This window comes from Rhineura floridana, chromosome 3, assembly GCF_030035675.1.
Source record: "Rhineura floridana isolate rRhiFlo1 chromosome 3, rRhiFlo1.hap2, whole genome shotgun sequence".
Taxonomy (NCBI): Eukaryota; Metazoa; Chordata; class Lepidosauria; order Squamata; family Rhineuridae; genus Rhineura; species Rhineura floridana.
Genome location: NC_084482.1, coordinates 197,893,819 through 197,965,907, shown reverse-complemented (window position 1 = coordinate 197,965,907; position 72,089 = coordinate 197,893,819). Strand labels below are relative to the sequence as shown.

Here is a 72,089-nt window from a genome sequence, read left to right as displayed (position 1 = left end):
GTGATGGACAGGTGAGCGTCCCTGCCCACCAGTCAAGCATGGCCCCTCGGAGCAGTGGTGGCTGGTGATTCCATGTCAATGAGGCAGTGGAATCTGTTCTGGGTTTTAGTTCGAATGTTCAAGGAGCTGAAACACCTTGGACAGTGCCTTGAAGGTTCAGACTAAAATCTGAAGTGGATTCCACTGTCCCACTGACATTGAGCCACCAGCCACCACTAACACAGAGGGTGGAGGAGATAAGGACCCGGGGGGGGAGATAACTGAGGGGCATTCTGCCAATTGTGGCTTCTACCATCATTATGCCCAGGGATCCCCAAAGGGTTGACGAGGATCATGAAGGAAGGTGGGGCTAAATTTCACAAGCTGATTTGAATTAATCAGCCAGGTTTTCCAGTCACTTAGTAGTAACGCATGTACCCTCTTTCTCAATCTTTTCCCATCATCAGAGTGTGGCTGGCAATCCCGATGAAGCCGATTTGCATTACGCTGAATTGCAGAACCTGCCAGAGTCCAGCAGGGGGCAGTGTGATGGCGGGATCTCTCTAGCCTCTCCTGCAGCTCTTAACAATGACTATGCTACTGTGGCAGAGTTAAAGGAAAGTACCAGTAAGGGAAGCTGCTGCACACATGATCAAAAAGAGGAGGATGAAGTGGGTGATGGGGTGAGGCGGAATCAGTTATTTGTGGAACTGGAGTGAATTTTTGTTAGACATGAATGGGGTTGTTGTCAGTAAAGGGAAGGTGCTATTTCTGATGTAGACTGTGTATATGTTGTGCTAAAAATTCTGTCCCCCAAACCTGCAATTGGACTGCTTTATACAAGTTGAATATATTGGCATAGATCTTAGCCTTATCGTCTAATTTATTCTGCTTCCATTATTTTCACGTTCAAACAATTTGGATTCAATTTTCATAAAGAAAGGGAAAGTAGCATGGGAACGGAGTCATTTCCTAGCTCATCTTTATAGCCAGTGACATGATGTCATGGACTTGGAGACCTGGCTTCAAATCTCTAGCCAGCTGGGCTTTGGACAAACCATCCATCTCAGCCCAGCCTACCTCAGGCTTGCTGCAAGGAGAAAAGGGTTTAACCCGCATGTATGTCTTCTTCAGCTCTTCAGAACAAAAGGTGGGCATGAATATGATAGAATGTGACTCTGAAACAGGAGGAGGAGAAGAAAACAAGTTAACGTGTGCTCGAAAGCGGATTCTGTACTTGCACTGGAACAACTCGCCCTATCTTCCAGCATGTCAGATACAAAAATATATTTGCAGCATCCCTCCCTATTCTGATCCGACGCCCTCCCATTACACATAGCTGAAACCTCTTATTCACCTACTGTACACTATAATTCAATCTGCAGTAGTCTGTCCTACGCTGCCTTGAAGCAAAGTGCATCAGGAAAAGTGATTGTGACAGTCTCATTTTTAAAAAATATTATACTCACCATGAATCCAGTTGAATTATTGTAGAGAGTCTTCAAGTCAAGCTCATTCAGCAAAATTTACTGTCTTGATAACATGGCTGCTGGAGGGATGGAAAGAAAAAGGGCAATAGCAGCCTAGCAAGTGTTTACATCGGGTGTCCCCAACCTCATGCCCTCCAGCTCCTCCAAATAGCAGTGGCTGCCCAGGATTTCAGGCAAGAAGTCTTTCCCTGCCCTATGTGGATGATGCCAGGGATTCATAGGACCATAGAACTGGAGAGTTGGAAGGGGCCTGTAAGGCCATCAAGTCCAACCCCCTGCTCAGTGCAGGAATCCAGCTTAAAGGATACCCAACAGGTGGCTGTCCAGATGTCTCTTGAAGACCTCCAGTGTTGGAGAGGCCACCACAGCCCGAAGCAATGGGTTCCATTGTCATTGCGCTCTAACAGTTAGGAAGTTTTTCCTGATGTTCAGCCAAAGTCTGGCTTCTTTTAACTTCAGCCCATTATTCTGTGTCCTGCACTCTGGGACAATCAAGAAGAGATCCTGGCCCTCCTCTGAACTTCGGATTGAACCTGGGACCTTTTGCATGCAACATAGATGCTCTGCCACTGAGCAGCAGCCTTTCCCCTGATGGAATTATGATGGAATTACATACCATTGTCATATCCATTTCTCAGCTGCAAATCTTAATCCTTTTTACATTGATTCTATTCAGTTCTGCTACTGTTGCCCTGAAGAAGGATGTTCCTAAGCATCCAGTCAGGAACTGCAAGTCCTGCATGGAAACCATGAAGTCTGTAAGACGAGGGATGGGGAACCTGTGGCTCTCCAGATGTTGCTGGACTTACAACTCACATCATCCCTGAGTCTTGACTGTGTTGGCTGGGGCTGATGGGAGTGGAATGCAACATCTGGGGGTGGGGCACAGGTTTCCCACCCCTTGCCACAAAGCAAGGAGGAGTTAAAATTGCCATGACATTGACAACACTCCAGATAGGGATGGGTGAGAAATTCAAATTCAAGCCAAATCTATCACATTCGCACTTTCTAAAACAATGTGAGAACTGAAACACAGCCGTCCTTCGAAATTCACACTTATTAGAATTTTGCAGTGCTGTTCGTCAACCAAACAATGTTTACTAGAATGCATATGTTAGGGAAAAGTATGCATGAAAAAAATCCACGAGCGAAAATAACATACAAAAATGCATTGTTTGGTGAGAAATTGCTTGCATAAAATGTGTACATTAGTCCAAACTGCCTACAAAAATGTGTTTATTAGTAGAAACCTGCACAAATATGCTGAAGAAGTTTGAGGATTTTTTTTAAAAAAAACCAGAAATTGTTGCAGAAATATGGAGAGCTAAATTTAAGACTGGAAAAATGAGAAACTGAGAAACGAAACTGACCGATCTTTCCATCCCTAGCTGTGTTAGGGTCCAACTAGATGTGAAAGTGGCAGTCACAGTTATTTAAGCACGTCTGCCCCATTTATATTGTTATGCATACCCCATTTCTCATTATTATTATTATTTGATTTATATCCCACCCTTCCTCCCAGTAGGAGCCCAGGGCGCCAAGTGGGGAAGAACCACAGCTCTGTGGCAGAGCATCTGTCTTGCATGCAGAAGATTCCAGGTCCAGTCCCTCACATCTCCTTGTCTGAAATTTCAGAGAGCTGCTGCCAGTCAGTGTAGACCAGAGGTAACCAATGCGGTGCCCTCCAGATGCTGAGGACTCCAACGTCCATCACCCCTGATCATTGGCTATGCTGGCTCGGGCTGATGGGAGCTGGAGTCCAAAACATCTGGAGGCCCAACTTTGGCTGCCCTGATGTTGACAATTCTGAGCTAGATGGACCCAATGATCTCACAGTTTCCTAGGTTCCTATGAGGTGGTGAGGTTTTAGGGGTTTCAGACCTAACTTGGGGTTTTCAGTCCCTTGGAATGATGCTACTGGAAACTGGCTGCCTTTTTCTGCTACAAGGTTTATTGACACATATATAGAGGTGGAGTTTAGGTGGAGATGCATTGCTTCAGCTTCCCAACAGAAAATGCTCCCCCATCAGTTTTCAGGGGGCAGGGGAGACACTAACACAGATGTGGGGGACCTTTGCCCTCCAGAGGTTGCTGAACTACAGCTGCCATCATCCCTGGCCCTTGGCCATATTTGCTAGGGCTGGTGGCAGTTGCCGTTCAGCAACCTCTGGAGGGCCAAAGGTTTCCCGCTCCTGCACTAGCGCCATAGGATTCTTCCAAGGAGCAACTCAGGAATCTCTGTGTCTTGTCCAGTCATTGCCTAAGCCGCTTGGATTTCATACAGACACTGTACTGGCTCATTCCACAGCTTGGAGGATGCATGGGGAAGCCCCCCTTTCAAAAAGGCTCTCCTCTCCCAGAAGAGCCCAGCCTCAGGCCTGGGAGCTGAAAGCGGCCCTTCAAGACTCTCTGCCCAGCCTTGTGACTCTCCCTAGGCCACAACTCCTCCCTAGGCCACACCCCCACTCCATGGGCCCCACTCCTCACTGGCACTGCTCCATGCCCTCCTCCTGGCTGGGATGTACCCTTGAGCTATGATAATTCCTCTGACTTCTGGCTTCGGCATGGCTGGAATCTTGCCTATTGTACAAAACTAGCAGTCATATCTGTTGCTCCTCCCACTTTTGCCTCTGGCCCCGCCCACCACTGACATACCTCCCCCTGGAACATTGCCCATAAGGCAATGAGGCCCTCGGGGTGAAAATGGTTGCTCACCCCTGTGACAAACCATCATTTCAGTCCAAAACAATACTTGGAAACAAGAACAACCCAAAACCAGCAGAAAAAAGGCAGGAGGAAGAGCCATCGGTGACCATGTAACCAGCTCCCAAAGGTCTTTCTAAAAAAGCCATGCTTTCACTATGCAGCAAATGGCACATGAGAGCCACTGTGGTGTTGTGGTTGGACTAGGCCCTGGGAGACCAGGGTTTGAATCCCCATTCAGCCATGAAGCTTGCTGGGTGACCTTGGGCCAGTCACTATTTCTCAGCCTAACCTACCTCACAGGGTTGTTGTGAGGATAAAATGGAGGGAGGGGAGAACTATGTTTATTTTATTTATTTATTTATTATGAGATTTGTTAGTTGCCCATCTGGCTGGTTGGCCAGCCACTCTGGGCGACGTACACATTAAAACAGTATATAAAACAGTTAAAAGTTTAAGAACACAGTAAAACTAGCCTGTTCCAAAAGCCTGCTTAAAAAACCAGGTCTTCAGGGTCCGGCGGAAGCTCATTATAGACAGGGCATGGCATAGATCAGTTGGGAGAGAATTCCATAGGGTGGGGGCCACAATTGAGAAGGCCCTCTCTCGAGTCCTCACCAGTCTAGCTGTTTTGACTGGTGGGATCCAGAGAAGGTCTTCTGAGGCTGATCTTGTTGAGCGGCATCCCTGTCGATGCTGGAGGCGCTCCTTCAGATAAGCTGGGCCACAACCGTATAGGGTTTTAAAGGTTAAGACCAACATCTTGAGCTCCTTGGAGGAAAGGTGGGCTATAAATGTAATCATCATCATCATCCAACAGACATAGCTGCTGCCTGCCTGCCTAGCCTTGACCCAGGTTTTCACCACAGAGGATGGTGCTACAATTGCAACAGGAGGTCAACCCCAAATTGCAACAACTTGGTACTTTAAAAAACAACAACACCCAAAATATCACCCAATAGGGTGGATGACATCTGGGAGAAGAGACTAGGGTGTAATGGTTTGGCAGATAAGTTACTTGTGCTTCCAGGCAGGGCTGGTGCCAGACATGCCGGGGCCCTTGGGCACCAGCTTGCCCGGGGCCCTGGCACACATGTGCGTGCACACACATACACACACCCAGGGCCAGCCCCAGACATGCTAGAGCCCTTGGGCAAAAGCCTGCCCCAGGCCCCAGCGCTCCCCTTCTGCAATTCGCGCATGGCGAGAACTTCAGGACTCCGCCATTCCCTTGCTTAACTTACCTTGTTCTGCATTTGCTCATGCAGCGGTGCCCTTCAGAAAGATGGTGGCTGAGGTTTCCCTAAGGAGCTGAAGCCTCTGCCACCATCTTGGTTCATGGCAGGGATGCAAATGCACAGCACGCATGCGTGCCATCAGCCAAGATGGCGGCAGAGGCTTTAGCCCCTAAGGAAAACCTCAGCTGCCATCTTTCTTAAGGGCACTGCTGCGTTAGCAACCGCAGAACAAGGTAAGTTAAGCAAGGGAATGGCGGAGCCCCGAAGCTCTCGCCGTGTGATCCGCAACAGCAATCCTACCACGAATCGCGGAAGGGGAGCAGAGGGGCCCCTCAGGGGCTCCTGTAGCCTCTGGGGCCCTCTGGCCAGTGCCCCACCTGGCCGCCCCTTGGAACCAGCCCTGCTTCCAGGAATGAATGGCTGTGCAAATGGTGTCAACATTGGAGACAAAATGATGAGTGTGGAACTACCCAAAATAACTCTCAGGCAATAAGGATCCTCTTTTGACATTTTGAGCAATTTGCACTCTCCTTCTCACCCGCAGAAGAAAGGTGGGTTGTGTATGTGTGTGTGTGTGTGTTTACAAAGAGGAAGGCTTTTGCACTTCCTCTCCCTTCCTTGGTGAGGAAGTTTTAAAAAGGAGAAGGCAAACTTTATGACACTTCCCCTCTCATCTCTCTCTCACTCTCTCTCTCTCATGAACGCATGCGCAACACACACACAACATGAGGGAGATTTCGCAGGGGATGTTGAGGGATTGAACCTGGGACCTTCTGCGTGCAAATCAGATGGTCTACCACTAAGGGATGGGAGGGAGGTCTTTGATCCATCACCTGGTCAAGGGTGCAACCTTATCTTCCCAGTTCTGTAGTATTAGGCAATTGGCTGTTCTCCATTCCCAAATTATATACTTGAAGGGGACCCCACACGACCAAGAGGCAGCAGAGCCATGCCACTGGCCCTGTTTCTGAGATCAGGCAGTGTCCCCCTGGCCCCATCCCCCACACTGTCCATTAGGCATGGACGCAGCAAAGGCTGGTGCATTAGGGCAAATGGGGCAAAGCCCCCACCGAGCTCAGTCTGCCCACAGCCAGCCTTCCTTCTTACTTACAACCACTTCAAGGAGCAGCATGGCCTGTCGGCTCCTCCTCCTTAGTGTGGCTCTCCTAGATCTCAGCAGGGAAGAGGATGGGCTCTGCCTGCCACTGGCTCTGGTGTCACTTACTGATGGTCTCCCTGCCTTCTGCCCCACCAGTCCCAGTGGGCACCAGCTGCCACAATGTGGGCATCTGCAGTGGGAAACCCTCTGCCCACAGCTCTCTGTGCATGTAGGAGTCATGAGTCCCGTGGAACAGTCTTGGGGTGATGAGGAAGATGAGGAGGAGACAGAACAGGACATGGGGGAGGGCCCCAGTGACCAGCCTTCAGAGGGGGTTGAGGCCAAAAGCTTCAGTGCTGCTGACAATGACAGTTCTGCCCCGTAGCTCCAATTACAACTGATGAGGCGCTGCCCAATCAGGAGGCTGCCTCTTCATCTGCCACCGTGCAACCCTCCTCCTGAAGAGAAGGACCTCACTGAAGTGTCTCCGCTGCCCTCGCCTCAGATATGTAGGCTACTGTGCCAGCAAGCTCAAAGGCTTCCCACTGGGCCACTGAAGAGGAGTGCTCACATGTGCGCACATTACCATCCATGGCACCTTTCTCACACAAGTAGAAGGAGTCCACCCACACTTACTTAAAGGTTTGTAAGGGGAAGTGTGTAATTGCTGCAACAATGTCTTAGCTCTGTGTAGTTGTGCCTAGTTATGTGGTGTAGAGATACTGAATCTGTGTAACCTGTAGGGATGGGTGAGAATTTTGATTCAGTTCACATTTCAAGCGCAAATTCACAATTTCCGAAACAATTTGAGAACCGAAACAGAGCCATCCTTTGAAATTCTCATTTATTAGAATTTTGGGATGCGGGTGGCCAACTAAACAACATTTACAAAAATGCATATATTAGGGGAAAGTGTGCATAAAAATGAAGACATGAGTGAAAACAACACGCAAAAGGGCATGAAATGATGAGAGATGGCTTGCAAAAATGTGTACCTTTGTCAAGACTGCCTACAAAAATGTGTTCATTTGGAGAAATTCACACTAAAATGGTCGAGAATTTTCATGAGGATTTTTTAAACAAAATTCACTGAGCACTGTAGAAATGTAGAGACCTGAATTTAACATTGGAATAATGAGAAGCTGAGAGAACCGAAACTGACAGATCTTTCCATCCCTAGTAATCTGCAGGCTAATTCACGAAGTGCTCTGAACTGAAATTTTCCATTAACCCTATTAAAGAAAAGCACGCCTTTGTGTTTGTGTCTAACTTCAACGGGTTGGGCAGGACATCAGGCTTCCCTAAGATCTGGGAACTTGATTGCTCAGTCATGAAGAAAAATACACAAGGGAGCTTCCCCGTTGCAGAGCGGGGATGGGATCTGTGGGTTGACACCAGTTTGAAAGCATTCCATTGGCCTAACAGGCTGCTGCTTTAACTGATCCATTTTTCCTCTCACAAAAATATTGATATTAATCTCGATATTTTGAAAGGAAATATCCATAAAATTATCATTCTTAATATTGATATTTTTGAGGCCGATTTTTTAAAAAACAACCATTTTCAAAAATAGCGGTGGGAAATCCTATCTAAAAATCTGATCCACAGCAATAGAGAAGAAGCAAATTAATGAAAAATTCAGTAACAAATCTGAATTTGACAGAATTCTAGCACATCTTTACTGCAAATGTCCACATCGAATGTGTGGGTGCCAGGATCAAGAGAGGGGAAGAGAAGCCATGTGACCTTGGGGGCCGTACCATTAGTGTAGCCCTGCTGCCACAGGATCATGTGAAGTGTTCTTCCCACCTATAATGCACAAAAGGGGTGAAGATTTCTTTTTATGTTGGGGGGAGTGAGCAACACAAGGGGAAAATGTTGGAAAACCCCACTGCCTGTTGATCACATGGAGACCTTTTCGCAGATATACCGTTTGAAGGGGACTGTTGATGAATCAATTGTGATGATTTAGCAGTGTTACTGCTAGTGCTGCTGCCTGGAGCAAACAGGCATCTACTGACCTTGGCCAAGAAATGTCACTAGTCATTCCCTCTATTTCAGATGTCCAGGCTGAGAGTGTTGTTCCTTATCTAGCCAAAATAGCACAGCCCGTGCATAAGAGGAAGGAATCAGCAGGGCTGGGTGAGCCCCAAGTAGAAAAAAATATTGGGACTGAAAAAAACGGTAAGGGGAAAGCCCCCAAGAAAGTCCCAGTGAGAACGGAGTGTGCTGACTGGTCATCAAATGCTGGCTCTCTCTTTGTGTGGGGGTGTGGGGGGAGATTGAAAACTGGAGGTGGGGAGGAACAGAAAATGAAATGGAGTGGCTGGAGTCCCTGAACAGGGAGCATTCCACGCTGCAACATTCTGATGAAGATCCCACTTGAGTCTTTCCAAAGATGCTTGGGTTTTCCATGGATACTGGCCTGTTGGGCCCATGGATTGTATTTTACGTTGGGTTCCTGCATGGAGCAGGGGGTTGGACTCCATGGCCTTATAGGCCCCTTCCAACTCCACTATGCTGTGATTCTATGGAATTCCTCTAAGTCAGCCCACATCACACTTCCTTTCTTCAAATTACAGGAGAGGGAAGGGGAGATGCAGGGCTGCTGTTCTCGGGAGATGGGGCAGCCACTTATCTCCATCATGTCCAGTTTTGACCTATGGGAACAATCTCAAATTCACGTCAAATTTGACTTCATACAGTTGCCTCCTGGCAAAAGGTGAGGCCCCCTTTCTGGGGAGGAGCCTTAGCTCAGTGGTACGGCATTGGCGTTGCATGCAGAAGGCCCCAAGTACCATCCTGGTTAAAAGGATCAGGTAGCATGTGATGGAAAAGAACTCTCTACCTGAGGCTGAGGCCTTGCAGAACTGCTGCCAATCAGTAGATGCAATACTGGGCCTAGTCACATGGTATAAGGTAGCTTCCTATGTCACCTATGCCTCTAGTCCAGGTTATGTAATTCAGTATCTCCAGGGGGGCAGGAATAGATGAATCACTCCATTTCGGTTCTTCCTCTCTTTCTCATTTTCTGACCTTAACTTCAGTTTGCCATTATTTCCACATCAGTTTGCAAAAAAAAAAAATTTTTTTTAAAGAAATAAAAGAAAGTCTTCTTGAAAATGTGGCAGTATTTCAGTGCATATTTCTCCTAATATGGACATTTTTGCAAACAATTTTCCCCACTGCAATGCATTTTGTATGCCATTTTCACTAATATAATTGTTTTTATGTGCACTTTCTGCTAAGTATGCATTTTAATACAATTTGGTTGCAAAATTACATTGCAAAATTCAGAGGAATGCAAATTTCAATGGGTAGCTGCGTTTCACTTTGCTTTTTCTTTGGGGGAGTGCAAATTAGATAGGTTCATATTAAAATATGAACCAAATCCAATTTTGCCATCAATCCTACTAGGGGCTTGCTGCCCTTTTTATATGCACCCTGAAGGGAGGTATAATTCTAAATCAGAGTAGCTGCTTTGAAATAAAACCTGTAAATTGCTGCAGTTGCATAACTCCCAATGCACAAGCATTGCAAAACCATCATGCACTCGCTGACCCCTGCAAAGGATGGAGAGGTAGATGAGTTTGCACTGCAGGTGGTTGCTCCCAATAGACCTTTGGGGTCAAAGTACTAGTGACATTAAATGTGTATGTGCGCCTAACAATGGAGAAACGATAGCTTCAGAAGAGGGATTTTCCTCAGGACTGAAGCAGGAAAGGAAATGGTTGCATTCAGTGGTGTAGCATCTGCTTTGCATGCAGAAAGTCCCAAGTTCAGTCCCCGGCATCTCCAGGTAGCGCTGGGAAAGACCACTGCCTGAAATCCTGGACAGCTTCTGCCAGTCAGTGTAAACAATACTGGGCTAGAGCCGCCCTTGGTGTTACTCAGAATTAGGCAGCTTCCTGGGTTCTCCATGCTTGCTTTGAGTTCATTAATAATCAGTCTGCTGGCTGTTGCTAGAGCAATGTCCGAGCCACGCTGTTGCTGTCCTTGGTCCTGCAGAAACGGCTGCAGCCTCTACCCTTTGCTCTATTATGGATCGGTGGGACCAAACCACATGTGATGTTAAATGCAGCTATGGATTATATCTTCTGTAGGCCTGGCCTACAGCAGGTAGGAGCTTTAACAACTTCCGCAAGTACTAAAAAAAGTTGTTGTTTTAGCGTATGCACTTTTAAAAATCTTTTGAAATTGGGGTGCTTTTAATTTTGAAGGGATGTGATCATCTTTAGAGAGGACCTACGTGGATGTGTCTAGATCCTAAAACAGGGCATAGGTAAGCTGTGGCCCTCCAGCTGTTGATGGACTGCAACTCCCATCACAAGAGCATAAGAAGAGCTCTTCTGGATCAGGCCAAGGGCCCATCTAGTCCACCACTCTCACCGTGGCCACAGAGGCCCAAAGGGAAGCTCACAAACAGCACCTGAGTACAACAGTGCTCCCCCCGATAATGGACCATGCTGGCTAGGGCTGATCAGGGTTGGAGTCCAACAACATCTAGAGGGCACTCAGTTCTCCTTCTTGTGGCCCTCCAGATATTGGGCCCTTTAGTCAAACTATTAAGACGAAGAGGAGAAGTAGAAGGCAGGCATTTTAATTTGGGGCTAGAGATGGGATCTTTTGACAGGGGCTGGTTCAAAAGCATTCCATCAACCTAACAAGCTGGCATCAATTTGAGCTCATTCTTTGTCTGCTAGCCACTGCTTTTACCAATCTGTTTTTTCCTCGCACAAAAGATGGATATTAATATCCATATTTTGAAAGGAAATAATGTTTTGAATGGAAATATCGATAAATGAAAGGAAATCTTGATAACATAATTGTTCTTCATATAGATATTTTAGAGGTAGATTTTAAAAAATCTGTTTTTTGAAAAATTGCTACATAATATGCTACATAAAAATCCAACCTACAACGATAAGAATAAGTGACTTAATGGAAAATTCAGTATCAAATCTGAATTGGGTGGAATTCTTCCACATCCCTATTTGGGCAATTTCCATTTAAAGAACAAGAATTTGTTTTCTAAAGTGAGGGTTTTTTTCTGGTTCAAAAATAGCAGATGGCTCTTCAAAGTGGTAGAACTTCAAATTCCACCCCAAATTCCCCTGGTGGATTTGTTTCACAGTCACTATCACCCTCAACATACTTAAATGATCCTTGAGATGGGGTGGGGACACATATATCTATTATGACTCTGAGCCCATCAGTGTGCTTAACTGGGGAGGTAAGGGGTAATTTAAGGAAGTTATGATTTGTTTAGGGAAAGTGCTCATTGAAAGAGGATAAAAAACTTCTGAACTTAAAAATAATTATTCTTGTTGAAGTTTTGGATGTTCACAGTTTCAAAGGCTTCATTAGAGGTTTATAGGTGTTTCTATTGGCTGTAAAGTCACTGGTTTTCCATTCATGTCTTTCAAACCCCATATGGGAAATGTGTGGCCTGAGGAGGACCAGTTGTGAGTCTGGGGATTTTTGCGAAGATCTGGGACTTTCTGCATATGCCCTTCTCTCTGAGGAACTTTTTCTGCCCAATGTTTTTAATCTTAGAAGATGTTTTCATAGCTTTTTTTAAGTAACATTTTTGAAGATGTCTTGTTTTAGTGTTTTTAAAGTTTGTTCTTATGATGTTTTAATGTTTTTAGTGCTTTTGTTTGCAGCCCTGGGCTCCTGCTGGGAGGAAAGGTGGGATGTAAATAATAATAATAATAATAATAATAATAATAATAATAATAATAATAATAATAATAATAATAATAATAAATGCAAATAGAAAAAAAGAAAAGACAGTGATGATTTCCTAACTGCAATACAATACCACTAACAACAAAATTCCTATGAGTAAGGCAAAAAACTCAGCAACCTACAACCAGTCAGGGTTCCTAACCCAAACTAAAAAAATCCTGGCAACAAGTCAGCCAAGAAATCCCCATGCAGCACAACCTGTCCCAGGGGCTGCAATTAGTGCAGAATGCTGTGGCATGATTGCTGACATGAGTGAGACCCTATCAGCACATAATACTTCTGCTCTGAAATTTGCACTGGTTGCTGATTTGCTACCAGGCCAAGTTCAAGGTGTGTTTTTCATGTTATGGGTTCCACATGGTACTTGTTCTACTCTTGTAAGAAATCAGTCCTTTAGTGTGGCAGCATCTAAGCTTTGGAACACCCTGCTTATTGACATTAGACAAGCACCTTCATTGTACTCATTTTGGCACCTGCTAAAAACATTTTTGTTTAGGCAAGCCTGCCCAGGCATGTAGAAGCTATTACGTTTTTAATTCAGGTTATGAATAAGGCTAATTAACTGCCCTCTTCAACAGTCCAGGAAATTTTAAATTTGTTTGACATCTTAATTAGATAAGTATAACACTGCAGCACGTACACTTTTTAAAAACTTTTGTTCAAAAATTATTTGAAAAATAAAATGTATAATATGCCATTTTTGCAAGTAATTAAAAAAAACCTAGCATGTACATTTTATGCCTACCAAGATCCTGCTGTGATCTTCTGTTGTAGTGAAATCCTATGCATGTTGACTCAGAAGCAAGTCCCAGTCCTGTACAGAGAAAATACTTTTCATGCTGCTGAAAGCTATATAGGAAAAGGAAACTGTTCTCAGAACTTGAAATGGGATTTAGCTATTGCCTGGGGGTCAAGAAATATTGTCAATCACATCCCTGACTTCATTTATTGGCTAAAACCTGAAAAGGCAGGGATTAGAATAGCCGGTACTAACAGAAGTTGTGGGGGGGCCCTGACATTTTGGTTTATATGTTTTGAACCAGATCACCTAGAAACTTAATTTTTTAAAAAAATGAAAACTAAGAGTCTGAAGATTAAGGTGACTCACTTGGAGAGAACCACCCAAAACCAGAGTCGCTGGGTGAAAACCAGAGACCTGGCAACCCTAGGCTTGGAAATATTGTTAAAAGATCAAGGAGTATCACATAGCCAGTTGTGTGCTTACTGTCCTTTAAGAGGCTTCTTGCCTGTAGTTCCCTCCTATGGCCAGGTGGTGGTACACAAGCTAAATGATGAAATCTATACAGGCTTTAACATATGCAATGGGACCGGAGTGTGTATGTAAAGTGAAAATGTACTTAAAGTGAAGCAATTATCTATGCATGTACTGCACTGCAATCGCCACTAGATGGCAGTGGCGTCATGCTATTAAGTGTCTGTAATTGTGAAGCGTGCGTACGTTAAGCGGGCTATGGTGGTGTGTGGAGCATGTATGTTATAGTGAGGCAACGTTAAGTGAAGCGACGTTAAGTGGGGTATGCCTGTATTTGACTTCTCCCAGATCACAAGGTTGAGCCCTGACACTCAGGACATCATTTCCCATTGAGTCTCCAATACACATTTTATAAATACTAATCTCCTCTTCATACCTGAAGATATACAGGCTATGCTTGCCCTGCGAAGCGACCCAGAATCAGAGGGCAGCTAACACAGTATAAGATAACATACATGCAAGAATATATATGTACACCTATGTGTACATGGATGTTCACATATGCATATGTGTCATCCATGTTGCTGCAAGCAACAACAGTACACATGCAGTAACAGGCTTTTTGCCATTCTGAGACTATCTAGAGCCATCTACTAGATCAAACTCAGATTCATCTTTGTGAATGGACACACAACGCCCTCTAGTGGATCTCTGTGAAATAATGTTTCCATAAAGTATGTTGCAAGAGGGAAAATGACGAGTGAAATATTTAAAAGCCTTCCATGTTTGCAAAAATAAAGCCTAACAGAGTTTATTTGTCGACTGGGTTCATCTTAGGGCTAGGCTGGGGCCGTAGGTGGCCATACTCAAACTCAGATGAAGTGCATGTGAATAGCGTCATTATACAGTTTAGTCCCCAGGAGGCACTGCACCTAGTAGAACCAGGAGTGTCCCGTGTCTTCTCTCTTCTTGTTTAACACAGGCATAAAGTTCTTGTTTAGTTTGAAGCCTATAGTATGGCAAACAAACACTACTACTCTGTCTCCAAGGGCAGAAGGCCAGGCTTCTAGTATTTATATGAGGCCTGGCCAACTCAAAGGCATCACACTGCCCGACAATTGTTGAGGCTGGTAGTGTGTCTTTGTTCCTTCTGCACATCAAGACCCTAAACAACTGGGGACCAAGTTACGTACGGGACATACTGGCCCCATATATCCTTGCCCAGCAAATGTGCTTCTCTGATGGGGCACTGCTGATAGTAACACATGTCCCAGAGGTACACTTAGTTTGCACTAGAAACTGGACTTTTAGTGTTGCAGCTCCAGCCTTCCGGAATCAGTGACCTGCTGAAATCAGACAGGCACCGGGCGTCATGATGTCTAGACAACAACTGAAGCCATTTTTATTTAAGAAGGGCTGTATGAAACATTGAATATCCAGAGGAAAGTTTTTTTGGGTTTGTAGGAAATGGTTTTAATGATTTTTAGAATGTCTATTATTTGTATTTTAATCTTACTTTTACCTTATTGTACACTGCTTTGATGGCCTCGTGCTGTGACATGGTTTATACATTTGTAAAATAAATAAATAAAAATTAAAGTTCTGAGGACTTGAAGGTCGCCCGGTCGAAACCCTGGTGATGGAGTGGAATAGGGAGAACACTGGGGCTTTGGATCAGGTGGCTGCGAAACGTCCTCTCTCCCTGAACAGAACTCAGACAGCACCTTGGTATACACCACGGTTGCGGGGTCTGAGACAGGAGGTGAGACGACTTGAGCGCCGATGGCGGAAATCTCGCACTGAAGACGATCGGACACTGGTTAGAGCAGCGATAACTGCCTACCAAGTGGCAACAAAGACAGCAAAGAAAGATTTCTTTGCTGCCTCTATTGCGTCAGCAGAGTGCTGTCCCAGGAGATTGTTTCAAGTGGTCCGAAGTCTGATCGGTCCAGTGTCTCCAGAACCCATGGAGCAATCAAAAATCTCCTGTGATAATTTTGCTAAACACTTTGCTGGTAAAATCGAGCGTCTGAAGAGCATGATTCTGTCCACCGTGGATACAGGAAGTGGGCCAGAGTCGGCCAGTTGCATTCCGGTCCGATGGGATCGGTTTCAGCCTCTTCCCTCTGAGGAAGTGGACAAGGTGCTCAGTACTGTGAAGCCAACCACCTGTCTGTTTGATCCTTGCCCTTCATGGCTCATAATGAGCTGTAAAGAGAGACTGAGCGAAGGGATCAAGGCAGTGGTAAATGCATCCTTGAAAGAGGGTGCTATGCCATCAGCCCTCAAGGAGGCGGTGATAAAACCCATCTTAAAGAAACCCTCCTTGGATCCCCAAGAGTTGAACAATTTCCGCCCAGTCTCTAATCTACCATTCTTGGGCAAGGTGATTGAGCGAGTGGTGGCCAAACAGTTACAGACACACTTGGAGGAAACAGATTATTTGGATCCATTCCAATCGGGCTTCAGGACTGGGCATGGAACTGAAACAGCTTTGGTCGCTCTGGTAGATGATATGAGGAGGGCGTTGGATAGGGGAGAATATACCTTCCTCGTCCTCCTGTATCTCTCAGCAGCTTTCGATACCGTCGACCACGGTATCCTGTTGGATCGCCTGGGGGGATTGGGAGTAGGGGGCACTGTTCTACAGTGGTTCCATTCCTATCTCTCAGGCAGGTACCAACGAATAGCTTTGGGAGATGAGGTTTCAGACCCTTGGCCCCTTAACTGTGGAGTGCCACAGGGTTCTATCCTCTCTCCCATGCTGTTCAATATCTATGTGAAACCGCTGGGGGCTATCATCAGGAGTTTTGGGCTGCAGTGTCACCAATATGCGGATGACACTCAGCTCTATCTCTCATTTAAATCTTCACCAGAGTTGGCTGTGGATACCATGTCCAAGTGCCTGGAGTCCGTAAGTGGTTGGATGGGAGAGAACAGACTGAAGCTGAATCCCGATAAGACCGAGGTGTTACTTGTGGGAGACAGAGGAAGGTTGGGTATTACATACCTGATACTTAATGGGGTGAGATTACCCCTGAAGGACCAGGTCCGCAGCCTTGGGGTCATTCTTGACTCCCAGCTGTCCATGGAGGCTCAGGTTTCGGCGGTGAGTCAGGCAGCTTGGTATCAATTACATCTGATACAGAGGCTGCAACCCTACCTCCCTGTTCATCTGCTCCCACAGGTGATACATGCCCTGGTCTCCTCTCGCTTAGTCTACTGTAATGCGCTCTACGTGGGGTTACCCTTGAAAACGGTCCGGAAATTACAGCTGGTACAGAATGCGGCGGCGCGCTTGATCAAGCGCAGCCGTCGCCGTGATCACATCACTCCAGTATTAATAGATCTTCACTGGTTACCAGTTGTTTACCGGGCCGGATTCAAGGTGTTGGTGTTGACCTTTAAAACCCTATATGGTTTCGGCCCAGTTTATCTGAAGGAGCGCCTCCAGAATCACCAAATATGCAGCCTCACAAGATCAGCCTCTCAAGACCTTCTCTCGGTCTCACCGGCTAAAACAGCTAGGCTGGTGCGGACCAGAGAGAGGGCATTTTCAGTTGTGGCCCCCACCCTCTGGAATTCCCTTCCATATGATCTCCAACATGCTCCCTCCCTGATAGATTTTCGTCGAGCCTTAAAAACCTGGCTATTCAGGCAGGCCTATGGGATTGAGGAGGATTAATTTTATGATGTTTTAACTGGAAATTGGTTTTAAATTGTTAGGACTGTAGATTGTTTTTGTATATTGTATATTATGTATAGCTTTTAGCTAGTGTAAGTCGCCTAGAGTGTCCACTAACCTGGACAGATAGGCGACCAATAAATAAAATTATTATTATTATTATTGAGGACTGAGCATTCAGAGTCCCAGAAAGCTCCCTGGAGGACCTCCTAGCCTCAACAGGCCACAGGCCCATACTTCAAGACCCAGAGTCACCGATGCTCTTTTTGTGCAGGTTTGAAATAAGTTGGAACTTCCACCATGCTGTGGATCTAGACAGATGACTTACCTTTTATTATTATTGTTATTGTTGTTATTGTTTGTTATTGTTATAATATCCCACGCCTCCTCTCAGTAGGAGCCCAGGGCAGCATATGAAACTGGGGTGAGGAACCTCAGACCTGGGAGCTGAATGCAGCTCACCAAGACTCTCCGTTTGGCCCTTGGGACTGTCCCCAGGCCAGTGGAGACTGGTGGCTCAGATGTCAGCACCTTGAACAGCTCCTTGAAAGTTTGGACTAAAAACCCAGAGTGAAATCACTGCCCACTGACATCTGAGCCACTGGCCGCCACTGCCTCAGGCCATGCCCCTCTCCCCAGGCCCCTTACCAGTCCTGCTCCTTCCGTAAGTAGCGTTTGCCTGGCTGGAATGTCTTCTCGCACTGTGATGATGCCCCTTGACTTCCTGGATGGAGCATGGAGAGAGATGTGTGCTGCTGGTACAGAACTGGAAAGAAGCCGACCATACAAAGGTATAAGTTGCATCGGTTGCTCCGCCCACCTTTGTCCCTCGCTCCACCCACCACCCGCATGTGGCCCTGGGAAGGTTGCCCACGAAAGAATGTGGTCCTTGAGGAAGGGGCTGTAGCTCAGTAGGTAGAACATCCGCTTTGCATGCAGAAGGTCCCAAGTTCAATCCCCGGCATCTCCAAGTAGGGCTGGAAAAGATTCCCAACCTAAAACCCTGGAGAGCTGCTGTCAGTCAGTGCAGACAATGCTGAGTTAGATGGACCAAATGTCCGACTTGGTAGAAGGCAGCTTCCTATGTTCCTAAAATGTTCCCCGCCCCTGCTACAAGACCAGCCTTCTCTCTCAGAAGGGGAGGTTCTCAATATGATGAACACTGTGCATCAGGCCAGATTCCATGTTTGCACAGCGTGAACCAGGAAGGGACAGTAACTCTGTTCGGTGGCAGAGCACTCGCTTTGTGTGCAGAAGGTCCCAGTTTCAGTTCCTGGGATCTCCAGTTAAAAGAATCAGGTACCAAGTGATGGAAAAGATCTCTGCCTGAAACACTGATGAGATGCTGCTAATGAAAGTGGGTCAGCTTTCCCCAATGGTCTTGGACTACAACTCCCATCATCCCTCACCATTGGCTACAAAATGTCTGGAGGGCATCATCTTTGGGAAGGCTGGAGGGGATGATACCAAGGTAGACTGACAAAGTGTCTGAGCCAAGGCTAGTGCCAGGTTTAATGGGGTCTTTGGCATGGTGGTGGTGGTGGTAGCCCTCTTACAGCAGTGCCATCTCTCTCCCCCCCTTGCCAACCACCAGCAGCCCATTTTAATTTCTCACAATGATCTGGAACAATGCTATGCCAGGGTCATTTGGCAAAATTTCAAAGAGTGTCCACTTAGTCACTCAGTGCTAATCCCCACATTTATTTTTCAGGGGATGCCCAGGCAGGCATCAGTCAGCTCCTGGGACGCTGCTGGGGCATTGGCAGCTGCCCAAGGATGCCAGCTGGTGATGCCAGGCCTGTTCTGACCTAGTATAAGGAACTCCCTATGTTCTGATATGACTGCGGAAGCACAAAACATGTCGAGCTCATTGTCAGCGATTCTATCATTCTATTTATTTATTTTTTGCATCAATCCACAAAATGTTCTGGCCCTGCCAAATGAGCAAAGCCTCAACTTTCCATGAACTATTTTCTCCACAAAAACATTTGTGTGTGCGTGGCAAGTCCACAATCTCTCCAGCATAGGTTGTTAGCCTCACAGAACCAGAACAGTCCATCTCTTCTATGTTTTTAGCTGTGCACCATCTAAACAGGCCAGCAAAGGAAGTCCAGGGTGAAGAAGTTCTTTATCTATGGTTTTTCCTCTTTGAGTGTAGCCCCCCAAATAGAATGAAGGGCAAATACGGGCAGGTTTACATGGGCCCATTGGGCTGGTGGTGTCCGTCGAGTTGTGCCAAGGCTAAGTAAACCAGGGAACGGAGGAATCTGGGGTAAGAGTCCTTCTCCATCAGACCGAAGATACGCCTCTGAGCCTGTTCGAAGCAAGAGCGGGTGGGGAGCAAAATGTTCCGATTGGTGACATCTCTGGTCTGGGAATCGAGGTTCACCTGCAAGATGAGGGGCAAGCGATCAAGGACCTGGCAGGTTTATTACGACAGGCATTCCATAGAATTCAAATGGTAATACAATGGAATACAATATAAGAAAGAAAAGAAGCCATAAAAGTACAATTAAAAAACCAATATGAATATTTAATGTGGGCACGCTGTGGGCCACATGAAGGAAGCTTGTGGACCACTGGTGGCTCATGGACCACAGTTGGGGAACCCCCAGTTTAACCAAAACCCACCATGCTGTGATCATTCTTAGTCAGAGCAGCAGGAAAGAATCAGAGCTCTGAAATCAGGTGTCTGTGGGACTGGCGAATATGTCAGTGTTGGTGGTTTCCGTTTCTCATCCCCCCCCCCGTCTTAAGTTCAGTTCTCCACATTTTTGCATTAGTTTGCAATTTTTTTAAAAAAGTCCTCATTAAAACTCTTCAGAATTTTAGTTCCTTCTAACATACACATTTCTGTATGCAATTTTCCCTAATATGCAATTTTTTGCAAAAGCAATTTTCCACAATATTATGCATTTTAGTATGTAATTTTCACCAATATTATACAGCCACAAGAGTGGCTGTATACTATAGCCAGCGTGGATTTTTCACATTCCACAATGTTAAATTGAAAATACCTCATGCCATTCTGATGCTTCCCATAAGCTCATTTCAAAACAAAACCTTACCAAACTTACAGTCCTGAACTCAGAAACGCTTGCTTAACAACCCTCTCAATTTTCATGGCTATACACATAACAGTCAGAGAGAATAGACAGTTCAAAGTCTAAAAAGAGAGGAAAAAAACGCAGAGCCCTTTTGGACTTTTTTCTCTGAGAGTTCTCATAATCTGTTGAAATTCATTAAAAATCAGCCATGTTCACAGAGTACCTGTAATCCTAATACTGACTTTCCCCCATACTCTGACCTTCATCTTCTGCAGTTTAAAAGTTAAAAAAAATGCCTGGCTGATTTTTAATTAATTTCCTGGTTAGTAGCTTCCAAAAGACGGACGAGTTCTTGGACCTTGAGGCTGTGATCAAGGACTGCCAAAGGTAAGCCTGAGCTGATCTTTCCCCCCGCTTAATTAGAAGTTTGTATTTCTTTTTTAATGCGAGACATTCGGTGGGCAGAGCCGGAAGATCCTTTGCTCTATACTCCCTATATTTCTCTACTAACATTTTCTTCAGGTCAACACAGTCCTTATCAAACCACGGTTTGGAATTGTGGGGGTGAATGAAGGGTCTTGCCAATGGCTTGGGAATCAAACAGGGTTGTTCGTCTGAGATCAATTCATAATATGCGGCTAACATTGTTTCTCCAGGAGCCTCTGCTGGCAGTTTTTCACGGTGACGAAGGCAACAGTGCGAATAAAGTATTCCTTTTAAATCCTTCTCCAACTTAGTCAACCATCTGACATGTGAGGCTCTTATTTCCAGGATCACTTTCAAGATTGGAGGCTGCTCAATATGAGTAGTTTGGGTACTGCAGCACATCGAAAGGGTCAGAGGAAGATGGTTACTGTCAGGACGATCGTCGACTATGCAGGATGATAAGTTACTTAGTAGGTCGGTGGACACAATAAAGAAATCAATTGAAGATGCTCCTGTACCGGAGAAATAAGTAAATTCACTGCTTTTGTCGCCCTCCACGGACCCATTTGCTAGGACAAGATTCAGTCTAAAAAGCGCTTGGATATGACAGAAGCCAGCATAGTTAAACCCTTGATCTTTAGAGCAGCGAGTTGGTAGAGTATGGATCTCATCAGGGGCAGGGGGGACTTCGTGGAAATGGGCATATAAGGCCTCATCGCTAGGACCTATCCTGGCGTTGAAGTCACCCGCTATCACCACTGCTGCCTCTGGGTAAAGGGTTGTCAGCTTGCCTATGTAAGCCTCTAGTTCTTGACAAATTTTATTTATTCACCTTTTTTGACAGTTCGGGGGGAGGTAGACGTTTAGTAGTAGCAAACACGTCCAGTTAAGCTTGAGAACTAGTGACATAGCTAGCTCTGACAAAGAATCCAGTCTAGTAGCACTGGTTCTAAGATTTGTGGCAACCAACACACTCAGTCCACCTTTGGGGTGGCCGCCTTTATCGCTGGGCATTGCCGCCAACGAATAGGCAGAGTAGCTGTCCAGTTCTAATGCCTCAGTGGTCCAGGTCTCTTGGAGGAAAACAATATCATACTTGTTTACATAGTCCATAAAGGAGGGGTCTGCAGCTTTGGACTTCCATCCTGTGATGTTCCAAGAGAGAAATAACAACCGGGATGCCGAGCAAGTTGTTTTTAGTCAGGGGTTAACAGGTTTGCCTCCCGTAATTTGTTGGGATAGATAAATTTTCTGCATATGGAGAGCACTAGCCATTGGAGGTGGTTTGGTCAACAGAAACTCGATTGATTCTAGAATTGCATCCACCCGACTAACGTTGGATATATGTATCTGCTTAGGGTTAGAAGGAGACCCCCTATAGGCAAGTGCCTTTTGGGGGTAGCCTTCCTCATTTTTATCCAGCCATCTCATTTCTGTCCAAGTAGGTATTGGACTTGTAACTATTGCCCTTGAAGATGTAATTGTCTGATCCTTGTTTATGGGAATTTGGGCTAAATTTGCTGCTGGGAGATTAATTTCTGCTGTGGTTGATCAGAAGACATGTAAATTACTTTCTAGAGGCTTATGGCTAAAAGTCGTGAACATAGGGGTTACCTCCGTCATACTGAGGGGATGCCCCAACAGTTGGTATTCCCTCCAGGCACTATTGTTGGATGTCCCAGCTGACAAGAGCTTTAGTTGTATGATTAGTCTCTGCAGCCTCAAAACAATATCTGTTTGAGCTGGTGCCGGTAGCACGGCGTAGGCTTCGAATAGATTTTCTTCTTCTTCACTGAGCGCATCATTCCCATCAGCGTTCCCTAGACTATGGACTGGGTTGTAATCCATAGTCACTGACTTAGGGGCTGGCCCAATGCTTCCACCACTGTGAATTATCATATTCCTGCAAATACATGGGACTCATAATTCCACAACATCTTCTCAAGAGGTCAAACCAGGGTTGAAAGGGCTGAGAACCCTACAAACAATCTTCCAAATTGGCCCCCAGTTTCTGTCAACGAAGTCACCTCCTTAATTGCTAACTTGAAGCTGGGTAAAGCTCCAGGGCCTGATAACATTCTCCCTGAAGCAATTAAATCTAACTCAGAGTGGTGGGCACCGGCCCTGGCAGTTTTATTTACGAGTATTGATCGAACTCTCTGCATCCCTGAGGACTGGGGTCTTGCCACTATCATTCCAATCTTCAAAAAGGGTAGTCGGGCAGACCCAGCCAATTACAGACCTATCAGCCTCCTGAATATCTTAAGCAAGCTTTATGCAAGCCATTTACTAACAAAATTGCAAACTTGGATGGAACGGAAAAATATTCTCAAGGAGGAGCAAGCCGGTTTCAGGGCGAGTCGTTCCCCTTTGGACCACGCTTTTGTCCTACAAGATCTTGTTGAAAAATATACCTCTAAGCCAGGGGGCGCTCTTTATGCTGCCTTTATTGATTTTAAGGCAGCATTCGATCTTATATCAAGAGATAAACTTTGGACCAAACTCGAATCCACCAATATTGACAGACGCTTATTAGCACTGATTCGCGGCCTATACCAAAACACCCAGGTCCGTATAAGATGTAACAGTGCTGGTAACCTATCTAAGCCCATTTCCACCCTCAAGGGAGTTAAGCAGGGCTGCATTTTAGCCCCCACATTGTTCAATCTATATATTAACTCCCCAATTAAAAACCTGATGCAATGCCCTACGCACCACCCTACTCTGTCAAATAGACCTCTTTCTATTCTTCTATATGCAGATGATGCAGTACTTTTGTCTCTCACAAGTACTGGTCTTCGTCGCTTACTAAGAGTCCTTGCCAGTTATTGCAATAATGAACTGCTGGTAATTAATCATAGTAAGTCTAAGGTTGTAGTATTTACTAGAAAGAGGGTGAAGCATCGGTGGCGAGTAAGTGGCACCCCCATAGAACAAGTACTATCATACAGGTATCTGGGAATAACCCTTCATTCCTCCGGATTATGGCACCTGTAGGCAGAAAATGCCAGGGCAAACGCCATGAGGAGCACTAAGGCGCTCCTCTCCTTCTTTTATATGAAGGGCGTGCAATTTGTTCCATCAGTGTTGCAGGTATTTTCTGCTAAAGTCATCTCGCAATTACTATATGGTGCCCAGATAAGTGTCTATGGCAGCCATAGCTCCTTTGAAACTATTCAAACCAAGTTTCTAAGGAACATATTGGGTACCCCTCATGTGTCCTGAACGCAAAATTGTGCCTTGAAGCTGGTCTGCCTACCGTCGAGGCTTGCATATGGGTGCTCAAATTTAGGTACTGGCTAAAACTGATTTTTGCACCTGTCGGTTTGGCTCCCTTTGTGCTATCGGATAACTATCAGTCAAAATGGAAGAAATCCTTACTTACTAAACTCGCCGTTCTAGGTTTCTCCCCCCCTACCATCCTAGCGTTAGGCTTCTCCCAAGCAAAGTCGGCTATTACGCAGAGAATACTTGATATGGACTTCTAAAACCTCCTGTCCCTCGCTGGTCTTAGCCCTGATCTTAACCTTTATCCTAAGGTTTTTACCCCGATGCATTATCTGGACCTCCTCCATATACCCAGACTCAGGAAAGCATTCACACTGGCCAAACATAATGTCCTACCATTTGCACTTTTAGAGGGTAGGTATCAAAAAATCTCATTCGCTGAACGTCACTGTCCATGCGATACTGGTGCTGTAGAGACTGTAAGTCACGTTTTATTAGAATGCTCTTTTTATCACGACATTCGTAGTTGGTTTATTACCCCTATCCTACAGACGTTTCCGGGTAGGGATATTGCTTTTTATGTACAATACCTTTTAGCTGATAAAAAAACCCTAGTAACATCCAAGGTCGCGAGCTTCTGTGATGCAGCAATTAAACTCCAAAAAGCGCTGACAAATCAATGATCGTTGCAATTTGAAGCATGTTTTTAGACTGTGTTTATATGCTCATTAGCATACAAGTTAATTCCTTTTATGATATTTTTATATTTTGTACCGTGATTTCTGCTGGTCATCGACCGTAATAAAATCAATCAATCAAATTAATTTATGAAAATTTGGCTTGAAGCCAATGATAATGCTCAGTAAGAACCAACTGTCAGTGTTCTAAAAGCCTCACAGCTGCTGGGCTTGGCTAATAAGAGGGCCACACCCACACCAGACTTGATTTCACTTGAGACAGTCATGGCTTCCCTTAAAGAATCCTGGGAAGTGTAGTTAGTGAAGGGTGTTGAGAGGAGACTCCTATTCCCCTGAGAGAATGGCTTAAGAATCAGCCACTCTGATTGAAGGTCTGTGAGTCTCCTAGCAACTCTCAGCACCCTTCACTAACTACATTTTCCAGGATTCTTTGAGAGAAGCCATGATTGGCTTTGAGCCATGGCTTTGAGAGAAGCCATGACAAATTGTTTTAAATTGTTTTTAAAAGATGTGTTTTTAAATTTGTATATTTGTTTTTAATGTTTTTATTTATTGTAAACCGCCCAGAGAGCTTCGGCTATGGGGCGGTATATAAATGCAATCAATCAATCAATCAATCAATCAATCAATCAATCAATCAATCAATCAATCAATCAATACTGATTGTCCAAAGTGTAAAAGAGGCCTGGTGCGGATGTGGCCAGGGACAGCTTTGTTTTATATTTGGGTGGGAGGTAGCGTTGCCAGGTTCAGGGCCTGATCCTGATCCTGCATCTTTAGGAGAAGAGAATGTCAGCCAAGTGCAGGTGTTTTTGCAACATTGTAATGGAAAAAAACCACAAGATGGATTTTTCTCTTTCCCCTGCACAACTTTTAAAGATATAGAAGACCTCTTGGTTGGTAGGCCCAGCCTCCAAGAGGTCTTCTGTATCTTTAAAAGTTGCGCAGGGGGAAGAGAAAATTCCACCTTGTGGTTTTTCCCATTACAGTGTTGCAAGAACACCTGCACTTGGCTGACTTTCTTTTCTCCTAAAGATACAGGATCAGTCTCAGGCCCTGAACCTGGCAACCCTAGTGGGAGGCTACATGTGCCTTCTGTAGAATAAAAAGGTGGGGGAAACACTGAAAAGCATTGATACTGTTCACAATGTTTTCCTTTTGGAAAGGAAAGGGGCTTCCCTTCTGCCCAGTGCCCACTCACCCAATCTCCTCCCCTCCCCCTCCCTGCCCCTCCCCCAGGTCATTGTTGGACTATGACGTGGGAGACCAGGGTTCAAATCTCCACACAGCCATGAAGCTCAGTGGGTGACCTTGGGCCAGTCACTGCCTCTCAGCCTCAGAGGAAGGCAATGGTAAAACCACCCCTGAATACCACTTACCATGAAAACTCTATTCAAAGGGTCGCCATAACTCCGGTTGACTTGAAGGCTGTCCATTTCCATTTTCAAACATGATTGCACAGAAATAAATCCCACTGAACTCAAAAAGTATGCAAATGACCAAACCCACCCTCCCGTCTCCTCCCTCCTATCCCCTCCCTCTTGCCCCTCCCCTCCCCCTTCCTTTGACCCCTCCCTCCCCCTCTCCCTCCCCTTCCAATTCCCTCTTTCCCCTTCCCCTTCCCCTTCCCCTTCCTCCCCCTCCCCTTTCTCCTCCCCATGGTCAGTTTTACCTATCTTAATCATGATTGCACAGAAGTAAATACCATTGAACTGTTTAAGCATGCAAATGATCAAACCTGCCCTCCCCTCCCCCTTCCTTTGCCCCCTCCAATATGCTCCTTCCCCCTCCCCCTCCCCCCAGTCAGTTTTACCTATCCTAATCATGATTGCATAGGAGTAAATCCAATTGAACTCAATAATCATGCAAATCATCAGACCTGCCTTTCCCCTCCTTCCCCTTTCCTCTCCCTTCCTCCTGCCCTCCCCTCTTCCTTCTTCCTCCTCCCCTGCCCACTTCAGCCCTCCATCCCTCCCCCTGTCAGTTTTACCTATCCTAAGCATGATTGCACGGGAGTAAATCCCACTGAACTCAATAAACATGCAAATGATCACATCTGTCCTTCTTCTCCCCTCCCTCTCCTGCCTGGTCCCATCCCAGTCCTCCCCTCTGCCTTTACACACCTCCCTCCTCCTCCCTTCCCCATCCCCTGTGGTCAGTTTCACCTATCCTAAGCATGATTGCAGGGGAATAAATCCCATTGAACTCAATAAGCATGTAAATGATCAATCATTCTCAGCAAACTTGCACAGGATCCCATTTCTTACCTTCTGGATTAAAACGCAGAGAAATTCACTAATAGGCAAAAAACCTTGGGGTTTAAGGACGTACCTATAGCCCACAGATATTTCTAAAACAAGATCAGCACAGCACATATCTTCTTTCTATTATTTGGGCTGATTGCAGGTGTTGCCACCACTCACTAAATGCTCAGAGGCACATGTTACCAAATTCTTCCAAGCTACACAGGAAGTGGATTGGACTGTGAAAGACCAACCCAAATTGTGTTTGCATTTTGACAAATTTGTAGGGCAGTACAATATCTCAGAGAGGAGGTCAGGTCTCCTGCTCCCCTGGTGCATTCACTATAGCTGCCCAATTTCCCTACTTTTTAAAGTTTGGTAGAAATATCTGTGGGCTATAGGTACATTCTTAAACCGCATGGTTTTTTGCCTATTAGTGAATATGCATTTATATGCATTCCCATAGTATATGAATTTTTGTACACATTAAGTGGCTGAAGAACTGCCTTGCAAAATTTGAAGAAGTGCAAATTTTGAAGGATGGCTGTGTTTTCATTCACATATTGTTTCGGAAAATGTGAATTGGAAGGGTTTGCCTTTCAATACAAACTGAATCAAATTTCTTCCCCATCTCCAGTTTCAATATAAGCAAAGATGTACAGACAGAGATGGGCACTGGATCATCAGTTGTTGATTACACAACACACAGATTCACACTGACATGGCTTTGTTTATTTACCCATGTACATGCACGAATCAGTTAATGCAACAGGGGAGAAAGACACAAAGGAATTCAATGATGCAACAAATTGTGCATGTGCAGTTCTCTCTATAAAATTTGGAAATTAAAAATAAACAAACAGAACAATGGAGAATTCCTAATGCATCACTTCCACTTAGGAATGGAGAAGAAATTCAGTTTTGTTTGCATTTTAATGAGAAACTGCCTAATTCACATTTTTTTGAACCAATGTGCAAATGGAAACACAACTATCCTTTGAAATTTGCACTTCTCTGAATTTTGCTGACTCATTCTCCATCCAAACAATATGTACATAAATGCATAAATTAGGGGGCAATGCACATTAAAAACTCATATGTACATACTTTCAAAAGCATGTGTATTAGTCAAAACTGCATATAAAATGTGTTGTTAGGATTATCATCATAATTAGTAGCAATAGTACTGTTAAATATGCACTAAATTGACAAATTGTCATCATGAAGATTTTAAAAAAATCACAAATTGCTGCAGAAATGTGGAGAATTGAATTTAAGATTGGAAAAATTAGAACTGAAACTGACAGATCCTTCCATCCTACCGCCACCTCAGAAACTAAGAGCAGCTCATTCAAAAGGAATTTGGATGAGCAGAGTTTGAGGAGCATGCACAGAGTTCCCCTACCTCTTTGGGGGCCTGGATAGTGATGTATTGGTCATAAATCTTTCTGGCACAGTCTTGGAGTTTGTCGCAACCCCGGAGCTTCCGATATTCTTCACATGCCAACCAAAAGTCCAAGTTCTCTTCACTGAACTCTGACTCCAAGAAAGCGCGAAAGGCAGACCGTCCATCTAAAGGGAAGAGGAACAGATCAGAAGATCCTGCTGAGATCCTTTCCTTTTAGGGCAAGAGCTTTAGGGGTTCTGTATCTACCCCAAAAGCATTCAAACGGTACATTTGGAATAAGTATGCAAATTACTGCACACAATTATTTTCTGCTTCAGGTTTTCAACTAATATGTCTTAGAAAGGGAAAGACAGAGGGAGGGTAAGTCATGGCGACTTTTCTAAGGTGGTATGCCATGAGGACTAGAAATGTCTCATTGGCTGTGTTCAGACGTTATACTAAACCATAGTTTAGCAAGATGTGAATAAGCCCAGGCAAGCCTTTGGTTCACATACTCCTGCCACATGGCCAGAAGCGAAGTTTTCAGTTCCATTTTCTGGTTGATGGCAGTTTGTTGTTTCAGCCAAAATGACAAAGTGTGATTCGCATTAGCTATGGATTATCTGAAACAAGCCAACTTGGAAACCATGGTTAAGCAAAAGTGAAAGCTTCCAAAGTCCTCCTCCCATACATGCATGCAGAGGACAGGGAGAGGAGGGAGTGCATGAGCCTGAGGCTCACTTATTCATGTCATGCTAAACTGTAGCATAGTATGATGTCTAGATTTGGCCACTCCATAAAGTATTGGAAGCATTACACAGATGTGAACATTGGCCTCTGAAGTCTTAAAAAGACTAATTTTCTTTATTTATGTTTAAATTTATATCTGCCTTTCCCGCAAGCAGCTCAAGATGGCATACATGGGTCTTCTCCCTTCCCCAATTTACCCTAAGAAAAGCCCTGTGAGGTAGATTAGACTGCGAGATCATAACTGACCCCAGATCACCCAGTGAGTTCCATGGCTATTTGAACCCAGATCTCCTAGACCTTATTTCAACATTCTAACCACTGCACCACAACAGATTGTATTCAAGTAATTCCTACCCAGCGTAAACCCATTGAAATGAATGTTAGTCACGTTTATCCATTTTAATGGGTCTACTCTGAGTAGGACTACCATTGAATACCACTCAATGGCCCTGAGGATCTGTACTTGGAGCAGTCACACCATATGGAGAGACTGAGATAGTGACATCCTATAATAAACTTTTTTGTTTCTATAGATCTTTATGGCAATAATAGTTTTGAGTTAAAGAACCTTTGCATAGTTTGTGGTATTGTATCATAGTGCTAAACCAGATGTGAAAAGAAAGATATTGAGCCAGTGTGGCAAAGTGGTTAGAGTGTTGGAATAGGACCTGGGAGACCCAGGTTCAAATCCCTACTCAGCTATGAAGCTCATTGGGTTAACTTGGGCTAGTCACTGCTTCTCAGCCTGACCTACCTCACAGGGCTGTTGTGAGGATAAAATGGAGAGGGGGAGAACTATGTACATCACCTTGAGCTCCTTGGAGGAAAGGCGGGATATAATTGCAATAAATAAATATAAAGAAAGAAAGCAATAGGGAGGGGAGTGGTACTAGTAGATATAGTGTGTGTGTGTGTGTGTGTGTGTGTGCGTGTGTGTGTGTGTGTGTGAGAGAGAGAGAGAGAGAGAGAGAGAGAGAGAGAGAGAGAGAGAGACTTGACTTTTGGGGCCTGTGCTTCCTGCCATTTAGACTGCCAGGCAGTGGAGACTGGGAACTCTGATGTCAGTGGAGCAATGAATCCGCTCTGGTTTTAGTCTGAACTTTCAAGGAATTGTCCAAACACCCTGGACAGCTCCTTGAAAATTCAGACTCAAACCCAGAACAGATTTGTTGCCCCACTGACATTGAAGCTACCAGTCTCCACTGCTGCCAGAGATCACCTCTAGTGGTTATTAAGCAGGCCTAATCAGACAGCCAGAAAACCCATCATCTGGAAGGAAAAACAACCAAAGGTTCTCAGGATGACTGACCATCTCATTCTCATTTTCATTCTGTGCAAAACTAGGCCATTTAAAGGTGAATTGACCTAATTAGCTCCTTCCAAAACAAAACACAAACCAACACAGAGTCACCTTTTGAAATTTGCACTTTTCCAAATTTTACAGCGCAGTTCTCCAAGAAACATGTACAAGAGCACATATACTGGGGTAAAGTGTATACAAAAATGCGTATGCTAGTAAAGATAACCTTGAAAAATGCACTATCGCAGGGAAAACAATGCTTTGCAAAAATGTGTATATTAGGCAAAATTGCACACAAACATGAGCATATTAGGAGAAAATTGGTAATGAATTTTCATGCATTTTTAAAAATTGCAAACTGCTGTGAAAATATGGAGAACTGAACTTAAGATTGGGGGGGAAATGAGAATCTGAGAGAAACCGAAATTGACAGATTCGCCCATCCTTATGCAAAACAGACCCAGTACTATGCTAATGAGACAAGGAAGCTCCCCTTCTTAGGGTTTGATGAACCACACACTTACATGGATGAAGCAGTAGTTTTTCCAGAGATTCAGCCCATTCTTGGGCCTCCTCAGGAGTAGGCCTGAAGGAAAGAAAGTGGCAGAGTGACTGGGGAACAGTCAAGGGTCTAACAACATCTGGATTCCAGTTCCCCATCTCTGCATTGGAGGGGCAACAGTATTCTTCTGTCAACTCCAGTGGCACCATTAGGGACTTCAGAGCAGAAGTGCAGGGCCCCACTTGGCAGAATAAGTAGGAGGGCCCCTCCCCATAAGATCATTTAGTCCACTGCCACCGCCCCCCCATAAGACCATGAAGTCCAGAGTCTAAACTTATCTGACTGCATCACAGGTCAAATCTCAGTCTCTAATCAATCAACCATAATAGTACTAGACTCATTCACAGAAATTGGGCAGCACTCACAACATAACACCCCCATGCCCTCCCTCAAAGAAGATCTGGCCCCACTCCATATCGAAATGGCCTATAACTCTTCCTGGGAAAAGAGGATAAGTGGACAGGTTAACAAGAAGAATTAAAAATTAATTCTTTGCTAGCTTATTACAAAATGTATTTCCCAGTCACCAGTTCATCTTCCCCTCACCTCTAGATTAAAAATACACATTTTGTTGTGATTTCCATTCGTTTTGATCCTTAGTAGCAGGACTAAGGTTCATTCTAACAACTGCCAGTTTTGCTTATTGGATGGATTATCCCTGGCTGTGGGGACCAGGATTGGCCAAGGACATTGGGCTACCTCAGGCAAAGGAAAACATGGCATCCCTCCCCATTCCACATACAGAAGCCAACTGAACAAGCAGATGAAACTTACTTTCATCCTGCCACAGGTGACAGGATAGGCAGGAGGTGTGTGTGTGTGTGTGTGTGTGTGTGTGTGTGTGTGTGTGTGTAAGAGTAGCATGGATTCCTGCATTGAGCAGGGGGTTGGACTTGATGGTCTTACAGGCCCCTTCCAACTCTACTATTCTATGATTCTATGTTCAGCTCTGTCCTCCAACAGAGAGAGAATAGCCTGAGAGGCTTGGGAGGAATAGCCAGGAGCTGCCACTGCTGTCCCTCCATCATCTGCCACCTGAGGCAGTTGCCTCACTTTGCCTAATGGTAAAGCCGGCCCTGGTGGAGACAGAGACTGTACATGTTGTGCTGTGTGTAGTTGTGATGCTTAATTTCATTTAAAAGCAGCACCACAGCAGCAGAGAGTAACAGCAGATGTTGAAATGCGAGTGTGCCAGCGTGTGCGTGCGTTTTGCCTAAGAAAGCAGGCTTTTACCCTGCATCAGCATCACTGAGACTTAAGACTTAGTAAAATAAGAAAAGCTACTTTATTTAGAGAAATACATAGTAGATAGAAAAGGCATACCTAGTTCTAACTAACTAGCTAAGGTGGAGGCATAACGCTCAGGTGTAGGAGTTAGCCCCATGCTCGGAGAGAGAGCAGAGACAAAGGGAGTCTCCTCTCTCCTGGACAGCCGGAGAACAAAAAGAATGGAAAGGGCAGAAGGAGGAGGGGCAGGTAAGCTTCCCTAAAGGTGTCACAGTCTAGCAACAGAAGGAAGTCAGTCAGAGCATCACAGGTAAAAGGTAAACAAAGCCTATCCATCTGGAGGACCCTAGCCCTATCTTCCTTCTGGAGCTTAAACAAAAGAACAAAACAGGAGTTGCTCTTGCCTCACTTCCAACAGTACAGTCCACTTAAGCCTCACTGTTGTGTGCTAAACATTTAAAACACAGACATACAGACATACAAAGTTATTCTTATTAGAATGCTAAGGACTCTGCCCCTGCACGCTTCATGTGCCAACCCCTTCCCCAAATCACCTCCCCCAGGTCACCAAGACTCCCCATGTCCTCTCCATCAACCCAGGTCACCAAGCCTCATTTTTCCATTCCCCTCCATGAGTCACCAAGCCACCTCCTCTCCTCCCCCCTTGGGCCTGGCAGAGATGCCACAACCTGTTGCTCTGCAGCTTGCCCAGGCTGCCGCTTGCCATTGCTTGCTTGCTGTCTCATACAGTCTGGTGCTCTTCTTCCCCCCATGGGTCGCCAAGGCCCCACTTGGATGCCAAGCTTCCTGTTGTGCAAGCTTTGCAGAAACGATGCCGAGGCCTCCCAGAGCTGCCCCAGCCTGTCGCTCCATGGCTCCTCCAGTCCACCAGCAGGTGATGCCTGCTCACTTGTTGTCCCACTCTCCGCAACCCAAGTTATCAAGCTGCAGTTTGCATTAGTGCCACAGACCGCAGCGCCACCTTTCTATGGTGTTGTGAACTTCAGCATGACGGGTTCAGGGCTTGCAAAAATATTATATAGTTAGAAAAGAGTTAAATTACCTTAAGGATTGGATATCCTGACTCCCTGAGCTCCATAACCTTAGAAAGTTTCTTTTATTTCTCTTCCTTAAAAAAAAATAGGAAATCAAATGTAAAGAGGCAGCCAAGATCAAACTACACAATAAGAACACATATGAAAAGCGAAGACACTTTGGAAGTCGTTCAAAGTTGGAGGTAGGGGAGATGGCAGGTGCTGGCATTGCGGAGCAACAAAAGAGGATTCTTCCACCCACCTTTTGTGGACATGTAATAAAGCAAAGACCTACTGCCAAATGGTTATGAGGCCCTATTTGTATTATACATTTAAAGCAGTATTATATCTGCTTTCAACAGTCATGACTTCTCCCAAATAATCCTGGGAACTATGGTTTGTGAAGGATGCTGAGAGTTGTTAGGAGACCCCTTATTCGCCTCACAGAGCTACAATTCCTGGAGTTCCCTGGGAAGAGCAATTGACTGTTAAACCACTCTGAGAACTGTACCACTCTGAGAGTTTGGGTTTCCACATTTTCAAATCAGTTTGCAATTTTTTTGTTTAAAATCCTCATGAAAATTCATCAGCATGTTAGGGCAAATACCCTTTTTATGTGTAATTTTGCCTAATAGACACATTTTTTGCAAAGCAATTTTCCCTAATAGAATTCATTTTTGTATGTTATCTTCACTGATATATGCATTTTCATGCATACCCCAGTTATATGCATTTTTTGTACACATTACCTGGCTGGGGAACTGCATTGCAAAATTCAGAGAAGTGTGAATTTCAAATGATGGCTGAGTTTCAGTTGAGAATGATGGCTGAGAGAGAATTATTTGCCTAATCCCACCAAGCAGTGGAGGCAAGATCTGAATTGAGGATTACCTATAACAGTGAGGAGTATTAGAATTTCTTCAGAATTTATATAGCACTTTCCCTTAAGTGCTTCACATGCTTTGGTATGTACATTTTCTCGGTCCTCTTTACAGCAACCTTGCAACGCAGGCCGCTAGTATCTCATGCTGCAGATTTGGGGGTTCAGGGATAGGAAACTTACCTACAGCCAGGGCTGGCCTCAGGCATGCTGGGGCCTTAGGCACCAGCCTGCCCTGGGCCCTGGCACCTGCATGCACAGACACCCCACCTACCTACCAGGCAGGCAGAGGAGTGGAAGGTTGGGTGGGTGAGGGGGCAGGACAGCGGGTGAGCAAGCAGATGGGGCGGGGGAAGGTGAGTGAGTGGGGAGAGAGGGCAAGCAAGTGAGCAGGTGGGGGAGGGTGAGCAGGCAGGGGGGAGGGCAAGCAGGGGGGAGGGCAAGCAAGGGAGCGGGTGGGGGGCAGGATGGCAGGTGAGCAGGGGGCAGGCAGGCAAGTAAGTAGGTGGGGGAATGTGAGTGGGGGAGGGCAAGCAAGGGAGCAGGGGGCAGAGGGTGAGCAGGCATGCATGGGGAAGAGTGAGCAAGCGGGCACAGACGGGCCGGCAAGTGGGCAGGAAGCTCCCTCCCTGCAATCCGTGGCAGGGAGCCTTCCACAGAAGGGGAGTGCTACTCCACCACCATAATGAGGGGCCCTTCAGGGGCTCCTGTGGCCCACTGGGCCCTCAGCCAGGGCCCCACCTGGCCACCCTTTGGAGCTGGCCCTGCCTACAGCTACCTAGCAAGCCCCAGGTTGAGATGAGATCTACATAGGGATTTGTCATGTTAAAGCTTTGCTCGCAGGTACTAAACTCTACCAACTCACTCACCGCCGGCGTTTTTGCCTCTGTTGTGTCTGTTGGCTGCTGTCACCTTCTGATCCCAGGTCTGATTCCACACTAGATGCCAGAGACTGAAATACAAGAGTCCAAGATCTGTGATGCCCCATTCCTCTTCCAAAGGGCCCAGGAGCCCCATATCTGACAGCAACTGCTTCCAGAGGCCCAAGGAGCCCATGCACCCACTGCATCTCACTGAACCTCCCAGCTGCCACTGAGATAAGCAAGAAAAGGAAGTCTGCATTTTAAAATGCCGTATTCCCTTCTCTTGGGTCTTGCAGCGGTAGCAGTAGTGGCAGGGGCAGTGTCACTTCATTCCCACAGTGGCATGCTTCACTTCCTCCACCCTGCTGCCCCCGCGGGAAGCAAGACAAAGCAAGAAGCCCGGAGAAGCTCACAAAGGGCTCTGTAAGTCTCCCTGCACAACTCGTTTCACCTTGGAAGTCAGAAGCAGAAAGGAGCCACGCAGGGAGCCTTCAAAGAGCTGTGCTAGGAGGGAGAAGCCATTTCCACCGAATGGAAACCACATTCCCCCTCCTTGACTAAGACGCGTTCCTACTGCCCATCAGCTGATGGCTGTTTGGGAGCGCGCCTTGGTCCGGCAGAACAACTGGGTGCCCATTTTAAGTTTCTGATTGTTCCTTTGAAGCCCTGCCCTTACCCACCCACCCCACCTGACGCGATGCATTTTTTCTTTTCACTGTGTTAAATAAATACCACTTTTAGGTGGTTTACAAAACTGTAAACAGCCACATTTTGAACGTATGTGTTCATTTGGTCCAGTTCATCCTGTGCCTCTCATGTAGGCAGGGTGCAGGAACTGAGGCCCTCATGTGGCAAAGTTACTACAGGCTCCGCAAACCTCAGGCTTGGCTGTGTTTATTTATTTATTTATTGTACTTATATATATTGCCCTATAGCCGAAGCTCTCTGGGTGGTTTACAGTAACTAAAAACATTAAAACAAATATACGAATTTAAAAACACATCTTTTAGAAACAATTTAAAACACAATTTAAAAATGTAAAACACTTTCCAGAAATCTGGGTTCCCGATACATCTGTAACTATCAAGGCTTCCAATAGACACCACCCTTGTTTCCAGAAAAACTGGGTGTTCAGCCTCCCAAACTAAGGAATTCATTCCCGCTAGAGCTAGTGATGAGGATGGAACTGGCAATCCCACCCCATATATACAGTCTGCCTAGTAAACGTCGCAAGACATCACCCTAAGAGTCGGAAACGACTCGCACTATAAGTGCGGGGACACCTTTACCTTTCTTTAGAGGTAGTGATGGCCACTAACTTGCATGGCTTTTTAAAAGATTTAGATAAATCCATGGTGGATTAGGTTATCAGTGGCTACTAGCCACAATGGCTATGTTCTGCCTCCACTGTTGAAGGCAGTATGCTTCTGAATACCAGTTCCTAGGAATCACAAATGAGGAGAATAGTGCTGTCTTGCCTATGGGCTTCCCATGGGTACCTGGATGGCCACTGTGAGAACAGGATGCAGGAGGAGATGACCCTTTGGCCTGGTCCAGCAGGGTTCTTCTTATGTCCAACACAACCAGATACAATCCTTTTCATTAAGAACCGAGGGATCCGGAGCACTCCATAGTGGGAGAATTCAGTCTAAACTTTCGTTCTCACCCCCTTGATTTCCAAAGAACCCGAGCATTTGCGTTCTAAAATGGCTCCAGTGCTGGCCTTCAGGTATTATTTCACTTGGAGGCAATAGTTAAAATGACACCTCTCTACATGTTTCCTTTTGACCAGGTTTTTCTTTTTTAACAAAATATGTGACTGCCATAGGAAAAGGGAAAACAGTGCCCTCTCTGGGATTTGTTTGAAACAGAGCTGTGTCATGCTGTTGGGCAAGCAAGGCAGCTCTTCTCAAGGAGCAGCTTTGAGGGGTACCATTAAAGGGCAACAGCTATCAATTTGGGGCTGTATCCAATGCTGCAATTCCACTGGTGCAATTGACTTCCGTGAGCACAATGGAGCTTCCTCTCCCTCTCCTGTCCCCTCCACCCCCCACCCCTCCACCCCCCATGTGCCCTCAAAATAAACTGGGGGGTTGGGGGACACTCCAGAGCAAATTTTGGTGGTGCATGGACAAAATGGAAGGAAATTGAAGTCCCACTACACTGGACACAACCCTTTTATTTTTACAGCAATGGGAGTAACAACTTTAGGACTTCGTGCATTAAGCACCAAAACATCTTGGGCCATTTGCTGCTTCATATTGCTTCATGGTGTGACTGGCTTCTTATACACTTATGTGTACCTCTTATGTACAAGGTAACCTGTAGCAACCAAATAGGGCTGAGCACCATAGAGTTCTAAGGGTAGAGTGGCTCTGTCTAGACACATTGCGCTCCTGTTCTGCAGAGGGTGGCTTTCAATGGAGAGCTGCAGGTTCAAGGCTCTGTATCACTCTAGATGAGGGACAGGGAACCTGTAGCCCTTCAGAGGTTGTTGGAGTCTTCCATCTTCTGTCAGTCCCATCTAGGGATGGAAAGATCTGTCAAATTCAGTTCTCTCAGTTTCACATTTTTCCAGTCTTAAATTCAGTCCTCCACATTTCTGCAGCAATTTGCAAAGTTTTAAAATTTAAAAAATCTTCATGAAAATTCTTCAGAATTTAGTATGAATTTCTCCTAAGAAACACATTTTTGTATGCAGTTTTGACTAACGTAGCCATTTTTGCAAGCAACTTCTCCTAATATAATGCATTGTTGTATGTTATTTTCATTAACATATTCCTTTTTATGCACACTTTCCCCTAATATATGCAGTTTTGGTAAACATTATTTGGTTGGAAAACTGCACAGCAAAATTTGGATATGTGTGGGTTTTGAGGGATGACTATGATTTGGTTCTCACCAAATTTGCAAATTTGATAGATTCAGGTTTAAATGTGAACTGAATTTAATATCTCCCTCATCCCTAGTCCCAGCCAACATGGCCAATGGTCAGGGTTAATGAGTTGTAGTCCAGCAATGTCTGGATGGTCACAGGCTCCCCATTCCTGCTCTAGATTTTTCTTTGCTTGATGACTGGCCCAGATAGCCCCCATTCCGCTTATAGCGAATCAGGCCAGAGTCCTCTTGATACACAGAGCAGAAACACCCGCTCCCCCTGGGGAGTCCCAGCCCCTCACTGTAACCTCAGCCATGGAAGTCAATTAAGCTAGAACAGCAAAGGGAGGAGGGTCAGATAGTCAAGCATACCAACTAGACCCCCCCTCCATTCACAGAGAGCTTGCCTCTCAGATCCTCTGAGTTGTTTATTAGTCTCTGGTCCACTGTTGAGAACCCAGGAGTCCTGGCTCCCAGGCCCTCTGCCATAACCTTTCCCTGATAATTAATTATCAGCTTTCTATTTAGCCTCAGGATACGTTTTTCGCTGCAGGAAATTCCAGAGATTAAAACCATTGGGAACAAAGACACTAAAATATTTATACAAGTGAGCTAAAAAAAAATAAATTACAATCTGGGCTCGCATTTCTCATGGGAGTTGGGAGGGGAAGAGAAGAAAGACAGTCAGTGACAAAGGACCGACAACATGACACTGCTAAGCTAAGAGGAGACGGTACATCCACTGACTTTGTTTGAGCCTCCAAAGAGATTCCTCAAGTGCTGTTTTGCTGCCGCAACTCTCCCTCTCAGACGTCGCTCTTTCCTCAAAGACTTGGGGGATGGCAAACTCCACCCACTTCCTGTTTTGTTCCCCACCTCAGTTTCCTCTTGACATGGTGCCCCCTTTTGGTCCAGACGCCCCTCGCTACGGGATCGCCACACCCCTCCGGGGTCTTGAAGGGGAAGCTGGAGGCAGCTGGCCACCTCTGCAGCCTCTAGGCGGATGCTTGGGGGGCGTGGCTTCTCCTGCCTCTGCCCCTCATGGTTGCCCCCCGCCTCTGGCTCCTCGCAGCTCTGGTGCTGCCTGCGGAGGGTGCTTCTGTGCCAGGGGAGAAAATCACAGTCTAGGAGGCAGCCTTCGGAGCCACATTTCTGGAGGGGGCTTAGCATCTGTGTGAGAAAGAGAGAGAGAGAGAGAGAGAGAGGGCCATTTTGGCCTATGTGGATTTGTATTGAATGTGCGGTAGCCAGCTACTGACCAGACCTCAAGAAAAGAGATGGGGAGAAGCTAGGATCCCGGGGAGCCTACACCGTATCCTGGAGAGAGCTACCTCAAGCTTTATTGTTACTGCATTCAGCAGTACCAATATTTTGTGATGGCAACTTTTCTGATTGGCTGGGCTTCCCTCGTGTCACAAAGTGTTAGGCCGGGCAGAAGGACTTGTGGCTAGGTTGCTCCATTCCTACACAGTTTGCTTTCAGATTGTTGGTCAATATCCTAGAGAGGATCATGGCAGGAAGGGGAAGGGGTTAGGGTTAGAGTCGTGCCCAGGTGGGGAACCTTTTTTCAACCCAAGGGCTGCATTCCCTTTGGGGCAACCTTCTGGGGGGACAAGCCAGTGGCAAGCAGGGCCAAAAGCCAACATGGGTGGGGCAATGAATGTTACAGTAGGCTGGTTTCTACCCACACTCACACATCCCTTCCTATCCTCTATCCACGGAAGCAAGAGGCATGATCAGAGTTCAAGAGCACATTCTAGCCAGGCCAAAACAACAACAACCACCACCCTCAAGGAAGGTGTGAAGCAGAGCAAGTGAAGGGTATGGCCTGAGGAGACTCCTGAGGACTGAGTCGAGAGGCCTGGAGGGGCACCTTTGGCCCCTAGGCCTGGGGTCCCCACGCCTGAAGTAAACAGACCCTGAAATGGGACAAGGCCTGAGAAGGCACCGGGGAAGGGTGTGCTAGGAAAGAAGAGTACGAAGGAGGAATTGTTCAGAAGAAGGCCATAGGACAGAAAGCCCCTCAGAGAACTTTATGTTATGATGCGGCATACAAGTGATTTAAAAAAAATAAACCACCAAATTGATAGCAGAAGGAAAACCAAAGACTTGGCAGAAAAGAGAGGTGCTTGCAGCCAGGAGCTAAAGAGACAAGCAAGGCTGGATTTCTGTTTGAAAGGATCAACTAATGCTTTGTCGGCAAGTTTTCTAATTTGGTAGTTGTCAGAGTTTCCATCTTCAGGGAGCCTGTTTCCACATTGGTTGGTCTGCACACTTGCCACCGGGCCTCTGTGTACTCCAGAGGATTCTGGGATTTTCTGACAGAGTGCTGGAGGCATGTGAAGCCTTCACACTCTCTATTCTCTGTGGGAACCAAAAAGGCTCTCGCCCAAGGCTGGATGTTACCCAGGAAGAGCAGTAACAGAAAACAAACTGTTTTTTCAGGGAAGCTTGTCTGCTGTTTCAGAAGTTCTCATTTAAAAACAACAACACCTGAAAAACTTCCTTAAACTCCTAGGGTTCTCTGGAACTTAATTTCAAAATAACTGTTCTACTTATATAGAAAGGCTTTCTGTTGAACTGAACAAAATATGGCCTCGAGAGAGGGTTCCAGCTATTTTATTTTAGGTTTTTATCCCATTTTTCAGAGAATATCATCACAAATGGGCACACATATTTTAAAATTCAGCAGCATACAAAACCAGTATAAAATACAATTGAAACCCTTGATAAAAATTAGTCACCCCATAAATCAAACAAGCAGCCCAGTAAAATAATAAAAAATAAGCAGAGTAAGACCACCACCATGATTTCTTCAGCCCAGTCAAAATCATTCAATATAAGCAGCAGAGAGCAAGTGTGTCTTCAAGGCTACCTTAAAAGCTCATAGGGGTGTGGCTTGTCTGATCTCATTAGGAATTTGAGTTCCACAAATGAGGGGCCACCACAGAAAAGGCTCTCTGCATATGCCTACCAACATAATTGCTCTTACCGGACAGGCACACCCAGGGCCGGTTCTAAAGGGCAGCCATGTGGGGCACTGGCCGAGGGCCCCTGGAGCTACAGGGGGCCCCTCAGCAGCCCCTCCACTCCCCTTCCGCAATCCGTGGTGATCCACGGCCCCCCACACCCCCTACCTACCTGTCTCCTGCCTTTTAGCATTGCCCTTAATGAAGATGGCGGCCGCAGTTTCCCTAAAGTACTGAAGCCCCTGCCGCCATCTTAGTAGATGGCAGAGATGCACGCGCGTAGCACACACGCTTGCCATCAACAAAGATGGCGGCAGAGGCTTCATTCTCTTATGGAAACCGCTGCCGCCATCTTTGTTCATGGCAATGGTAAAAGACAGGAGACAGGTAGGTGGTGGCGTGGGGGGGCTGTGTGCGCACACACACCGGGGCCCAGGGCAAGCTGATGCCCAAGGGCCCCGGCATACCTGGAGCCGGCCCTGGGCACACCAACAGGGTGTGCCAATGGATGATTCTCCCCAAGCTTCAGAAGACTTTCAGAAGCCCAGAAACTTGGAGAGAGAGAGAGAGAGAAACTTGATTGAGTTCTCTCAGAATGGAGTGGCCTGGATTCTTGGGTTCCTAGTGAGAGCGATTGTTTGCATTGGAGGAGTAGGGTTTGGTGTTTTTAGTTTATCTCAGTTTCTCATTTTCCACTTATAAGTTCAGTGCTCCACATTTCCACATCAGTTTGCAAATTTCATGAAAATGCTTGTGAAACGTCATCCACATTTTAGTGTGACTTTCTCCTAATATAAACATTTTGCATGCAATTTGGCCTAATATTTTTGCAAAGCAATTTCCCCAAAATAATGCATTTTCTGTGCTGTTTTTACTAATATCTATCTATCTTATGCATACACCCTAGTCCATATTACTCGGCTGGAAAACTGGACTGCAAAATTCAGAAAGGTGTGAATTTCGAAGGATAACTATCTTTTGGTTGGTGTACTGTTTCAGAAACTTCAAGTTAGGTAGGTTTATCTTTAAATGTGAACTGCATTGAATTTCTCCCCCATCCCTAGTTAGGAGCCTGGACTCCTAGGTTCTCTGGAAACAAAAGTGGCATCTATTGCAAGTCTGGATATTTAGGTATTGTGAACCTAGACCCAGTGGCGGCTGGTGGCTCCATATCAGTAGGGCAATGGAATCTGCTCCAGGTTTCTGTCCAAACTTTCAAGTTGTCTTGGCCAAATCTGTTGGTGGGATGACTCCCATGATTGGAATATAGCCATTCAAGGATATAAACTCTACAGAAGGAATAGAAGCAACATAAAAGGAGGAGGAGGAGTGTTATACGTCAAAGACAAATACACCTCTATGGAAATCCAAGAGAGCGAACAAAGGGGTCCGATAGAGACCATTTGGGTAAAAATAAATGGAGAAACAAATAAAACCGACATGGTAGTAGGTGTCTACTACAGACCCCCTGGCCAAGAAGAGGTGGTAGACGAGGCCTTTCTCAAACAAATCTCTGAAATCTCAAGGAGGCAAGAAGTAGTAGCGATGGGGGACTTCAACTACCCGGATATCTGCTGGGAGACAAACTCTGCGAAGCACAAAGCCTCCAACAAATTCCTGATGGGCCTTGCTGATAATTTCCTCTTTCAAAAAGTAGAAGAAGGAACAAGGGGATCGGCAATCCTGGACCTGATCTTAACTAACACGGATGAATTGGTCACGGGAATTAAAGCGGTCGGTACCTTGGGGGAAAGTGACCACGTAATGCTGGAATTCGGGATTCTGGGGAAAGCCAAAGAAGAATATAGTCAAACATGGACCTTGGATTTCAGGAAAGCCAATTTTAGCAAGCTCAGGGAAATGATGGGTAGGATCCTGTGGCTAGACAGACTAAAGAAAAAAGGAGCCCAAGAAGCGTGGGAGTTCATGAAGAACGTATTACAAAAAGCGCAATCGCAAACAATTCCAAAGAGGAAGAAAAATGGAAGACATCGGAAAAAGCCAATGTGGCTACACGGAAGACTGGTGGAGGAGGTAAAAGTAAAAAGGAGCATGTATAAAGAATGGAAGGAAGGACGCATCACCAAGGAAGAGTACCGACGAGCGGCTCGGGCTTGCAGGAATAGCGTAAGGAAAGCTAAAACCCAGAATGAGCTGAGGCTGGCGAGGGAAGCGAGGAACAACAAAAAGGGGTTTTTCAGATATGTTCAAAGCAAGAGAAAGACCAAGGAAATGGTGGGACTGCTGCTCAATGAGGATGGCAAAATGTTGACAGATAACGAGGAAAAAGCAGAACTGCTCAACACCTATTTTGCCTCCGTTTTCTCCCAAAATGGGAACAGTGTGCAACCTTGCATCGGTAGCAGTCTCAGTAAGGGGTCGGGACTGCAGTTCGAGATTGATAAGGAGATAGTCAGGAAATACCTAGTTAACCTAAATGAGTTCAAATCTCCAGGGCCTGATGAACTGCATCCCAGAGTATTGAAGGAACTTGCGGATGTACTCTCGGAACCTCTTGCCATCATCTTTGAGAAATCCTGGAGAACGGGAGAGGTGCTGGAGGATTGGAGACGGGCAAACGTCGTCCCGCTCTTTAAAAAGGGTAAAAAAGAAGATCCGGGGAATTACAGGCCGGTCAGTCTGACTTCAATACCGGGAAAGATATTAGAACGGATAATAAAAGAGTCCATTGGCAACTATCTAGATGACAATGCTGTGATTAGAAGGAGCCAGCATGGGTTTGTCGAGAAAAAATCCTGTCAAACTAATCTCATCTCTTTTTTTGATCGGATCACTAGCTTAGTAGATGGTGGAAATGCTGTAGATGTCATCTATCTAGATTTCAGCAAGGTGTTTGACAAAGTCCCCCACGACCTTTTGATTAGCAAACTGGTCAAATGCGGACTACATGGAAATACTGTCAGGTGGATTCACAACTGGTTGGAAAACCGTACTCAAAGAGTGGTCGTCGGTGGCTCTGCTTCGGACTGGAAGGAGGTCTTGAGTGGAGTGCCACAGGGTTCTGTCCTGGGGCCAATACTCTTCAACATTTTTATCAATGACTTAGATGACGGGGTGGAGGGAAGCCTTATGAAGTTTGCGGATGATACGAAACTGGGAGGGATAGCTAACACAATGGAAGACAGGAATAAAATCCAAAGGGACCTGGATAGACTAGGAAATTGGGCTGAAATTAATAAAATGACATTCAATAAAGACAAATGCAGGATTCTGCATTTAGGCCACAAAAACAAAATGCACGGGTACAGGATGGGAAATACCCGGCTTAGCAGTAGTGCGTGTGAGAAGGACCTTGGAATTGTAGTGGATCGCAAGTTGAACATGACCCAGCAGTGTGATGCTGCGGCAAAAAAGGCAAACATGGTTTTGGGCTGCATAAACAGAGCTATAGTTTCCAGGTCGAGGGAAGTAATAGTCCCACTATATTCTGCATTGGTCAGGCCTCATCTGGAATACTGCGTTCAGTTCTGGGCGCCTCATTTTAAGAAAGATATAGACAAGTTAGAATGGGTTCAGAAGAGGGCGACAAGGGTGATAGCTGGTATGGAGCACAAGTCTTATGAGGAAAGGTTGAAGGAACTTGGCATGTTCAGTCTGGTGAAGAGAAGGCTGAGGGGTGACATGATTGCACTCTTTAAGTACCTGAAGGGCTGTCACATAGAGGAGGGTACAGATTTGTTCTCTGCTGCCTCAGAGGGTAGGACTAGGTCTAATGGTTTTAAGTTGCAGGAGCGTAGATTCAGATTGGACATTAGAAGGAACTTCTTGACAGTAAGGGCGGTTCGGCAATGGAACCGACTGCCTAGGGAGGTGGTGGGATCCCCTTCGCTGGATGTCTTCAAGCAGAGGCTGGACAGCTATCTGCGGGAGATGCTCTAGCTGTGGATTTCCTGCTGTGAGCAGGGGGTTGGACTCGATGGCCTACAAGGCCCCTTCCAACTCTATGATTCTATGATTCTATGTTGGATTCAGAGCCCATGACACAAGGAGCTATCCAAGGAAATAGGTTTCAGCACCTTGGACAGCTCCTTGAGAGTTTGGACTAAAACCCAGAGTGGATCCCACTACCCTGCTGACATGGAGCCACCAGCCACTGCTGCTTAGATCTCTGGAAATATGACCAGGTCCAGATTTAGGGTTGCAGAGGAGATCTTAGTGACTTTGCAATGTGAGCTCCTCAGTTACTGAACCCTCATGCTGAGGTACAGTTTTACTAACAAGTAACAAAACTAAACAGCAGCTAAACACCGTTCAAGATTAAAATAGCAGAAAGAATAAAATTTACTAGATCAGCATGCTGAAAGCCTGTCAGGAAGGATGCAAAGCCTTAAGTTTTAACACTCCCAGGAGACTATCAACGAGGGCCCTGCACAGCAGGCTTTCCTAGGAAGGGTGTTTCACAGCCAAAGAAGTGATTTTGGCCATCTCCAGAACTTTAGGTTAGTGCATTTAAAATGGATTAAAGAGCTCAGTCAAAAACAACTGGCCTTTTTTTTAGTTTGGAAAGTGACGGGGAAATACTTTGAAAAGAGTGGGATGAACAAATGATTAATGGGAAGATGTGTAAACACCCCCACAAGCAAATCAGGATGAATGCAGAATGAATGCTCATTGTCTTCTAACTGCACCATAAGCAAATCAATATGAATGCTCAATAAATACAAGATATAATCTAACTTCCGCATAAGCATTGCGCAAACCAATCAAAACAAATGCTCAGCAAAGAATGGGGGGACTCTTAAAAATAGCCCATTGAGGACTGAGCATGCTCAGTGGGCAGGGAATGCTAGCTGAGAGTTGGGGAGTAGGACAGAAAACCAGGAGGGGAGTGAAATAGACTGATTTGAAAAGCAGCATGGCAAGCTGCTTAAATCCTGGACAGGAGCACTTCACACTGCAACGTTTTATTGCAGGTTCCACTGGTTTTACCCCAAACCCAAATGTATATGGAAGAGGGAGAAGTTCATGGTACTCTGCACACACTCAGAGGCACTCTTATCTTCATGTGCCTGCCTCTGACTCCAGGGCTAAGCTGTGGATCAAATTAAGCTAGGACAAACTTGAGCCTTGACTTAAGCCAGTTCTGTGCCCAGTTTCCTTGGAGTAAGCCCCACTGGAACCAGTGGTGGGGCTTGCTTTCGAGGAGGCATGTATAGGATTGTGCTGTCAGACAACGGCTCTTGGCTTTGGCCTCCAGGAAACCCATCCATTTGCTCTCATGCTGGGAACCTATCCAAGGCAGAAAATATTTGAGAGAAACTCATTAAAAAATTATTTGGATGAATCTTGGCATCCAAGGCAGAAAGGCATGTTGAGAGGAATTGTATTCATCTGTGTCCATCCATCCATTCACCTTTTATTAGGATTATTTTCCTTGTTGCTAATGCTTTGCAGAGGACCACGATCTTCATAGGCAACGGTAGCAGCATTAAGGCAAATGGGTTAGTGCCCCACTGACTTCTTTAGCCTGTCTTCAGACAGTCGCCACCTGCCTGCCTTCTTATTTACAACCAGTCCAGGGGGTGGCACCAGAATGGCTCTAGAGTTAGTGAGGCCTTAGGAGAAAGTCATACATCAGGCCCCTTGACGTGAGGAGGAAAGGGTTTTTAAAAAGCAAAACGAAACATCATAGTAGGATCACAAAAAGGGGCCTCCCTGGAGGGAAGAGAGGCATTTAGTATGTTAAGCGGTTTGGGGGGGGAGGGCTTCCTAATGGGTGGGTCACCTCTGGATGGCACCGCCAGTCACCTTCCTCCTTCTCCGTAGTCTCAGGTTTGGCCTTGAAGAAGGTTTGGCCTTGAAGAACACAGCAGAGAGGAAGAGGAGGAGGAAAAAATAGCATTTGTTGGCTCTGCCTCTCTCTGGGTCCCTGGTTTCTGCCTCACCAGCCTCGATGGGCACTGGCCACCATTGGTAAGTAGGTTAAGCTGAGAGAAGATGCTTTATGGCTGACCAGGCGTTTGATCTAGAACCCCACCCTGTCCAAACTCAGCACTACCCCAATCTAGTTTCTGGCCTGGATGATGATGAAGATGGCTAGATTTATTACCCGCCTTTCATTACAAGATGAAGTGATGTGATCTAGGATGGGTCACATCACTGGAAAATACAGTTTTGACCCTGAAACAACGCTGGTTGCCCTGATGGATAACCTATGCTGGGCCCAGTTTACCTGTGGGGACTGCCTTATCTATATCTGTCTGTCTATCTGTGCACACTCGAGCCTCTCTATCGGTGGAACTGGCACTGTTACAGGTGCCACATAATATTAATTCCACACTTGTAAGAAATCATTCTTTCAGCATGGTGGCACCTACGCTTTGGAACACCCTGCCGGCTGACATCAGGCAGGCGCCTTTGCTGTACTCTTCTCGGCACCTGCTTAGAACATTTTTTGTTTAGGCAAGCCTATCCAGACACATAGATGCTGATGTGTTTTATTGTTTTAGTTTATTTTAAAACCATATGGTTGTATTGTTCTAAGCCCCTTCCTCTACCACCGGGATGATGGAAGAGGCAGCCATCCATCCTTCTTCCATCATCCCACCATCACCTGCATGGAACTCCTGGTCACCTCTAGCTGCCATGATATTTAAAGCCCTAAATGACTTAGGCCCCGCATATCTGAAAGTCTGACTCCATCCCTAGTCATCCCTACTCACCTTCTTGGGTGTTAAGACTGGCCTAATACACATATTTGTTTGCAAAGTGGTTTTCACTCATTTGATTTTTTATTATTATTTATTTACTTCCTTACGTTTATATCCTGCCTTTCTTTCATCAAGGAACCCAATGAACTAACCAGACTCAGCCCTGCTTAGCTTAGCAAGGTGGTGGCCTCATGTGCCTTCGGACTATATCCCTGGGACCACTTTTGTCTGTAATTTTCACCAACATTTTTTATGCACAGTTTATCCTAATATGTGTATTTTTATCCGCATTACTTGGCTGGAGAATGGCCTTGCAAAATTCAGAGAACTGTGAATTTCAAAGGATGGCAATATTCTGGTTCTCATATTGCTTTGGAAAGAGCAAATCAAGTTGGTTTGCCTTTAAATACAAACTGAATTGAATGTCTTCCCAATCCCTAATATTAACTCATGCATCACAGCTTGGAAAAGTTACTTTTTTGAACTACAACTCCCATCAGCCTCAGCCAGCATGGCCACTGGATTGGGCTGATGGGAGTTGTAGTTCAAAAAAGTAACTTTTCCAAGCTCTGCCTGTTGTTGCATGTTAAAAAGGGATGGATTTTTTCTGTAATCTGCCACAAGAACAATGCTATCTGTCAAGGGGTGCTTCCAGATGAGGGTCGTTGAGATATTGCAAGCGGGTCACTGGCAAAAGGCCAACAACATTATGTGTGGATACTGCATGAGGAGTACCAATCCTGCAATAAACACTCATCCAGAAGCACTCAGGGATGCTGTAGTTGCATCCTGTATTGTGGGTCCTGTATTGAGCAAGTGATTTGATTACGTCAGGGTTAGGGAACCTTCGGCCCTCCAGATGTTACTTTACTACAATGCCCATCATTCCTAGCTATCTGCCATGCCTGTTGGGACTGATGGGAGCTGTAGTTCAGCAACATCTGGAGGGCCAAACGTTCCCCAAACCTGGATTAGATTACCTCTAAATCAAGGTCCTTGAGGTATTCGATTTCATTAAATTGAGATGCAAACTGACTTGCTCTGATGCTCCCAGGCAGCAGGCTAATGTGTGGATAAGAAAGTAATTATCCTTCAAATTTTGCACTTTTCAAAATTTTCTAATAGTTCTCAGCTCAAAAAGTGCCCCGAAAGGTGTTACAAACATGAATCTTGTGAAAAAATATATTTAAAATGTGTACATTTAAATACACATTCTGTGATAAAATTTGTATTCACATGCAAGTTTCAGTCCAGATTTTAAGAAATGGGATTTGAGTTGCATCCAGTGCTGTGCAAGGAGAGTTCAACTCATGCAGCAGAACCTTCCTTTCCTCTCTTCTCCCCATGCTGCACCCAGATCTGCTCTGGAGGGTCCCCAATGTCAGGGGGCAGACTTTAAAGGCACATGGGAGACTGCAGGAGAAGAGGGTGAAGTTCAAATAAGCAACAGGAAGTCTGTTGCACCAGTGGAACAGCAGCACTGGATACAGTAGGAGCCCTGGGCTCCTACTGGGAGGAAGGGCGGGATATAAATCTAATAAATAAATAAAATGATATTATTCTAAGGCTCCAAAAGCATCAGAAAACAAAGAAGAGTAGCTCAAAAAGTAATGCTTTAAACCCTTTTTAACACAGAGGAGCATTTTTTTAAAAAAGGATTCTCCCACCTGCAGTTTGAGAAGTGGTACAATCCATCCTTCCCCTCAGCATTGTAATTATTTCCTTGCTAAAAATGTCCCCTGAATTCACCCACAAACTACAAAATATATTTGAAAATTACCAGAAGTCTGGTAAAATTCTCATGGGTGAGGTGTAGGGTTTGTACCATTGCTTACCTTACTTTCGAGAGGTGTTTGTGAGTGTTCTTTATTTATTTTTACATATCGTTCCCCAGCGGTCTGTACTCTGCAGCCTCCCTGGGTGTCCGTGCTCCAATTAAAGCCCAGGAGAAAATTCCTCCCATGGGACTTTTTCAGATAAGGAAGTGTGGGCAGCCAGGAAGCCTGAAGAGCACTGAAGAACTGTTTACTTGAAGAGAGACAAAACACCCCACCCTCAGGCAGCTCATAAAAATAAAGTTAGCTCAAGACCTCCACCCCTCACAGAAATGCTGAAGAAACTCAAAAGAAATTCTCAGGTGCCTTGCACATGAAGCGGAAGTCTCTTTCACAGAGGAAGAACCTCAGGAATGGATTCTTTCTGTAAGATGCTCTGGGGACTTTGGTTAGAGAGCGGCTTATAAAAATCAAAATTAAATTAAATCAAATTAAATCAAAGGCTTCTTTTCAGCTTAAGAAGCCTTCGAGAACAGCTGCCTGCGTGCCCAGATAATAAATGGGCAGGGTGCTCTGACTCAATAGCTTTTATGTTCATACCCTGGAACCTCCATTTTAGCAAAGTGGAGTCAGGAATGCCTTTCTGCCTCCCTATAATCCCCTTGTTTGATTTCCATCATTCCATAAGAGCAGCAGGGACTGCCACAGCTTCGGAGAGAAATTTGAATGTAGTGGAGTGCTTTAGCAGAGAGGTAAATTTCAAGTGTTGATGATTCTGTCATTCATACATACCCGCACACCCCCTGCCTCCAATTGCTTTTGGAAGATCCATTGGGTGAAAGATGTGCTCGCCCTTAGGGTGGGGTACTAGCTATTGGCCATAGTGGGAGGGTGGGAAAGAAGTTTTACCTCAGGATAAATGTGCTAGATAGACCTATGGTATGGAGTGTATATGTCCAGTAGCGGATGGCGGGGGGACGGACACGTTCACCTGACCTCTGGTCACCCGCGTTGCCACTGTATACTGTGACAGAGAGGGAGAGGGGCAAAGAGGAGGCTGCAGCAAGATTGACATCAATACAAACCAGAGCTTGGAAAAGTTACTTTTTTGAACTACAACCCCCATCAGCCCAATCCAGTGGCCATGCTGGCTGGAGCTGATGGGAGTTGTAGTTTTAAAAAGTAACTTTTCCAAGCTCTGATACAAACACAGTGACAGGAATGTTGAACTGGCTCCACCGGTGCTGACCTCACTGCTGCCTCACTCCTCTCTGTCCTGGTATGCAGCAGCAGCAGCGATGCGGGCAGCCAGAGGTCTGCTGAACACTGTCGCCCAGCCAGCTGTCTGCTACTTTATGCGTGCAAATGCACACATACGCGCACATATAAATACCACTATTTTAAAACAGCTGCATTGTTTGCCAGCGAGTTTCTGGGCCCAGTGCAAGGTGCTCACGTTAGTGTTTAAAGCCCTAAACGACTTAAGGTCCCAAATATCTGAAAAGGTCCCAAATACCTGAAAGACCGCCTCCTTCCCTACAGACCCTCTCTGGTGTTGAGATCAGCAGAGGGGGCCCTTTTGGTAGTTGCATCGCACTGGGAAGCTTGGGGGGGCGGGGCCCCCAGGAGAATGCTTTCTCTGTGGCAGCCCCTAAGTTGTGGAATTCCCTCCCCACTGAGGTGCGTCTTGGACCTGCTGTACAGTTTTCGGCAAATGCTAAAGATGCAGCTCTTTGCCCTGGCCCTTGACAACTGAGATGGATATTTTGAGGACCCACCCTATTTTTTGTGATGCGATTTTAAGTTGTTTTAAACAATTTTTAGTGAGGTATTTTAAAACTGTTATGACCCACCCTAGGACTTTGGGTGAAAGGCAGGGAAGAAGAAGAAGAAGAAGAAGAAGAAGAAGAAGAAGAAGAAGATTTCCAGGAAGTTCTTCACATGTAAATTGTTGTCAGAAACACAAACGCTTGGTAGATATCCAGAGGTGTCCACCTACTAGCAAAATGGATACTTTTTGTGAAATGGATTCTCCCTTCCCCCCTTCCCCTGTGTCCCTCAAATCTGCCCTGGAAGGTTGGGGGACCCTCAGGATCAAATTTAGGGGGGTTCAGGGTGTGAGAGCAAGGGGAAAGTGCCTTCACACATGGAAGTCCACTCAGCAATACTGGATATCGCTCCTTCTTATTTATATATTTATTCGTTTGTTTATTATCTTTATTACTCACCTGACAATATAGACTTTCTAGGCAATCTACAATGAGTCAAATAAAAACAGCTTTTAAAATTTAATAACAGTAATAAAACATTCATGCTAAATGCCAAACCAACACAAAATAATAAAACAATGTCAAATAGAACAACTAATTGCACACTTCAGAAAAACTAAAAAAAACCTGAAAAGTTACAAAGTATCATCCCATTCCTACCAAACAGAGAGAATAGTAAACATGATGATAAAAAGCTAATAAAAGGCTATCAAAATGGTAATGAAATACCTGGTCAAAGTGTTCCACAACTGGGAAGCCACCACCAAAAATGCCTTGAGCACCATTTGGTGGAAAGATATGATATAGATGTAACAAATAAATGAATGCAACACAGACAACTTCCTCCTAAAATCCCCTCTGTATGGCAAAAGACCAGAATTCAGGGGTAGAGGGGCTTATTCAACAAATATCTAGCCCTTCCTTTCCCCAAAAAGTTCACAACAATCCGGTGAGGTAGCTTAGGCTGAGAGAACGTGTGCCTAGCCCAAGGTCATCCTGACAGCGTCATGCCTGTGGATTTGAACCCAAGTCTCCCGAGTCCTAGTCCAACACTGTCCAGAACTTCACACCCTGTCTGTCAGTCACATGCTTTTCACAGAGCATCTCCAGTTGAAGGGATCTCATGTCTGAGGCCTATACATACATATATAGATAGATATAGATATATACATATCTCTCTCACACACACACTTACACACATTCAGCTGGGAAGGCTTGCCACCTCCTGTAACATGCACCTTGGCTCCCTTCCTTAAGTCATCTGGAGAGAGAACAGCCCAATAGCCATCTGTCTGTAGTGCACCTGTGCCCCGCTTGTGGCACACTGGTTTGCCATGCACATGACACACTGGTTTGCCATGCCTGGGTAACTTGAGTGAACCCACCACCAGGAGCTGGACATCAAGGGTTGGGATGGGATGGCTCAAGCTCTTCCAAATCAGTGCCTCAATGATAACCAGGGGTAATAAACTGTATGCATTTACATCTCATTATGGCAGCTCCTTGCCTTTCTGGGACTTGCTTCCCTTCTAAGCTGGCCTCCCATTACTACAGGGAGAGAAGAGTTAATTCCTCTCCAAATAGCGTCTGCACCCCATGGGAGAGCAAAAGGTCAAGGACGGAGTTTCTGGCTTATGTCTCGGCGGAGATGTAAATCCTACGCCTGCTGAAAGGGCCAGCAGGGAATGGAGAAGCTGAGGCTGGTGCCCCACAAGTCTGCCCCCTCCCTCCCTGGCCTGTCTTTGCCCTTTACACTTAACGCACACGCCCCACTGCCAAACTTCCCTGGGATTGGGCTAGAGCCAGGGGCACAGGCTTTCTCCCTGGAGACCCCCCCTCCGTGTTGCCCTTCAGTCCATCCACCCTGAAGGCAGAGGAATGTCCAGAACATAAACAAACACCAGAAAAAGGGGCCTTTCTGGAGGGACTGGAATAGCAGAGGAGTTTCCTTGCAGGGCAGAGCTGTGAGGCTGGGACCAGACTAGGGTGGCCCCTGGGAGGACAAGGGGGAGGGGAAGGGTGTGGCTGCAGTGTGGTTTTGGATTAAAAAACACAAGATATAGAGAGCCCCCCCAATTGGGGGAGGAGGAAGGATTGCACCCACAATCTTTACTTTCCAGAAACAACTGAAGACATGGAAAGGTCTCTCTCCCTTAGGTGTTCATTTTGCCATTGTTTTTAAACTTATCTCTGGTTACTTTTTTTGGTACTGTTCTTAAAAGCATTTTTAACTGTTTTTATGGTGTGCCTGTAAATCGCCTTGAGGCATATGTAAAAGGTGCTTCAGTACTACTACTAATAGTAATTTCATATAATAATAAATTTAATATCATCATCAGGGTGCTCTGGAAGATCTGTTTGTGGCCAAAGCCGGTAGGATAGCTAGGCAGGTATTGATGGTCCGGATATTACCTGATCTCAGCATTTGAGACTAGGGAGAGGAATAAGGCAGGGGGAATTGACAGACAGACAGACAGACAGACAGATAGATAGATAGATAGATAGATAGATAGATAGATAGATAGATAGATAGATAGATAGATAGATAGATAGATAGATAGATAGATAGATAGATAGATAGATAGATAGATAGATAGATAGATAGATAGATAGATGGATAGATAGATGGATAGATGAGGGATGGTGTTAGGGATGCACAGATTTAAGAGAGAGTTTCTAGGGGAATAGCTGTGTCAGTCTGTGACAGCAAACATTTTTTAAAGAAAGGCTTGGTGTAGCATCTTAAAGACTAAAGTGCAGTCCTAACCCCAGTAGGACTTACTTCTGAGTAGACATGACTAGGATTGCGCTGTAGACAAGATTTGCAGATGCTCAGGTAAGTGCCACAATAAACCAATTAAGTCTTTCAAGGTGCCAGAAGAGTCCTTTTTCTTTCTCTCCAGTTGTGTACTACACACATTTAAAGCACACTTGAAACACATTTCTCTCCCCCCTGTAAAAGAAAAAGGGGAAAAAAGAATCCTGGGAACTGTAGTTTGCCCCTCATGGAGCTACAATTCCCAGCACCCTAAATGAACTACATTTTCAGGATTCTTGGGGAGGAGATGTGTCTTAAAAGTGTTTTAAATGTATACAGCCTCCCTCATTTCTAATCTGTACAGAAAAAAAGGGAAGAAACGGATTCTATACAGAAAATTAAAGTATGCAGAGAGTCAGCAAGGGAGGGAGAAGTGATTCAGGGAGACAGAGAGAAGAAAAGATAACTAGGCAGAGGAGAGAAATAGACAGGCTGGCATCGGTTGCCCAGGTTCCCCTGCTCACCTTTCTGTCGCGCTCTCTCTCTCGCTCACTCTCCCTGTTCCTCCACCTTGGTTATTTGTTGGTTGCTGCTGGTGCCTTTCTGGCTTTTCCTCCTCTTCACGCCCGCAGGAGCAGCCAAGTCTCCGTCAGTCAGTTCCTTTGCTGCTCTGAACAGTAGAGCCCGAGCTGGTCCCTCTCTCCCGCCCTCCCTGTCTCCCTCCTTGAAGGGAGTGGCAGAGTGCCCTGAGGGGTGTGAGCCTGTGTCTCTTCTGTGGGTGTGTGTGAGAGAGAGACTGGGCCTTTGGTAGCACACAAGTGAAGGGAAAAAGAGTGACATCATGAGACGCTCCCCAGAGGGCGGTTGTTGTGAGTGAATGGAGCACAAGTGTGTCATACATCGGAAGTCTTGCACAGTCAGACACCACCTGCGACTCGTGGCAGTCACTTTCTTCCAGTGCCTTTGAAGAACTGTGTACTTCAGGCCAAATCTCCCCTCTTTGGAAAAAGCTGCAGCGCTTGAATCTTGGCCTGTTGTTCGGCTGTTTAAAAAGGCACCTTCCCAGCATTCAGGGGAGGCTGCTCCACTAGGGGGAATGGGGCACAGTCAGCCCCTCTAACCTCAACCACCAGCCCTCTCCCCACACCTGCCTGCCTTTGTACATGTAGGCAGCCCAGAGGGTGGCGCTGTCTGTCAGCTTCCTCCTCCTTCATGTTGCCCTTTAGGCACTCAGAAGGGAGGAAGATGGGGACAAAGCTAGAATTCGTTAACTCCGCCTGTCATTGGCTCTGGCTCCACCTACCGTTGGCCTCCGCAGTGGCGGTTGGTGGGTCCATGTCAGTGGGGCAGTGGAATCCACTCCAGGTTTTAGTCCAAACTTTCAAGGAGTTGTCCAAGCACCTTGAAAGTCTGGACTAAAACTCGGAGCGGATTCCACTGCCTCACTGACATGAACCCACCAACTGCCACTGCCTAAATGGGCACCAGCCACCATTGCCTGCATCCGATGGACAAGGGCAGAAAGGATAAGGTTCCTGTGCCTTTAATAATATAGTTATGTCAAAAGGGACTACAGGGCAGAGAAAAGCTGTACGGGACAAAGTTTCCTCTAGAAGGTAGCTATTAAATGAACAGGAAACCTTTCCTCTACTCTGTTGAATCTGGCTACACTAACGCCAGGCCTCCAGACTCCTAATGTGTAAGTCTGGTTGTGGTTCCTCATCAGTGAGAGAAAGGCACTCTGTACATGCTCAAAGACACTGTCTTATTTCTTATCATTTTACTTGTTCCATAGCTGAGCTCCAGCACTGAAAAGGGGCTCAGAAGCCCAACTTGGACATATGCATCAGCACTGACTTAAGAACATAAGAATGGCTTTGCCAGATGAGCATCTAGTACTCAAGAGGTATGCTGCCTTTGTATAAGGAGGTTCCATTATTAGCTATCCTGGTTAGTAGCTGCTGAGAAACCTGTTCTCATTCATTTACCCAGTCCTAAGAACTGCACTGCTGGATCAGACCCAAAGACCCCTGAGGGCCACATGTGGCAGTGGGTGGGTAGTCGGGGGCCAAATGCCACTGGGAGTCACCAGAGACGGCCATCATGGTCTCTCTCGCAACAGGCCCCATCTGTACTGTACATTTCAAGCAGCATCATACCACTTTAAGAATTCTGGGAACTGTGGCTTGTTAAAGGTGCTGAGAGTGGTTAGGAGACCCCTCACTGCTCCCCTCACAGAGTTTCACAACCTCTGTGGAGGGAAGGAAGTCCACCAGGGCCAGGGCCAGGCATGACTGGGCCCTAGTGCTACCTGCCCTGGGCCCACAGCAGCGTAGCCCAATCCCCCTCATACAGGTGGCACCTGGCTAATAAGTCTGCCCACGTGTCTCACCTCCCTCTCCTGTCCCTGTGAATGACGTGTGTGATGTGCGTACATGCCTACCATCAACCACGGTGGGGGTGGGAATGTCAGTCCTTAGGGAAGCCACTGCCAATATCTGGGTTGATGGCAAGCATGCATGCACAGCACGCACATCATTCACAGGGATGGGAGAGGGAGGTGGGATGTGCATGTGGGCTCATCGAAGCCAGCACTGACTGTATTGCGGGGGTGCCTGGGAGCTCCCTCTCCACGATCTGCAGCAGGGTCGGGAGCTGACCTTGCTGCAGATTCCGGAATGGGAGCACTACCCTCCCACCCTAAGAAGGGGCCCTTCAGGGGCCCCTCTGGGCTGTAGGGGCCCTCGGCCAAGGCCTGACCTGGCTGCCCTCTGGTGCCAGCCCTGAGTTCCACAATCCAGGGGCTGCCACAGAGAAGGCTGTCTTTTGGGCGGCCAACCCCACTAACCCAAGGGGTCTGAGCTATGCAGATTTTCCATCTGTGGCCTAGTCCAACATCCTTTTTCCAGTCACAGTCAAGCTGATGCCTCTGGAAGCTCACAGGCAGGGCTCAAGCTTTTTCATTGTTTATCTTTAGCATGTTATTCAAAGGTAAACTGATTCTGCACAAGGAGGTTCTAGTGAACTATTATGGTTTAAACCTCCATGAAGAAGCTTGCTAAGGAATGAGAGGAGTGTGTTGTATTGCACGTTAGTCATTTGGGAAGGGGGATTGTGTTTCTGGCAGTACATCTGTGCTTTTAACAGTGGTAGGACTGGTATATATTTATTCAAGGATTTTATATAGTTATTATGCCACTTTCTAAACCACAAAATCTTTCCCCAAAGCATTAATATAATAAAACATGTAAACACAAGCAAATACTATATCTATATATCAAGATAAAACAATTCCTAATCCAGACCAACTATCTAGATAAAACCATTGAACAGTAGCTCAATTTAACACAGAAGGCAGTCGCCGTTTAAAAACCAGCTCCTCATTCACCCAAAGACAGATGAAAATAATAATTTTAAAAAAATTTTTAAAGTTGCTTGAAAGCAAACGGGGAAGGAGAAAACCATACCTGCATGGGGAAGCAGCTCCAAAGATACAGGGTGGCCACCACTGAAAAGGCCCTATCCATCGTGTACTAGCTAACTAGCTGACCTTACTTAGGCCTGTGGACAGGCAGAAGTTCCACAGTCAAAACTTTCCTCCCTCACTGGATTGCCAGACCAGGAAAAGATAGTATTACTCAACGACTGCTCATCATCACACAGATGTGAAAGACAAGGAGCAACCTGGTCCAGGTGCCAGACATGAATTCCAAAGCTGAACTGGGTAACACATGACTCAGGCTGTGCTGTGATATGGTTTATGATATGATATGTGTATAAGTGAGGGCAGGAGGATGGGTAGGCAATGTCACAAAATGTGGCGTAGTGGTTAAGGTGTTGGACTAAGACCTGGGAGACCAGGGTTCGAATCCCCACACAGCCATGAAACTCACTGGGTGACCTTGGGCCACTCACTGCCTCTCAGCCTCATGAAAACCCTATTGATAGGGTCGCCATAAGTCGGAATCGACTTGAAGGCAGTACATTTACATGACATCCCAATCTTCTGAACAGTTCAAATGAAATGAAACCTTCCTAGTAGCCATGATGGCTGTGCTCTGTAACCATAGTCAGAGGCAGTCTGCTTCCGATAACCAGCTGCCGGAAGCCAACCAAAGGGAGAGTGTTCTTGCACTCAGCTCCTGCTTGCGGGCTTCCCCAAGGCACCTGGTTGGCCACTGTGAGAACAGGATGCTGGACTAGATGGGCCACTGGCCTGATCCAGTAGGCTCTTATGTTCTTAACCAAAATGATCAAGAGGATGGAGAAACTCCCCAACAAAGGAAAGGTTTCAACATCCGGGGCTTTGCTCAATGTGTATGCAGGGGTGTAGTTGCCCTGGGTCTCGGGGGTGGTGGTTGACCCCTTACTTTTTTGAGAGCCAGTTCCAAGGAGGGTCCCTATGTCGCCAATGTCCTATGAGCCAATCAGCATGAAAGGCGAGTATGTTGGCCACTGAGAAGAGTCTTCTAACTTTCTTCCTCGTCATTTCCTGCTGATTGGAGTCAGTCAGGGTGAAAAGAGTTTTTATTAGTCCCTACATCAAAAAGCCAAGTTGTGGAGAGTGAGTATTCTGTAACTGCAGAAGAAGAGACAGTGAATCCTGATGACAGCACCCCATCTCCTTTTCAAGCAGTTTGGTAGCAGCAGGAGATAAATGTGTAGACAATGAATTCAGTAATTCAAGCAGTATCTCTGATGGTGAGAAAGGACAGTCAAATGGTGACAGAGATAGAGATGCAGAAAGCAGTATTTAAACCTGGGCAGATTACTTTATAATCTTAGAAGGAGATGTGGCTCTGACTATTATGAAGGGACCCTGCACTTCTGAATTTGCCGCTGCACTGCTGTGTGTATGTGTCTGCGTGACTGGTGTGTGAGATCGTATATATGAGTGTGTGACAGCATGTGTGTGTATGGGAGAGGGAGGGACTGCTGCTACTGGGGGGAGGGGAATTGTATTTCTTTATTTTTTTTATTTGTTGTAGATTAATTTGTTACACACGAAGGAATCAAATTGCTTATTGCCATTATTTTATTTATATTAGTTCCTATTTATTTTGCATTGTTTTAGCCTGGGCCACTTTTGACCTACCCACTTCTACCTTCTCCAACCAATGTTTACAGAAATGCATAGGTTAGGGGAAAGTGTGGACACAAATGAATGCAGTAAGTGAAAACCAGGGCCAGCGCCAAAGGGCGGCCAGGTCGAGCCTTGGCTGAGGGCACCTGTGGCCCAGAGGGGCCCCTGAAGGGCCCCTCGTTAGGGTGGAAGAGTAACGCTCCCCTTTCATGATCCATGGCAGCAGGGCCGGCTCCAGGAATGCGGGGGCCCTTGGGCATTAGCCTGCCCCGGGCCCCTCTGCTTCCCTTCCGTGATCCCGCGGATCGCAAGACGAGCTTCCGAACCGCCCACCATCCCCTGCCATCCCCAGCGCTTCACCTACCTTTCTCTGCTGTTCGCGCAGGGTTGCCATCAATAAAGATGGCGGCCGAGGTTTCCGTAAGGGACTTAAGCCTTTGCCGCATTGCTGCCATCAACCAAGATGGCAGCAGGGACATCAGCTCCTCTAAGGAGGCTTCTTCTAAGCCTCTGCCGCCATCTTAGTTGATGGCAGCTCTGCACACACAGCGTGTGCAGCAGCAGAACACAGGAGAGAGGTATATGAAACAGGCAGGAGCCCCATGCCCGGGGCAGGCTTGTGCCCAAGGGTCATGCCTGGCAACGACATAAAAACATGCATTATATTAGAACAAATTGCTTGTAAAAAATGTGTACATTAGTTAAAACTGCATACCAACTTTTCATGAGGATTTAAAAAAAAATGCTACAGAAATGTGGAGAACTCAAGAATGGAAAAAGGAGAAACAGAGAGAACTGCAGTCGACAGATGCAACCCTATGAGTGCATGAATCACAGTGGCCAGACTATCCCTGCCCTAGAATGGCTGTCGTTGGCGTACCCACTGTAGCTGGCAAAAGGCACTCCTTCACAGGGCCCCCTCCATACCTTTCCAGATGTCGTTGGGCTCCAGCTCCCATCAGCCCCAGCCAGTGTGGCCAATGGTCAGGGATAGGGAGGGAGGAGGAATTCGATGCAGTTTGTATTTAAAGCCAAAGCTGTCAAATTCATACTTTTCAAAACATTACGAGAACCAAGCACAGCCATCTTTCAAAATTCGCACTTATCCAAATTTTGCAAGGCAGTTCTCCAACCAAACAGTCTTTACAAAAAGCGTGTTATTAGAGGAAAGTATGCATAAAAGTGTGCAGTGAAAATAACATACAAAATGCATTGCATTAGGAGAAAGAGCTGGCAAAAATGTCTAAAAATTATTAGTCAAAACTGCATACTAAAATATGTTCGTTAGGAGGAATTCACACGAAAATGCTGAAGAATTTTCATGAGGATTTTTAAAAGACAAATGTGCAAATTGCTGCAGGAATGCGGAGAACTGAATTTGAGGATGGAAAGATGAGAAACTGGGAGAACTGAAATTGAGAGATCCTTTCACCTCTAGTAAGGGATGATGAGAGTTAAAGTCAATGACATCCCTGGGCTAGGCCAACATTCCTGCACTGCAGCCTTTCCGAAATGCATCCTGTAGACGGGCAGCAGCCACCTGCATGTTGATCACTAAGACTGCCTTCTGAGCAGACACGGTTAGGATTGCGCTCTTAGCGTGTATTCTGTTCCTTTCTCTTCTCCTGCTCTCTCCCCTCTCTTGAAAAATGGCATTAATCTTCATTTGGAATGTGGCATTTTGAATTGTATTATGATTTACAAGAGCCCCAAAGAGCAACCAGCAGGACGCCATGTAAATAAAATGATTGTTTGGAATAGTAACGATCACAATATCGTAATGATTATAATTATAATTTCCATTCTCCCAGCTATGCTGCTATGGTTACATGCAGCCGTTTGAGGCAATTGTTTTGCCGGTGGGGAAGATTTTCAGTACACTCTGAGTTGTGTTCTGCATGGAGAGCACAACATAGCTGGTGAATTCCACAGGGACAGCCGTTGTTGTCTGTTGTTGCAAGAAGCCACAAACTTCACAGTTTGTGTGCTTTTTTTTAAAAAAAAATAGAGCTGAATAAAATAGATCTTGAGTATTTCAAACCTCTCGTCCCACAAGTAGCCTTGAGTTCATGTCCCATGGACTGTGGAATGAGGAAGTTAGAGGTTGTGTAACAGGACAAGTTAGGGCTTGCTGCATGAATACCAACTTATTTCTTGACACAGAGAGAGAGAGAGAGAGAGAGAAGTGCCCTTCCCTCCCCCATTACCCTCTGCCCAACCTTTAACAACTGCATGACAGGCTAGAATTCAGCAGGTGAAACCATCTCTTTATAATTTCTTCATGGCAAGAAAATGCTTTGCCTGTTGAATGTCTACTTGTCATATTTATTTATTTATTTATTATTTCAATTTATATACCGCCCTTAGCAAAATAGCTCTCATAAAGCAGATAAAGCCTACATGGTGCCCTTCAGATGTTGCTGGAGTATAATTTTCATCATCCCTGCCTAGGGATGGGTGAGAAATTCATTTCAGTTTGCATTTAAAGCCAAATCTATCAAATTTGCACTTTCCAAACAAATATGAGAACTGAAACACAGTTTCAAAATTCACACTTATCTAAATTTTGCAGTGCATTACTCCAGCCAAAGAATATTTACAAAAATACATACATCAGAGAAAAGTGTGCATAAATGAATATTAGTGAAAATAACATACAACAATGCATTATATTAGGAGAAGTTGCTTCAAAATGTGTACATTAGCCATAAGAACATAAGAACATAAGAAGAGCCTGCTGGATCAGGCCAGTGGCCCATCTAGTCCAGCATCCTGTTCTCACAGTGGCCAACCAGGTGCCTGGGGGAAGCCCGCAAGCAGGACCCGAGTGCAAGAACACTCTCCCCTCCTGAGGCTTCCAGCAACTGGTTTTCAGAAGCATGCTGCCTCTGACTAGGGTGGCACAGCACAGCCATCACGGCTAGTAGCCATTGATAGCCCTGTCCTCCATGAATTTGTCTAATCTTCTTTTAAAGCCGTCCAAGCTGGTGGCCATTACTGCATCTTGTGGGAGCAAATTCCATAGTTTAACTATGCGCTGAGTAAAGAAGTACTTCCTTTTGTCGGTCCTGAATCTTCCAACATTCAGCTTCTTTGAATGTCCACGAGTTCTAGTATTATGAGAGAGGGAGAAGAACTTTTCTCTATCCACTTTCTCAATGCCATGCATAATTTTATACACTTCTATCATGTCTCCTCTGACCCGCCTTTTCTCTAAACTAAAAAGCCCCAAATGCTGCAACCTTTCCTCGTAAGGGAGTCGCTCCATCCCCTTGATCATTCTGGTTGCCCTCTTCTGAACCTTTTCCAACTCTATAATATCCTTTTTGAGATGAGGCGACCAGAACTGTACACAGTATTCCAAATGCGGCCGCACCATAGATTTATACAACGGCATTATGATATCGGCTGTTTTATTTTCAATACCTTTCCTAATTATCGCTAGCATGGAATTTGCCTTTTTCACAGCTGCCGCACACTGGGTCGACATTTTCATCGTGCTGTCCACTACAACCCCGAGGTCTCTCTCCTGGTCGGTCACCGCCAGTTCAGACCCCATGAGCGTATATGTGAAATTAAGATTTTTTGCTCCAATATGCATAATTTTACACTTGTTTATATTGAATTGCATTTGCCATTTTTCCGCCCATTCACTCAGTTTGGAGAGATCTTTTTGGAGCTCTTCACAATCCCTTTTTGTTTTAACAACCCTGAACAATTTAGTGTCGTCAGCAAACTTGGCCACTTCACTGCTCACTCCTCATTCTAGGTCATTAATGAACAAGTTGAAAAGTACAGGTCCCAATACCGATCCTTGAGGGACTCCACTTTCTACAGCCCTCCATTGGGAAAACTGTCTGTTTATTCCTACTCTCTGCTTTCTGCTTCTTAACCAATTCCTTATCCACAAGAGCACCTCTCCTCTTATTCCATGACTGCTAAGCTTCCTCAGAAGTCTTTGGTGAGGTACCTTGTCAAACGCTTTTTGAAAGTCTAAGTACACTATGTCCACTGGATCACCTCTATCTATATGTTTGTTGACACTCTCAAAGAATTCTAATAGGTTACTGAGACAGGACTTTCCCTTGCAGAAGCCATGCTGGCTCTGCTTCAGCAAGGCTTGTTCTTCTATGTGCTTAGTTAATCTAGCTTTAATCATACTTTCTACCAGTTTTCCAGGGACAGAAGTTAAGCTAACTGGCCTGTAATTTCCGGGATCCCCTCTGGATCCCTTTTTGAAGACTGGCGTTACATTTGCCACTTTCCAGTCCTCAGGCACGGAAAGGTGCATACAAAAATGTGTTTATTGGGAGAAATTAACACTAAAATGCTGATGAATTTTCATGAGGACTTTTTTTAAAAATTGCAAACTGATGTGGAAATGTGGAGAACGGAACTTTGTTTTTGTTACGTGCCTTCAAGTCAATTACATCTTATGGCAACCCTATGAATCAGTGACCTCCAACAGCATCTGTCGTGAACCATCCTATTCAGATCTTGTGAGTTCAGGTCTGTGGCTTCCTTTATGGAATCAATCCATCTCTTGTTTGGCCTTCCTCTTTTTCTACTCCCTTCTGTTTTTCCCAGCATTATTATCTTTTCTATTGAATCATGTCTTCTCGTGATGTGTCCAAAGTATGATAACCTCAGTTTCATCATTTTAGCTTCTAGTGATAGTTCTGGTTTAATTTCTTCTAACACCCAATTATTTGTCTTTTTCGCAATCCATAGTATGCACAAAGCTCTCCTCCAACAACACATTTCAAATGAGTTGATTGGAAAATGAGAAATTTGATAGATTTGCCCATCCCCAGTTGCTAGTGAAACGTAAGTGGTGCTGACCATGCCACTTCTCTCAGTAACAGGATTCAGGAGCTGAAGGGTTAAGCAAAAAAAAGGGAGGGATGTTGGGCTGGATTTGAGAGGCACATATCTGCTTGTATTCATTGTTCGGCCCCTTTGGGGTGTGTGCAGAGCCATTCAGCCGATGCGGCAGTGTGACGGCCTTGCCTTCTGACATGGGCTTGTTTCCAGGAACACATGGCACACACCATCCCTCTTCTGTCAGCACTGACTGACTCCCTGTTCTCCCTGGGGCAGCATTCAAGGGGATGGCCTTTCAAGACGTCCAAATGGCTTTTGTGTGGACTGACGTTCCCAGGAGACCGCCTTCTCTTCCTTCCCTCCACAATCTCTATGGCTGCAAAACACACGGCCACTTCCTGAGAGGTGAGATATTCCAAGGGCAATGCTCTCACGGGGCCTGGCTTCCTTTGAAGGAGACCTCTAGCACATGTGTCCTATTTGCTCCTCTTTGGTTAGGAGGTTGGACTAGGACCTAGGAGACACAGGTTCAAGTTCCCACTCTGCCCTGAAGCTCACTGGGATTACCATCTCTCAGCGTAACCTACCTCACAGGGTTGTTGTGAATATAAAAACAGGGAGGGGTAGCCTAGGATAAGGTTATTGATGGCTTTTAACTATGATGGCTATGTTCATCGTCTGTAGTTGGAGGCAGTATGCTTTTAAATACCAGTTACTAAAAACCACAGGAGGCGAGAGTACTCTTACATTCAGGTTCTGCTTGTGGACTTCCCATGGGCAACTGGTTGGCCGCTGTGGGAACAGGTTGCTGGACGAGATTGGCCACTGGCCTGATCCAGTAGGCTCTTCTTATGTTTTTATGTTCTTATCACAGGATGATCACAATCACAGGATTACTTAAGTGATCCTAAAAATACAGTCTGTATAGTAACATGACCCTTGAAGAGTTAAATATTAGAACTTTGTATTATGGGCTAGAGTTAGACTCCACCCCTTGAACTTTCTTTGTTATACTTTTCAGTTTCAGTTGTGTTCTCTACCTAGCCAACAATAAAGAAGTGTGTTTGTTTGCCTGCAGAAAGAAGAGTTGGTTTATTCTGTCTGTATTATTATAATGAATAGAGCAGGATTGGGTGTTTATTGCTAAAGGGTGAAATAAAGAGATAACTTAAAGTGATGGCTACCCTAGGTTACCCTTTACTCTTTTAAAGTCCTCACTATACTCACCATCACAGCGGCTATTTTTTCTACTTTTCCTTGAGCACTTAATGGCAAAGGATGAAAACAGCCCTAGAGGAATAGATAAGTTACTATGTACACTACAGTTAAGTAGCTGGCTGGCTGGCCACCTAGGCTGTTCCTCAGGTCTAATTTCTGGTTTTCTCAATATGTGCAGCTCAGCGTAAGGTTTTTTCCGGGTTTCTGGACAGAAATATCAACCCAACAACCAGTAGGGGAAAAAAATCCAATGGCTTTCCACAATTAGTTTCCAATCACTTAGTTAGTGCTTTATATGGCATTGAGTTAAAAAGTTTCCCCTTGATTGTCCAACAAGATGAAAAATCTAAAGGTCAGGAGCAAGACTAGAAGGAGGGACCCTTTAAAAACAGTTAACGAGCACACCTAAAGTATTTGTTTTCTCTCTGGCCTTCCCTAAACTTGTAGAATGGACAAGATCGCTTTTCAGGTAGAATATAAAACTGAGATTCCAAATGCAGCTTCAAAGCTGAGCTCAGGCACTCACCATCTTTACCAAAATAGTTCAGTTCATGAAGAATCAGAACACAGGGACAGAACAGAGGTGAAAGAGGACTGTAGGCAAAGTCAAGCTTTGAGCCTGGTATTCCTGAGGATCTCTCAAAAAAGGGAGAGACAATCCAACAGATTAAACGTAATTCATGTAAGTTAATTAATTAATTTATTTAAAATATTTCTATCCCGCCCTTCTACCCTACAACAGGGCACTTAGGGCGGCTACAATAAAATAGCACACATATATTAAAAAATACAGAATAAAAGCACAAAGATTACAGTAAATTAAAATGCATAAAATACTATTAAAATACATAAAATGCATTATGTGTACAAATATATGAAATGCATTATGCATACACATACATACATACATGCATATATGTGCATACACATATAAAAGAGTGAGAAAAAAGAACTTAAAAGATAAAGATAAAAGATAAAAAACTTTGAACAGTGTCAGGCTGACCCATCAGTCCCAACCAAAGGCTCTCCGGAACAAAATAGTTTTGACAAGTTTCCGGAAGACCATCAGGGAGGGAGCAAAGCAGGCTTCTTGGGGCAAGGAATTTCAAAGTCTGGGAGCCACAATTGAAAAGGCTCTCTCCCACCTGTCAGTCTAACTTCTTTCATTCCAGGCACGCAGAGGAGACCAGAGGCAGATGATATTAAATCCAGGGTAGGAACTTATGGACGTAAGCAGTCCCTTAAGTACACTGGTCCAAGGCCGTTTAGGGCTTTAAAGGTCAAAACCAGCACTTTGAATTGGGCTCGGAAACAAATTGGGAGCCAGTGGAGTCGATAAAGCACAGGGGTAATATGCCCCCTGCGTTGTGCTCCAGTTAACATTCTGGCTGCTGCATTTTGGACCAACTGTAGTTTCCAAATCATTTTCAAAGGCAGCCCCACGTAGAGTGCGTTACAATAATCAAGCCTTGATGTCACCAATGCATGTGTCACCATGGCTAAGTCAGCTGCTTCCAGGAACGGACACAGCTGGTGGACCATTTTGAGATCGCCAAAAGCACCCCTGGCTACCGCAGCCACCTGATATTCCAGCAGCAGGGCAGGATCCAGAAGAATTCCCAAACTGCGGACCTGCTCTTTCAAGGGGGGTGCAACCCCATCCACAACAGATTGCATCCCTATCCCTGGGGCAGTTTTTCCCTGGGCCAGCAACACTTCCGTCTTGTCTGGATTAAGGTTCAATTTGTTCGCCCACAGCCAGCCCTTCACAGCCTCCAGGCACCAGTTTATGACAAGTACTCCCACCCTGCCATCAGAGTGTTAACACATTCTCGGGGTGGAGGAGGAATGACGTGGCAATTCACTGCCTTTCCCTTCCCCTGGCCTGGCCCTCACTTCCTCTCCACCAGTGAATGGAGTGGGGGTGGGATTGGCCAGCGCTATGAGCCTCTTCCCCCCCCCAATGCCCCACCTAGAAATGTGGCTGGCACACCTAACAAGGAAGCCTGCTTAAAGGGCTGGCTTCTTCTCCTTGCGTGTAAACCGATCCTGAAACAAGTCTACGGAGTTGATGTTAGAAAGACTCCTGTACTTTCTCTATGGTGCCAAGCAGAGGGCATAGGCAGTGACACCATTTTGCGTAAAATCTGCATATACTAATTTATATTATTTATAAATGTCTCTGGGAAATTAAGATGGTGAGTGGGTTCTCACTAGCACTGGGCTTTGCTGTACAGCCATCCATCCTATGAGCAAAGTTAAAAAAAAATTGAGAAGGAGGGCATGGATAAGAGATCTGGGGTCAGTTACAAAAGTTCCGGAGCTTTTGCCCCCTGGGCCATCCCCTAACAGCACCCCTGGTGACAAGATGCCAAGCAGAACAGAGCCCCTGTACCTTTAAGAGCTGTATGGAAAACGAATTGTGCCCTGGCAGCTCGTCCTTCTGTAGGAAGGGGAATGCAGCTAAAAGACAAAGAATGTGCAAAGCGGTCCATTGCAGCTTCCCTCTGTTCCTCATTTTTCAAATCTTCATTTCAGACCATCCCATTTTCACATCAGTTAGCAATTTCAAACAAACAAACAAAAAATCCTCATGAAAATTCATCAGCATTTTAGGCAAATTCATCCTTTTATACACATATTTGCATGGGATTTTGCCCAATATGCACCTTTTTTAAAAGCAGTGTCCCCAATATAATGCATTTTTGCATGTTATTTTCACAGTTATAAGCCTTTTATAGGCACACTTTGCCCAAGTATATGCATTTTCGTTCACATCCTTTGGCTGGATAACTGCACTGCAAAATGTGGCAAAATGTGCATTTTGAGGGATGTCTGCCTTTTAATTCCAGCTAGGGAAGGGAGAGGAATTAGATTCAGTTTGCATTTAAAGGCGAATTTATCAAATTTGCCTTTTCCAAAACAACATGAGAACCAAGAAACAGCCATTCAACTAAGCAATGTTTGCAGAAATGCGTATATTAGGGGAAAGCATGCATAAAAATGAATATACTGTATTAGAGAAAATAATGCACAAAAATGCATTATATGACAAGACAACGCTTGCAAAAATGTGCACATTTGTCAAAACTGCCTACGAAAAGGTGTTTAGCAGGAGAAATTCTCACTAAAACCACGGAGAATTTTCATGAGGATTTTTATTTTTAGAAAATCACAGATTGCTGCAGAAATGTGGAGAACTGAATTTGGTGGTGGTTGTTATGTGCCTTCAAGTCAATTATGACTTATGGCGACCCTCTGAATCAGCGACCTCCAATAGCATCTGTTATAAACCATCCTGTATAGATCTTGTAAGTTGGAAAAGGAGGAACTGAGACCCGAAAAGGACAGATCCTTCCATCCCTAGTTCCAGCATTGTTCCAGGATGTGTGAATTGGGTCAGTTCACCTTTAAATGAGAACGGAATCAAATTCCCCTGGCATCCCTACCTACATATCCATTGGGACTAAGCCTCGCTAGGCAAATAAATATAGCAATGGAAACCTGAACAGTTCCACTCCCCGGGCCTTAAAGTTCAGTATACCACAGAGGGCTCATATACCTTTCTCTCTTCTTCCTCTGATCATGTTACCCCATTGCTTAATGTCTTCCACCTCCCCCAATGCCAGCCTCCCTTGTTGGCCTCACTTCCCCACCCACCCCCAAAGTGGGCAACTTCCAGGTTCTTTTGCATTTGGATCGATCTCACTGTCTGATTTCTCGAGAGACTGGGGAATCTTCCGAATGGAGGCAGCTCTGTGTCTACAGCTGTCTGGATGGAAAGATTAATGAGGGATATGGGCAGCACTTATCTGCCTTTCACAAGCCCGGGAAAAAGACAAACAATGAAGGGCCCTGTGAGGTGGGCTGGTGGGCTGAGACTGCAGAGGTGGGCCTTGGGAGCGGAGGGCAGCAGAGGAGTGGGGGGCGGCGGCGGAAGCATTTTGTTTTCAGCCTTTCAAGGACAGCCTTCAGTATTGATTGAAAATGTGACTGCTTTGTCCGTACTGTGGTTGCTATTGGAGACAGAGGCAAGAATGGTCCAGACCTTTGTGCTGAAGCATCGACTGCTTCGAGATGATTGCAAAGGTTGTAAGCAGTGGGGATAGAAAACGAGGAGGCCTTCTCCCTGTCCCCTCATTTAGGGTTGCCAAAGGCTCTTTCCTTTTTCTTTTTTTTACAAACCTCTTTATTTGGGCCTTTCACAACAGATTGACTGGCAGACTTCAGCAGCATTGATCACGCTGTGGGGTGATGTTAAGTGGCCTTTTGTAGCGGGCCCCAGATCTCCCATACCATACCCCCTCCTTGTATTAAACTTTTTAAAAAATGCTTTTTATTTATTTAATTATTATGACATTTAGATCGCACCTTTCCTCCAAGGAGCTCAAGGTAGCGCACACAGTTCTCCCCCCCTCCCCATTTTATCTTCACAACAACCATGTGAGGTCAGTTAGGATAAGAGGCACTTTCTGACCCAAGGTCAGCCAGTGAGCTTCATGGCTGAGCGAGGATTTGAATCCAGGTCTCCCAAGCCCTAGTCCAACACTCTAACCACTATGCCACATGGCACCTGTGTACACTGCAAAGGGCTGTGCTGGTGAGTTTGCAGCTAGTTAACACACCATCTTAATTTCCCAGAGGCGCTAGACATAGAAAATTAGCATAGGCCTAATTTTATGACCCTCCGTGGCACAGAGTGATAAGCGGCAGTAACGCAGCCGAAGTTCTGCTCACAGCCGGAGTTTGATTCCAATGGAAGGGGGAAGTTGAATCTCCAGTAAAAGGGGTCGAGGTCCACTCAGCCTTCCATCCATCCGTGGTCGGTAAAATGAGTACCTGGCATATGCTGGGGGGTAAAGAAAGGCCGGGAAAGGAACTAGCAATCCCACCCCATATATACGGTCTGCCTAGTAAACGTCGCAAGACATCACCCTAAGAGTCGGAAACGACTCACACTATCAGTGCGGGGACACCTTTTTTAAAAAAAATTTATGCAGACTGATGTCATGGGTCTGTGCACCGTAGGGAGCCAGCTCAGGAGGCTGTGTGTGCGTGTGCGTGCGTGCGTGTGTAACATCTAGGGATGAGCGAGAATTTCAATTCAAGCTGAATTACTCGAATTCACACTTTCCAAAATAATATGATAACCAAAACACAGCCATCCTTTGAAATTCACAGTTTCACGGCTTAGGTCCAGGCTATTTGTCAGACCGTATCTCCCTATATGAACCTGCGAGATCTTCAGGAGAGAGCCTTCTCACGATCCCAACTTCACAAGTGCGACTGGTGGGGACACGAGATAGGGCCTTTTCGGTGGGTGCCCCTTGGCTCTGGAACTCCCTCCCTAGGGAGGCAAGAATGGCCTCTGAGCAGTCGCCGACAGCTAAAGACTTTTTTCTTCCAGCAGGCCTTTGGAACGGACGGCTTTAAGGGTAGTGACTGAAGAGGATGCTGTATGTTATTGTTTTATTTGTACGCTCCTAAACTGGGTTGCAGTATTTTAAGTGTATATCTAATTGGTTTTAACATCTTAATAGTTTAATCCTGTTTTAATGCTGATTTTATATGTTTATATGTTTTATATTTTTATAGGTTCTTAATGATATGTACTTATTTTTATCTGGAAGCCGCCTTGAGTTCCAGTTTGGAAAAAGGGCAGGATATAAATAAAGATAATAATAATAATAATGATAATAATAATAATAATAATAATAATAATAATAATAATAATAATAATAATAATAATAATAATTGAATTTTGTGATAAAGTTCACTGACCAATGTTTACAAAAATGCATATATTAGGGGAAAGTGTGCATAAAAATGAATATATGAGTGAAAATAGCATACAACAATAGATTGTATTATGAGAAATAGCTTGCAGAAATGTGTACATGAGGTAAAACTCTCTAGAAAAATGTGTTTCTTGGGAGAAAATGATGAAGAATTTTCATGAGGATTAGAAAAATCGCAAATTTCTGCAGAAATGTGGAGAACTGAATTTATGATTGCAAAAATGAGAGAAGCAACACTGACAGATCCACCGCCTAAGGCAGGTCCCCCAAACTGCCTAATGGTAGGGATGACCCTGGGGGAGGGGAGAACCTGGGAGAAAGGCTGGGACTTGGATAAGCAGCAGTCCTTGAGCGGTGCATTGTGGGCGCAGGTACAAAATGACATTGACCAGTTTTGAAAGAGATAGCTGCTGTTTCTGCCCGTTATGGCGACCCTCCGAATCAGCGACCTCCAAGAGCATCTGTCATGGACCACCCTGTTCAGATCTTGCAAGTTCAGGTCTGTGGCTTCCTTTATGGAATCAATCCATCTCTTGTTTGGCCTTCCTCTTTTTCTACTCCCTTCTGTTTTTCCCAGCATTATTCTCTTTTCTAGTGAATCATGTCTTCTCATGATGTGTCCAAAGTAGGATAATCTCAGTTTCATCATTTTAGCTTCTAGTGATAGTTCTGGTTTAATTTGTTCTAACACCCAATTATTTGTCTTTTTTAAAAAAAACACTTTCTTTTTGCACTAAAAACAAAGAACGTATGCTTTTCTGCTGGTCTATGACTGAAATAAACAATTCATTCATTCTTGGTTCAGAAATACTGCGGGATTTCTCCTGTTGCCCATATGTTTAATTTCCTCGAGGGCTTCCTGGTTTTTCACCAGCCCAGAGACCCATTTTTGCTTGCTTTTGCCTCTTGCATCATAGAGTGGTGAGAGGCTGGAGACAAATGGGGTAGTCATGCAACCACTGCAGGAAGAAGATAGGCTGGGAGAGGAAACAACTATTGCATCTCCCACCTCGCTGCTCCAGTGGGCAAAACCCAAGACCTGCTTGGTCTAGGGCAACCTTTGCCAAGCTGGTGCTCTCCACATGGTTTTGACTACAACTCCCATCCGCCTCAGCCAGCCCCCAGTTGCCTGTCTCCTCACTTACAACCAGTTTAGGGGGTGAAACTTGCTCCTCAGTCTCAGTGTTGCCCTTGTAGAAATCAGCCAGGAGGAGGATGGGGACAAAGCCAGGATTATTTGGCTCTGCCCGTCGCTGGCAGGGGTGCAGCCATCTGGGGTCTCAGGGGGTCTTAGACCTCTTACTTTTTTGGGAGCAGGATCCCAGCAGAGTGCCTATGTCTCTAGCATCCTGCAAGGCAATCAGCATGAAAGGGAAATGTGTTAGCCACTGAGAAGAGTCTTCTAATGTGCTTCCTTATCCGTTCCTGCTGATTGGAGTCAATCAGAGTGAAAGGAGGTGAATCAGCCACTGAGAAGACTCTTCTCAGTAGTTAACATTCTTCTCTTTCATGTTCACTGGCTCCTAGAGAATCTATTGTTATGG

The 72,089-nt window shown here is 45.4% G+C and overlaps 1 protein-coding gene across 2 annotated transcripts; it reads right to left on the bottom strand.

The window, feature by feature from the left end:
* Positions 1–19,034: 19,034 nt before the first annotated feature.
* LOC133382417 (regulator of G-protein signaling 8-like) lies at positions 19,035–54,401 on the bottom strand. Of its 2 annotated transcripts, none has more exons than XM_061622119.1 (7): positions 54,147–54,401; positions 38,428–38,850; positions 34,810–34,892; positions 33,090–33,155; positions 30,762–30,823; positions 28,206–28,372; positions 19,035–19,547 (listed from the first exon to the last, which is right to left on the bottom strand). In XM_061622119.1, exons 2-7 carry the CDS (start codon positions 38,848–38,850, stop codon positions 19,353–19,355), a joined length of 996 nt encoding a protein of 331 aa, XP_061478103.1. In that variant the 5' UTR covers positions 54,147–54,401; the 3' UTR covers positions 19,035–19,352. The 2 variants fall into 2 exon arrangements, with proteins under 2 accessions (XP_061478103.1, XP_061478104.1); XM_061622120.1 differs by having other exon boundaries at positions 38,557–38,850.
* Positions 54,402–72,089: the final 17,688 nt, after the last annotated feature.

What these genes read in the sequence shown, in the direction of transcription:
- LOC133382417 (XM_061622119.1), bottom strand. Translation starts at nt 38,850, where the DNA reads ATGCTAAGCCCCCTCCAGAAATGTGGCTCCGAAGGCTGCCTCCTAGAC. An exon ending in TCTTTGGAGGCTCAAACAAA is followed by an intron (nt 34,893 to 38,427) that starts GTCAGTGGATGT and finishes CTTGTATTTCAG; the next exon opens with TCTCTGGCATCTAGTGTGGA. An exon ending in CAGAGGCAAAAACGCCGGCG is followed by an intron (nt 33,156 to 34,809) that starts GTGAGTGAGTTG and finishes TTTTTTTTTAAG; the next exon opens with GAAGAGAAATAAAAGAAACT.